The sequence below is a fragment of the Phoxinus phoxinus genome, assembly GCF_949152265.1.
Source record: "Phoxinus phoxinus genome assembly, chromosome: 3".
NCBI lineage: Eukaryota > Metazoa > Chordata > Actinopteri > Cypriniformes > Leuciscidae > Phoxinus > Phoxinus phoxinus.
Genome location: NC_136878.1, coordinates 43,189,042 through 43,260,185, shown reverse-complemented (window position 1 = coordinate 43,260,185; position 71,144 = coordinate 43,189,042). Strand labels below are relative to the sequence as shown.

Below are 71,144 nucleotides of genomic sequence, written 5' to 3'. Positions count from 1 at the left end.
TCCGCCGAAGTCCATTAACACCTGACAATGGACACCTCGAAGGGCATTAACCCGCTTATACCATGGTCACTTGCCAAATAACACATTTTTAAAACATTAGTTTATATTTTAATTAGTTTTACAATCGAAATCTAAAGTTACAAGTTACAAACAATAACTTGGTTTCCTTGGTTACGCCTGACAGTTTATTTAGGTGTCCTCTATCACTTTTTAACGGACACCCTGCAGCCAATCAGAATCGAGTATTCACCCAGACCATGGTATAAATGGCTTTAAAAGAGCTTATTCATGACTGTACTATTACATTTTTTTTTAAAAGCCATTTTTATTATCCTTCTTATTTAGTTAAAATGATTAACATTGCACAAATTCTGCCACAACTGACCAAAACTGTATATTTTTTACTAAAACATTTTATAGGGAAGACCACTTTAAAAGCGCACTTTTTGCACCCTCAGATTTTCAAATAGTTGTAAATAATATCTCGGCCAAATATAGTCATATCCTAACAAACCACACATCAACGGAAAGCTTATTTATTCAGCTTTCATGTGATGTATACATCTCAATTTTAAAAAACGTACCCATGGGACTGGTTTTGTGGTCCAGGGTCACATATGGTATATCCCTACTTGTTAGGTTTAGTACTTGTTTTTCTCAAACAATGATATGCACAAAGCAAAGGCAGAACAGAGTATGCATTGTGCTGATCTTAATACCTGTTGTTTGCTAGAATCCCTTGCTGTCATCCATGCCGCTGTCCTCAGAGCTTCCCTCTCTGCCACTGGACTACCGCCTCATCCCGTCGGCTCCACTGCCCAGCCATCTCGCAGGCGCCAACCAGGACAATGGTAATGCTGCCGGCCCGTCCTACCAACACGCCTACATGCCTCTTTACACAGAGCAAGTGACCCCGTCCGTCCCATCTCTCCTGCCACCGCCAGCTCCACCTCTCCCACCAGGAGGTGTTTCTACAGTCACTACAGTCCCTCAGCCCACCACAAACATCCCATCTCCTTCTGTAATAACACACTCCGCCCCTTCCTCAGTAACTCCCACTGATGCTGCCACTACCTTCAGTCGCAGGTCCAGCTTTGAGTCTCCACAGCCTGCGGCATCAACCTCTGCCTCGCCAAACTCACAGTCAGTCAACTTCGCCTTGCCCAAATCCATTCTGCCTTCTGTTCCTAGCAAAAAGGCCAGACACCCACAGAGACAGATTGTCCCGGCCAATCCACTGCCATCTCAACTCATTCTCACAGGTTTGTGTCTCTCCTCAAAGCTGATTTTTTTTTAAACACGCTCACTAACACACTAAAAACATCTAAAAATGGACTCATGCCCACAAATAATAACACATTTAACATATTCTGTTGTTCAATTACATATTTCTATAAACCATTTAATAATAAGCAACACATTTTCTGTTGGATATTTGTGTAACGTCATGCATAAACTTAAGAAAAACGGCAGCTGTGGTTGTAAGAACATAACAGTAGAAAGTACAGTAGTTAGTAACTTAAATTTACAAAAAAAAAAAGCGTTTTTGATCATTTTCACAAAAGTTTCATGGCCCCCAGAATATTTTGTTGTGTGAATATCTGAACATGCAATATATCAATATGGGTACGTTTAATAAAAAAAAAGTTAAATTTTGAACATAAAGCTGAGAAATTAGCATTTTTGTCAGACTATGTCTGGATCGGATTCAGAACGATGATCAAAACACACATGGAGTAGATCGAGTCCATCAAGACCATCACGTCCATCGTGTTATTTCACATATGCATCTGCTCGCATATATCGCTCGTTTCTGCATCTTCTGTGCCTGTCATTGATCAGGAGACTCAGTAATATTTCAGAAGATGTCATAGCGCCACCTACCTTGTAACAGGGAAAACGCTAAAAGCTGTAAAATTCTGTCAATGGCTGGGAAAGAGTTAATTTACTCAAATCTATTTTTTTTATTTAAAATATACTGACATCCACATGAAAGTAAATACTAATATATAGAAGGTGTGCGGTGTCATGCACACAAATACGAAACACCATCATGGGAACACAACACTAAAATATTGCAATATTTTAACAACGTAAGATTAACAAAACCCTAACGTACATAACTGAGAACAAAACTAAGAAGAAACAAGGATTTCAATTTACTTTTGTTCACTGTAAATTATAAGATGCCTTGTTCTTTTTCACTTCTGAGAACTGTACATTTATCCACATTTTTATTGTAAAATTACATGAAAATGACTCGGATCAGTTTTTCACTTTATAAAGTAAGGGAACTCACCGTTAACCAATTAACAGTATTTTACAATGTTTACCTGTTAAAATGGCTATCTCTTTTCTTTTTTTTTTTTTTTTTGTGCCATACTGGTTATGCTGTTTTCATTTATCAGTAATTAATGGAGAAAACCTCTCCATATTGGTAATTATGATTAATTTTGATGAAATATATTTTAACCTGTTTAGCAGTTCTAATTAAAACACATTTCCTGCACACTTTCCACAAGCTGCTGATCTGCCACAATGGTACAATTTCAATTTCACACTTTTTAGTGTTCATCTATTAGTGGATCTTCAACAGCTACAATGGATCCCCAAAAGTCATCCAGAAAACTGATAGTAGGATAAACATCAACAGCATTGCCAATGCTAAAATTGTTCTCATCATGTACATATCCCATCATAACCATTCCCAGGTCCCGCCAGTGCTGTCATTGTTACCTCGTCCCCTCTCAACACTGATGTTGTCCCCACCACTGGTTTCATTGCCTCCTCCAGTATTCCTTGTGTAAGATTTCCACCCTTCATGTCCTATCATGTTTTACAATAGATGGTCTATATAAATGGGTTGTGTATCATTCAGAATTGATTTTAAAAATCTTTTAAATTCCTACATTTTAACTGAGTTCGCAAGCAGGATGCAGAATTATAATTCAAATTTGAATGAAAGTAGAATTGAAAATGCGTGTAGTGGCTATTAGTAATTTTTATAAATTTCATGTACAAATTTGTTTTTTACAACAGATCTTTTGATGACTATAAAGTTCAAAAGAACGGCATGTATTTAGAATAGAAACCTTTTGTAACACTAAATGTCTTGACTTATCATTTTTGTTAAATTGCGATATACATTTTTTTTTTTAAATAAAACTTACTGACCCCAAACTTTTGAACGTTAGTATATGTGTTTTGGTCTGAGGCTGTGTCTGCTCCTACAAGTTAACAATCAACTCATGCACAGATATAGTATTTCTCTTCCGTCAAATCAGACCAAAAATGATTGACTCATGGACGTGTTCAATGAAATTATACAACTCTCACCCTAATAACACTTGTCTCTGACTAGCAATAATAAGTAGCAATGGGTGTAAATTTGATAAAAGTAAAAAATATTTTTTTGAATGCCCCGTCCATACTTTCTACAATTCACCAGAATATAGGTAAACGGAAGAGAGAATATTGTGTTTAAACAGTTTCTTGGGAATTTCTTTCCCATTTTTCTATAGTGTGACTTAATTTAAAAAAAAAATTCAATTCACTAAATTAATTTTCCTATCTTTCCAATTCAGCATCCTGTGTGTTGTGGTTCACTTTCTGATTCATGAATTGAAAAGGGAGCCAGTTCTTAATTTTGAGTTCTACCCAACCCTAGTAAATAATTATTAATTTAGTCCCCAAGCAATCCAAAATTACAATAAAAATGTACACGCTACTTTGCAGGGTTCTGCTGGGTTTCATATTCTCCCTCAGACGCAGAAGTCTCCCCAACTAATCGTTCCCAAAGAGGAAACTGCCACAAATGTGTCCAACAACAAGACATCTGTACAGTCTTCAAGTACAGGTTCGATTCAGCACAGTCACTTTCAATTTACGCTGAAAATGCTCTGTGTTTGTGTTGTTATTTTGTTTGTGATTCATTGAATTTAGGGTTCTGAGAACGTTTTTTAAAAAATGTTATTCCTTTTTCTCTAGCACACGACGGACGTGTCTCAGGTCAAGGGTCACCATTGGGACCAGAACAGGTACCAAGCCCCCAGTCACCTCTCAACACCAGTGCAGGCATGGGCAAAAATGAAACCTGTAAGGTACGGTTCATGAGATTGCACTCTGCTAATGCTGTCTAACTGTACATTGAAAATAAATTAACCTTTTGCATTTCTGGATGCATCGCATCAAAGCAGAATGTTTCAAATGTAAACATTTGCACAATAAATCATAGTAGAAAAAGTTGCTGATATTGAATGAATGGCAAATTGTAAAGATTATTTACTCAAAATAAACCAAAAAAAGTGTGTGTGTGTGTTGAGCCAATTGACCCTTCGCAGGGAGCTTGATTGACAGGTGATCTGACCAATCATACCTCGCCATCCGCCATTTTGTCCGACAAAGCAGTCAGGAGAGTTAGTAGATTAACATGGGAGGATTTGAACTTGAGAAGCGGAGTGTACTGACGCCTTTCCGCGGTTAAAACAACATTCCTTATGTTCATTCATGTTTATTTGATGCTATAAATGAACTAGAAGGAAGAGATGATCGGTTCACGAGCAGCTTTAACTGATGCTCTACAGCGATCTGTCAGAAACATTAAAGAGCCACAAAACGGTATTTATTGTTTAAATTTCTTTTAAAAAATGACCAAATTTGAAAGGTGAGACTTTGTTTAATATGTTTAATATCAAAAGTAAGCTGGTCTGTCCTGTCTGTCAGTGTCCTCTCTACTCCGCGATGTATTTTTCACTGCGTGAGAACATGGTGTGTGCGTAAGAGCGGCGTAGCTTGTCGGACATAGCGACAGTAACTAAGGGGGGCGGGTCTTTGCGAATGGTCAATTGAGCATAATTGTCACTAATTTTAATAACACAATATCTAGCAATTTCTCAGTCTTGTTTTGTAATTTTCTTTCTTTGACAGAGCCGCAGAGTGACTCACATATCTGCTGAGCAGAAGAGGCGATTTACCATAAATGTCTGCTTCAAGACATTGTGCAATCTTGTGCCGACCCTCAAGCCTCAATCAACTGTAAATCTGCATTCATCTTACTTCATTTTATTTTGTGGAGCATATAATTAGCTTGAAGCCGTCTCTGCATAACTGTAATGGGAGAAAGTGTTTTAGAGAAGCCATATGATGTTCTCCTCAAATGTCATTATTTTGTTTTTTGGAGGATGTGCTTGAATAGGTTAGCATGCTTTAATGTAAAAAACAAAAAAACATTGTTTTTCACATACTGTACATTAGTGCAATTCACCTTTTAGCGCTTAATCCTGTTCTGTACACACACAGTTCAGTCATTTACAGGATTGACAACTGCATTCTACAACCGAATTAAACAAAAAATGCAGGTAGTGACAACCGCATTCACAAAATTTCTACGTAGTGTGTACAGAACCAAACAAGTAGTTGTTAATGTCGTACGATGAGAAATATAAGACGAGAGAATGTACGTTAAAATACAAGCCAAGCTTAAACGACGTCCCCTCTCTTATAATACACGACTTATAATATACGCTTATAATACTCGACGCCTCCGTAGACTGTGCTTTAGTTAAAATTGTTGAACACAACGAAACTTTACAGTGTGTACGTGGCCATTGTGACGTAGACGAGTGCGGTAGTAATCTGCACTTCGATCAAGGCGTTTTAGGCAGGTCTGGAGCAGTGTTCTCATATGTGAAAGATTATGAGCTTTGTAACTTTGCAGATCTTATACATGCACACACAAGCTAAGTTCGGTAAAAAAACTCATGCGAATAAAGCTGGTGAAAGTGTGTTTCCATCCCAACGGCTTTAAAGCGAATAAAAACCTGTGCGTAATGACATCGCATGCTGTTTTGCGATCAAATTGGTATATCGAATTAATTTGAGACATTTTAAGGTGTTTCCATTCATTTTCGCACTGAATCGCACAACATTCAACCCAACATTTGCGAACAAAGTTTTGCTAGACAAAATGGATTCATTATTTATTCGGCAAATAACGTTTCCATCAGCGGTTATCGCATAAGCCGTATATCGATCAAGATAAAATCCGATGAGACCGAACGCATTTCATTTGAGTCGATATTCATGAAATTCAATCGAATTTTACTGTTTCCATAAGGCATTTTTCATTCAATATCACTTAATTCGGATAAAAACGTGTGGATGGAGACACATTGCACACTAAAGGAAAAGGAAAACGTTAAAAAATATGGCCTCTTTAATATTGAAAAATAATGTAGTTACGGTTTAATTTTGGCCCTTAAACAGCGTCATACACTAGTGATGTAACTATTTTTTTGTCAACCATATCTGGGTTTTCAGATCAGTAATGCTTCAACACTTCAAAAGACCGTTGATTACATTGGCAAACTACAACTAGAGAGACAACAGATACAGGAAGAGACCAAGAGACTACGAGAGGAGATTGAGGAGCTCAATACATCTATAAGGTAAGCGTTCATTAAAAATAAATATCGGGAACTAATTGAAAGTATTACATTTGGAAAAACTCAATGTTCAGATATGTGTGCATGTAGATTCTCTGTAAAAGATGTCCATTATTTATTGCAGCTTGTGCCAGGAACAGCTCCCTGATACAGGCGTTCCCGTCACACGCCATCGCTTTGACCACATGAGGGAGAAGTTTGAGGACTATGTGAAGAACAGAACTCTTCAGAACTGGAAATTCTGGATCGTATCCTTAATTACGCCTGGAAAGATTGAACTGAATAGAGAAAATGTGTGTACTGGATTGGACTCTTATTTTCTTTAATACTCCTCTCTCAGTTTAGCGTCATTATTCAACCTCTGTTTGAGTCCTTCAATGGGACAGTGTCCACCACCAACAACACAGAGCTATGTGAATCCACCATGCAGTGGCTGGATCGTTACTGTGCCCTCCCTGTCCTCCGACCTAGTAAGTTCACGTTCCACTTTATTGAGATGTCAGCAACTGTAAACTTTTTCTTCGATTGGACAGTAGTAGTCTCGCATCGCCAGACCTTCAGACTGACGGCAGAAGGTCTGGACTCCATAGCAGCTTTCATTGGCCAATGGGGGATGTCTGACCGACATGTCAAGCAACCAATCATAGTTAGTTTTGTTCAGCGTCCTGTTTAGGGGTGTAAAAATGTAAAGTCGCAGTCCCCACAATAACAGACCAGCATGCAATTCATTCAAAAACATAATAGTGCTGTGAACCGCACATACTTTTGAAAATACAGCGTTTAGTTGATCCTGGTAAAAAGTCATTAGCCTCGTTTACATGAACACTTTTTTGCTATTCTGATTGAGATCGTTCTAGCCCCTTTCACAGAGATTCCAGAAAATACACAGATAATGTGACCCGGGATCGTTTGATTTTGGTTCATTCACACTGCCAGTGATTTTCCAGGATCTGTGAGTGCATTCACACACATCCCGGTAAGATCCTGTAAAGACACGTGACGTCAGGATGAGACGTGTAACGTACGCGTCGAAAACTAACGCATCGCGTACCGCTCCACAAAGCTGGCGAGCGATCTCAGCTTCAGCGTGGATAGTAAGTAGGAGCCCCTGGTCTCTGCTTCGTTCCAGTTTGCAGACATTTTTTCGTTCTTTCTTTGTTGATGACGAACACAAACTTTCTTCTAAGAGCAAAAGAGTCGCGCGATGGCACGTGCGTCATCACTACGACACACCCCTTACGGCATTGATCCTGGCTTTTGTTCACACAGGGCGCGTACTGGGACTGATCCCGGCAATGTTACTAGGTCCCCAACCCGGGATCGATCCCGGCATCAATCCCGGGACGTGTTTGCGTTCACACAGAAGGCACTCTGGCAATTCCCCGGGACCAACATGCTGTGTGAAAGGGGCTTAAGATTGACGGATCCTGGTTGACTGTTTACATGGGATGTTATCTAAACCGATCTGGTGTTTACATGTGCTGACGCTTTTAATCTGAATAATTTTGTGACATACACACAGCTTGTCTGCCGCATCGGGAAGCTCATTATTATATATATATATTTCAATCCTGTCAAGATGGTGCATCACTTAATCGTCGCACTAGTTGTAGGCATTAGCCGCGTTTCCACTGTCGGGCCAGAAGCTCCACAGCGCTTCACTAAAACACGCCCGTAACACGCCTCTCTGGAACAACGTCACACAAACCCATCTGTTCACCAACAAATGGTAGTTTTATCAGAAAGAAATCCCTGGAAACAGCGTGATCTCAAAACAAACACGATAAAAGCGACCGTTTGCTGGCATTTCTGTTGTTTAATTGAATATTTAAAAACCAAAAATCGATGTTTTACCACAGGCTTGCAAAAAAAAGTGACACATTGATAATAGTGAATTAGTTTGTGTCAAAATTGCACATTAGTCACACAGAAAAGTGGTTTACCGGTTTACCATCTATTTCATTAAAAGAAAGAGAATAGTTACAGGACATGTATCACATTTAGAAAAAATTATAATTTCTACAAATAGTCCACCAAAAATACGACCTGAGGAGCTTTAGGACTCTCTCGACTCCCAGCAGGCTATGCTACAGTTATATTTCAGTCAGAGAAACAGAGGAAGCTCCCGAATTTTATGATAGTCCGGTATAGAGACGAGACATATAGGCCGGATATGACTGACAGGTACAATAAAAACAGGATTATGATAGCCTTTATGATTTGTCTGATTTCTTCAAGCGTTCATATTTACCATGTTTACTATGGGAATGGGTAGCGTGCATAGTCTTTTGCATCGGGTAAGAATATTTCTACCTTATACGTCAGAATCCACATCGGATCACAAACAGAAGGCATTCAAAACATGAAAATTAGTTTTGAGGTAAATTCTTTCAATTAAAAAAGTCTTTAAAGCTGATGTTTGCTGACAGAATTATCCGGCGCAAAACCAGGCATGCGCAGAAAGACGTACACTCAAAGTAATCGGATCAGCTCGTTTACATAGTGTCATTTTTCGTTTGATCGGTTCCTGAAAAGGTTTATTCCTCCCCCTTCAATCCGACTGAAATTTCAATCGGTTTGTGCATTTTTATTCCGATTGAGATGTTGACATGGAGCATTTTTATTCTGATTGGACTTTTAAACTGGTTATAATCAGAATACAATGCTACATGTAAACAGGTCTATTGTCACAGTTGTAAACACGATGGCTTTCTTCTTCCATGATCAGGTTTGGCGGACCGTTAAAGTCTCCCAGAAATCCGTGAGGATTCAACCAATCAGTGTTTTTCATTTTGTGTGCCATGTGCATTAGACTTTAATATTTATTTTAAAAATAGCATTTTAAATCGCAATTTTAACCATAACAAACTTCTTTTGTTCTAACCTGGTGCTTTCTATTCAGTGTTTACTGTTTCTTCATTTTGATGTAGTATCTGTGTATTATTTTCACCATTTTCTCTCTTTGTGTGTTTTTTCTGTATCCTACAGTGGTACTCAAGACATTACGACAGCTCTGTACCACCACCTCCATCTTGACCGATCCCGCACTGTTACCCGAGGAAGCCAAAAAAGCTGTTCTCAACCCTAAAAAACATTCCTCATGATCCTCAGTTTTAACCCTCTGACATCTAAAATGTGATTTTAAGATTTTTTTAATCCAGGCATATCAGTCTTCAGGAGCCTTTTGCCTGTGGTGAAGTCTTTGCTTTGTTGTTACTACTCCACTCAAAATGGTGGAAATGCAAGAGAACTGCTTGATTGTCTACTTTAAATGTGTTCATAGAAGTAGACAAAATGGAGAACTCTACGTACATGGTCAAATCGTTTGCTTCTCTTATGTACAGGAAGATACAAATAGCCACTCAGTCCTAAAAAGAATAGTTCGTTTTTTTCTTTTCTTTTTTAGTATAAGCGATCTATTTTAAAACGGCAAACCAAAGTCAATCTGTCTCGTTTACGTTCATCATCTTGAGAGCCATACAGCTGGCATGTTCTCCAAGCAAGTCTCCGACTGCATAGTTTTACTAGACCTGTTGCCTTGAGACCCAGTGTGTGTGTGTTTTTCATATGTTTGGGTGTTTTCTGTATTTGATGCTGTTATTCTGATTATTTAGTGACCTTTTGGAAATTTATCCTCTGTTCACCCAAAAACTGCTACACCATTTAATCGAGACTTTTTAAGCGCATGGACAGATGCATGGGCCTGTAAAACTATCTGCCCAAAATTATAAATAGAATTAGAGCCACAAATACTTATATTTGTAAGTGTGAGGTGCATTTGTTGTTTCTTAAGATGAACATTTAAAGGACTTTCGATAGGCTGATTAGTGGTACCTGATTTCAACAGTTCATATTAAACGGCCCACAGGTCTAAAATGTAAGGATGTTACATCTATTATGAAATATTGAATTTTTTTTCTTTCTTTTTTTTCAATGTGTTCTGAATGCTGATTTGCTCAACACTTTGTTTCTGCATTTACTTGGTGGGAAGAGAAAAAAAAACGAATTAACTGTGGACTGTTCCCAATAAAAATTGAATTTTGCATTCATTTATATGCAAAGCAATTGAGTAAATAATGTCATTTGTATGGGAAGTAGGAGGGTATTTTCACTAATCTGAGCAAAGCAGGTCAGGATATAAGTAACTTATTTACCATACAAACATTTTTGCTGACTCCTTTTAGTTCAGGCTTCATTTTCAGAGTTAAACTAAATCATTTAAATTCACATTTCTTTTTCAATCTGAACCTTCAGTTTTAAAATGTTTGACAAACACACTATGGAGGAATCCCCTTTTTTGTTTTTGAATGAATATGTAAAATGTAAATGCCGAGTTCTTGCCTCTCCCCAAGCCTTCTTCTCAGTAGGCTTACAATGATTTATATTCAGTGCAGTCAGGTTGGATTTAATGACGGTTGAAAAAGTCATCGCTTGCAACTACAAAGGTACATTATTATGTTGCTTTTTTCCCTTCCGTGAATCTGCACATAACTAAACGCCAGTTAAAAATGTGTCTGTGGTCCTATGGAGTTTCCTTTGTGTCTTTATTATTCAATCAAACATACTGCTTGAGAGTAAAACGAATTATTTTGTAATAAATAAATAAAAAGATTGCAAAAAAAGTCTTCTTAAGGCTCAAAAATAAAGAAGTTGATAAAATTATTTGCAGTGCATGTAAATATTTAAAAAAAACTTTATTTTTCTTTGTGCATTTCAAACACCATCACAAACACACACATTTTGCTCTCCTTTCTGCTGTCTATTTTGCAGGTCTAAATCTTTTGCTTGCGAGTTGAAAAGTTTTGCTTGCGAATAAAGCGGTGTCTCAGTGGGCGGTCTCTACCAGCCAGGATTGGTCACCCTGGATCGAAGTGACATAAAATGAAAAGAAATGTGTATTTATTTGACTAACAAAGTATAGCATATTTTAACCTAATCCTCGGGTGCACCTCGGTCATTTCTGACCGGGAAAAAAAATCTGCTTTGAATTTCTAAAAATCATCGGAATGTTATGAAACTTGGTAACTTTTATGGCATTAGAAACACACAAAAAATAAGCTAAGTGGTCGTAAAACAAATAGTCACACTTGTGCACTTCGGTCAAAAAAAACCGACCAAAAGGAAATGAATGGGAAATTGACAAAAACAAAAATTTACCGAATTTTTGTGTGTACAATCTACAAATCGGCCACGATGCAGAAAATAAGTGCTCAACAATGAAGGGGGTGACACTCTAAAACACAGGTGTCAAAGTCAGTTCCTGGAGGGCCACAGCCCTACAGAGTTTAGTCCCAACCCTGCTTCAACACACACACACACCTGCAATTTTCAAATTAGCATGAAGGACTTGATTAGCTGATCAGGAGTTCTAAAAAAAAATTAGGGTTGAAGCTAAACTCTGCAGGGCTCTGGCCCTCCAGGAACGGAGTTCGACACCCCTGCTCTAAAACATCAAGAGTGCAAAACACACACACCCACACACACACTTGTATACACCTACACACCAATGAATTGTGATTAAAAAATATCTGTTTTGAATTTTAAAAAATCACAGCTTCATCTGAATTTTACGAAACTTGGTGACTTTTATGGCATATGTGAACACACAAAACAATTTAAGTTATGATTCGAGCAGGCTAAGTGGTCATACAAAAATTGCTCCGCAATGAAGGGGTGACACTCTAAAACATCAATAGTGAAAAACATGACATCATTAATAATTATAAATATATAATTATTATTAAAATTATTAAAATAATAATTAATATAATGTTTTAAAATAATAATAATATATATTTTTATTATTATTATTGAATTGTTACCTGTAACAAAATGCTTTCTCTGTAGGTTTTAGTAATAATGCAAAAACGTGTACACTTCACATCAAATTTATTTAAAAGAAATGTATAAACCTTGCCAAAAAGTATTATTTGAGAATTTCTAAAAAAAATATATTCAAATCCACATCTTAAAAGTAAGTAATTTGATCCAAAAACAACTAAAGAATTCACAAGCTACAGGCATCTTGTGGTAAACCCATGCAATAACATGTTTTATTTAATTTTCTATCAACAGATGGCGCTAATCTGACTTAAATTTTTTTTATTTAAGATTAGGCCTTTTAAATATATTTTTTTGTTTGAGTCTCTATACTATCTGAAATACTGCAATAATTGAAGAATTATTTTTTTTTAATTAGAAGGAAAAAAAAGTGTGTATTATTTTCAATGGCAAAAATTAACCATAAATATTGCATAAATATTAATAAGTAACATCACATTCTCTCAAAATACTAAATTAAAAAGAAAAAATATTATTGAACAAAAATAAATTGCATTGGTTTTACTGGGATGGAGGACATTTCATTTTTAGGTGTCCGGTCACTTCTGACCGGGAAAGTAATACGTGTGACTCCCAAACAAACGGCACCTGAGGGTTAAAATGTGCAATATTTAGCCTAATTGTTTTTGTTACATTTCAGTCAAAATATTTGTGGATGGAGAAATCATATTGAGAACTACCGTTATCACAATTACCTAACGTTACAAGAAATGGTTCTCGATCCATCCCAATATTCTTCATCTTTGACAACAAATTTTAAGAAACAGTGGAAAATCTGATTATTATTATTTATTTTCCATCATGCTTTGACGGATCTAGCGTGGTTTTTAGGGGGTTGCCATTGTGGAGAAGAGTGATGGGCCAAGAGATTATGATTAAGGCCAGAAAAAAAAAACAGCATGTTGCTTTATAACAATAAGCCAGGATATCTAAAATCCTTGTCCTTGTGGGGAAATTTGTTTGGTTGCCATGAGGAAAACAACTTATAAATCATATGAAATGATTCGGCTATGATGAACATGTAAAAATGCAGAACGCTTTCTGTGATGGGTAGGTTTAGGGGTATAGGGGACAGAATGTGTGTGTGTGTTTGTGTGTGTTTGTGTGTGTGTGTGTGTGTGTGTGTGTGTGTGTGTGCGTGTGTGTGTGCTTATTGAGGACACAAATGTGTATAATGGCTTAAAAAACATACTAAACTGTGTTTTTTGTATTATTAAAAAAATGCAGAAAGTTTTCTGTGATGGATAGATTTAGGGGTAGGTTTAGTGTAGGGGGATGTGTGTGTGTGTGTGTGTGTGTGTGTGTGTGTGTGTGTGTGTGTGTGTGTGTGTGTGTGTGTGTGTGTGTGTGTGTGTGTGTGTGTGTGTGTGTGTGTGTGTGTGTGTGTGTGTGTGTGTGTGTGTGTGTGTGTGTGTGTGTGTGTGTGTGTGTGTGTGTGTGTGTGTGTGTGTGTGTGTGTGTGCACCATTGCAATAATGCTTCTGTTAGTAATGTTAGCACATATTTTGCTTGCTAATTTTTTTATTTTATTTTTAATGCTACATTTAGTGGCTTCAAATTAAATAAGCTCACATTACTCATTGTTTTACAATTAAAGTTTTCATGCATGGTACCAAATTATTCAGATCTACTCTTAATATATTTTACTCACATTTGCTCAATTCATAAGATATAGCTCATTGATTTCACAACACTAAAAGTTTATGCAATTTTTTCACCAAAAAAGAAAAGAAAAAGAAAATCGAGTACATAAAGTTTTAAGATTTATTATTTCTTTGTCTGGGACCCAGACAGTAATAATCAGATGACATGTTCATATGCTCAGATATCATATTCCGCATGATTTCATGTGACATTGTCTGAGAGAGTGTACAAAAATGGGATTGCTTGAAAACAAGCGTAGCAGATCTAAAACCTTTAAACATTACAGGCCTTTTACTTGACATGCAGAAATGTTCAGAGGCAAGAATGATACAAAGATCATGTATGAATAAATAAAACACAATAAATAAAATAAAAATAAATAATTTCTACAAATAACTGAACCAGCTTAGCAGTAGCTACTCCATCGGTCTGGCGATCCACTGTATGTAAAGCACAAGTAGGCTTCTCACCTTTTCTAAGGTCTTGTAAGGATGCTCATCCTTGTGAAATATTTCCTCACAGGTATTTGTCAACGATGGGCTGCACCTCGCGTTTTTTAGGTCCTCAACACGCTTTCCTATGTTTAGCAGCTTCTCGCACAGCTCAGTTTCCTCATCGAGACCAGATGCCGTCTGCAAGTAAGCGCTGAATGTGGAGAGGAGAGCGCAGTTGAGGCGTTCATCCTCCTTCGGCTCCCTGATGCATCCGACCGCGTGGGGCCCTGACCGATTCCTCAGGACCGATGAAGCTGAATTTTCCTGGGGGGAGAAAAGCAACCAGTCACAACCAGTCACTTTTTAGAGCAACTCTAGTTTTTCTCTGAAATCTGTACATCACCATTTAATTTCCTGGTTCACGGCTTATCTTTGCCCTAGATAATGTTCCTTATCAACCAAAAACTAGATGATTGCTCAACCAGTTAAAAAAAAAGAAGTTTTTTTTTTAAACCCACCAGAAATGTCAACGCATCTTCACCCAACTCTGTCATTTTTGCAACGGCGATAGACTTTGCCACTTTTTTAACGGCAATAGATGCGGATTGAGTGGATTGTAGTAAAGACAGTAGCAGGAGTACACCTACAAATGCAAGAGAAACATTCAAATAAAAAAAACAGGGTAAAACTTTATTTTACAGTCCTTGTTACACGTTACATGTCATAACAGTAAATTATGCATAATTACATGCAACTAAACCAATCCTATAGTAAGTACAGTTAGTTGTTAGTTAATTAAATATATAATTACACTGTAAAATGACACCTTAAAATAAAGTGTGACCAAAAACAGCTGAAAATATAGACATTGGTGAGGGATTTGATCTGGGATATTGATAATATACCGCTGTTTTATTTAGTTAAAGTTATTGGTAACTCTGATAAAGAGAATTAGGATGTGCTACATGAACTCGTCTTCATCTTGTACAACAACTTTAAACCGTGTGTCTTTCCTTGTAAATGAAGTCTAGTAACTTACTGAGAATGTTCTGTCTCTACTAAATTGTAAAAGCAGACTTACCAGCAATGCAAAGCTCTTTTCTGTAAGCCATGTTGAGACTCTTTGTTGATGTGTGTAGATGTGTTTAGCCATATTTATGCTGCCTAGTTGCTCATCACTTATCAGCTCAATCAATTTACTAATTTGGGTTTTTACTGATGCTCAGTGATTCACTAGAATCCTCTTCCCCCCCAAACCTTAATAGAAAAGTTGACTTTTTTTGTTGCCTACATATTTTACAGGTATATATAACTAATATTACTGATATACAGTTATATATTAACTATATAAGATTTATATAAAAACTATATAAGAAGATTTATATAAAAACTATATAAGAAGATTAACTATATAACTGATATGGACTCCATATCTTGGAGTCACAAAGACACCGCACTGTAAAAAAACAAAAGTAACATTTTTAAGTATAATCAACTTGGGTGTTTAAATCATTCCAACTTAAATTACATTAACTGACTTAAAAATCTTAAGAAATATTATATAACTAAACAAATTTGCCTAACTTATTTTGATGAGTGAAAGCAATGTAAAAACATGTTGTCATAACTTATTTTGATGAAATAATTTTTATGATATTTTGTGGTTGGTATGACGTATATCTCGTATCTAGTTTATTGATTTATTGGTTTATCTATTTTCTGCCTACGTTTGTTCTTGCTTTTGTGTATTCTCCTTGGTCTCTCTTGGTCCTATATATTGTAAATTTTAATTTTCAATATAATGCTCTGTTTTTGTAATTTCATGTGTAATATATATTGAATGTCCTTTTTGTTGGGCAACTTGTGTTTGTTGCTGTTAATGTGTTAATTAAAATATATATATATGGGTGGTTGACATATTTGGCTGAAAAAAAGTTTTTATAAAAATCTCAAATGTAAGTCATGGAGCTCATTGGGTTATATCCTACCAACTCTTATATTTCCAAATATATATGTGGTCTTGTAGATTTTGTCCCGAAATTTACATTTATTCACTAGTTTACTGTCTTAGTGACATGAATGTTATTGTGTATTAAATTAAAAAGGGGTATAATGAGATAATGTAATTCAATTTATCCTGATTCTTTATCATTACTATATAAAAAGTATAGCATTTCTTATGTGCAAATATGTTAAATTTTGCATTATTTTACTTTATCAACACTCATAGAAAGACGTTTACTCGTAATCTTTCAATATACTTCAAATTAATTTGGGAATACCTTGTTATAAAAGTACCAAAATGCTTGTAACCTTTGCTGGCAATATTCTCCATCTGTCACATTGATGATTTTATGATTAATAAACAAAAGGCCTTTCAAAATTCTGAATGTCACACCAAATGACATGGTCACGCCGAATGATTAATCACACCACACAACAATCTGTATGCAAAAATCTGTATTAGCTGCATTTAACAAGCAACCAAACTTAGTTTGACAAGTGAATTTTTGTTTCAGTTACAGCAAAAATCACAAAGAAAATGAGGTTCCAGGGGTTCATTCTCATATTTTTCTTCTTTATCCTGTATTTTAACTGTGCATACCTTCATAATTCCCTAAGTTTCTCTCTTCTTGATGGTGGAAGAGAATTCACTCTGAATGTTTCAAAACCTCCCCTTTCATTTTTCTCTCTCTTGATATCTGTAAATAGACAAATTCAATCATGTACACAAGCATTTCAGAAATATACTGCAAAAAATAATGCGTGAGCGAGTGTGTGTGTGTGTGTGTGTGTGTGTGTGTGTGTGTGTGTGTGTGTGTGTTTACCTGTAGAGCTTTCTTTTGAGCCGAGTTTTTCAATTATAATGAGCTTTTCAACTTGGTCTCAATATAACTGCACATTGTACAACTGGCATAGGCTATTTAATGCAGCTCCCTGCATCAAAGTTACATGTTTACATTTACTTTGCTTGTCTTTTCCTCAGGACCTCCTCTCTCCTTACAGCATCTGCATTTAATCTCTCCCTGTATTTCTTTGTTCTTTCTTTACTCACATCTACTGAACCTCAAACTGAAAAATAAAGGGAAACATTTGAGTGACAAAATGCTGTAGTTTAACATGGATTCAGCTTGAAAATGGGATAATAGGGATTCACCAAATTGAGTAGGTGTATAGATATTAAATGTGTGAATAATATCGTGTTAAAATGACTAAATAATATGTATCTAAGAGCATTATTTATGTATTTAAATGCAGTTCATATCATATAGTGTGACAAAATAGTAATATGGTGTGACAGGAAAACGCTGTCACACCATATGAGGTTTCATGTACTTAGCATGACATTAAGCAATGTGCTTTTATGCTAACATGCTAAAACCATGCTAACTAACTACAATATGACAATACAGGTTTAAAGGTTATATTGAATGAAAAGTAATTTTATTTGGGCATTTTTGTGTAAAATGCGTCACACCAAAGACGAACTGGGAACTGAAGCAGGAGTGCCGGATATACTTGATTTTTTTTTTTTTTTTGAAAACATGAAGATAGAAAACTCACCTTGTAACTTTTCACTGTCCTTCTGAGGTGTTGTTCTTCCTCCTGACAGAAGGAGGACCCCCACTTCCCTTAGGTCTCCAAACAATTGCATGTTTAAAAAAAGGAATATGGCGTCACACCATACCATTTTTGGGATAAAAGGTTTTAGTTAAGGGTGGCTTCAAAATATTATGCCTGAACTTTTCGTCTAGCAGACTCACAAGAAGACATCTGGGTTATCAATATATGATTGAATAAACAGAAAATTAATTAATTTTCTTGTTTTTATTCAAAATCAAAATTTGTGAAATGTGCTTGGGACACATATGAGCTTTTTGCTGAAAATTGTGAAAACATGGAAGATTAATACCATGAATGCTCTATATGTTCGTATAAAACAGCACTTTCTGGACAATATCATCAGTTGTTGACATATTTTTCTATAATTTAGTACTTAACTTTGACACATTGGACCAAAAAAAGGCCATGTCATGTCAACCAACCCATATATACACTTTTTTGAATTTTAATTTTGGACTCATGTTAAAAAAAGACACTAAAATAACCCTCAAAACAACATCAAATGTATAAAATCCCAATGTGCAATAATAATTTTGTGTATATGATTATTAAAATTATTAAAAGTCCCTAAAGCCCAGCCCCACACACACCCCTGACCCAAACAGTAGGCTACTGAACCTGCTGATCTGTAAAGGTGTCCTCAAAGGTCCAGGAATGGAGTGCAGTATAACGTTAGAGGATGGATACCCGACCCGAGCCCGACGGTACCCGACGGGCCGGGTTCGGACAGATATTTAGAAATGATCGGGTTCAGGTCGGGCTCGGTCACATCAGCGCGATAAGGCATTGAACATTTTAAATTTAAAACAGCTTATTATGTATGTAGCCGATGTGCCTGATGCTTTCACTTGATGCAAACGTTCGTTTTTGTGATTAAAATACATGTAAAATATTACCATAACATCCGTCTTTCTGTGTGCGGAGCGGACATTTGTTTATGTAGCCGTGACAACGAAACGCGTGCATAATGTGCGCGCGCCAGGTGTTAAGAGCGCTTGTTGCTCCGCGCGCTGATGCGCTCATCCTGTTGACATTTCCGATTGCCTTCCTACAGTTGCTTAATAAAAGCGGGCTTTCCACACAAACAAACGTACAATTGTCATTAGTATGAGAAAAAAATGGGATTTTAACTGCCGGTCTCGGGTCGGGCTCGAACATAAATATCTTTATGCGGCGCCTGTCGGGCTCGGGTCGGGTTCGGTTACTGCTCTGTCGGACGCGGGCCGGGCTCGGACTGAAAAATTCGGCCCGATCCGCACTCATGCCACATCAAATAAAAAAAATAATTGAAATAGCCTATTAACTACTATTAGGCACTTCAATCAAATAGGGCGGGGCAACAAACTCAAGATCCTCTGACATTTATCTCTTAAAATTGTTATTTTTGACTTCTAATTCTTTTCTTTTTTTTCTCTTTCCTCTGCGCTTCCGCGTTCATCAATACGTCGGGTCAGAGGTCACTCTTCCGTCAGATTTTTTTTACAATGTACAACACCCAATATTGTGCATTGTTCACAAAAAAACAATTTCAAATATTTACCTGAGAAAAGAACAGCCATGTGCTCCTACCTCCAGAAGCCAGAAGCCTGTGATCGGTGTGTGAGCGCACCTTGCAGTACCATCGCATAGAGGCAAAAAATCACTATCCAGAACATTTTTGTCCACTGTTCCTTGCTGGTGGAATGATCTTCACAACCCTAACCGGACAGCTTATTTCTATTCAAAAACTCCTGCTGACTTTCCTGCTTCTACGATTTCTTAATGCCTGCCTGTTCCAGCTTGAAATATTATATACTTGCAGTGTTGGGGGTACAAGTAATGTGAGTTGCGTCACCTGAGGCCGTTTGCTAAAACTGCTGAGACTAGTCTTACAAGTTAGGCATCTAATTGTTTTCTTTAAGACTGTTAATCACTTTTTAACAAAAAAGTTTAACAACTTTCGGTAACAAAAACGTAGATTGGTCTAATTTGATACCGAACAGTAAGACTGATTACCCCTTACTAACCCCTAAGTTGGTCATACTAGGTCTTAAGACACAGTCTTACATAATGGCTATTTTTATGCAACTGGCCCACTTTTTCAAGTAACAAAGAGTTACTTTTTTAATGCAGTAAAATGGTATACTCCACCAAAGCATTTTTTCCAGAGGCTTACGTATTTTTCCAATTGACCCTTCACTAAGCCCCGCCCTCCTTAGTTACTGTTGTGAATGGGGTGTCCCACTTGATCCATTTCTCCCCTTGGCTTTTAGGTTTCAGGAAGGAAAAAAATTCCACCCCACCGTCCAAACTTTTAGGATACCGGGTATCAGATTTGCACAATTCATACGCACAACGCTTCGGCATGTTTCCCTCGCTCGAAAGCTTGCCAGACCTCCCGTGCCTAGTTACGGTTGCTAAGCCACGATTGGCCTGTGGCGGTTTTCGGGCGTGGCTTAGCGAAGGGTCAATTGTTTTCAATGGGAGCGCCACGTTTATATAGCTTGGTGAAGACCGTTCGGCGCTATTGGTGTGAAAGGCCCTTTATATTTATATTGTTTTTAAAAATCGAACAAGCAAGCTCAGCCAAGATGGAAAAAAAAAGTAGCACAAAAACTGTTTAATGTTGATGATCGTGTTAAAGATTTTTTTTCTTCACTTAATGTTTATTTTATTTCAAGTTATTTTTTTATGGTTTTAGTTTTAGTTACAATAACAACCCTTTTCTGCACTGTAAAAAAATATGTTCATGATTTGTTATCACAACTTTTTATCTTTTGTCAAATCAACTTCGATAACTAGTGTGTGAAGATAACACTATTTTGAGTTTCTGCTTATTAAACCATTCTTCTTCATTGTATTGACTCAAATTTCTAATTTCTAACAACGACCTCAAAATTTTAAGGCAACAAGGTAACTTGCTTTTTTAAGTTAAACCAACTTTTTTTTTTACAGTGTGTGATTGCCTCCATAATTGTCCAAATTTATGATGAACAAGCTCATGTGTCTCCTTGAAGAGGGAAGAAACTAATTAGAGTTATGTGAAATAATATTACCCGTATTGAATAATTTAAAGGGAAACATTGTTGTAAAACCAAAGGTAACTCAAACCATTTAAGGAAACCGATTGCCTTAAACCATTTAAAATTTTAAAACGTACATATATGAGTACTGAGAACTTAATTTTTCCATTTGAGTCCACATAAAGAGAATATTTAATTAATCTACTTAAATACTTTCTGTAGCTGAAATTTAATTAAATTGCATAAAACCATTAAAATCAGAACTCAAATCTCTTATTGCTAACAGCTAGCAATAGCACAAGCACACACACACATGCATAGTGTAATAAGCAAAGAGGTTATCACTGAGCCGAAGTGTGCACAGCCATTGCTTTTTAAATAAAGCAACATATAGTCTAAATGTGTTTCGACCAATCCTCAACCTCTGCTCTTCACCACAATGTATAACCCCCCACAATTCAAAATACCCTATTCATTTCTACAGAACAGTAACCATTAACATATCTCCCACTACATCTTGAGCAAAAATACTTGAACAAAGCATGCTGGGAACTAAATCTGCTGCATGTAACACATTCAGTTTCAATTCTGCTTAATATAATCTTATTGAGTTCTTAATATTTGAGTAAACCGAACTTGTTTCATTTAGTGAATTTGACTGTTAGGTTTTTACAATATTAACGATAAAGTGAAATGATATGCTGCAAGAATTATTAAAAGGAACACAGTTGGCATAATGCACACAGGAGGAGGCAGATATCAGCCTTTGAAGACACCTGGTCCCCATTTCTTGGCATCTTGGACATTTCTTAATATCACATAAATATAACTACAAGCCGAGTATTTCCAGACACATACCTCCCCCCTTTCCGTTATATAAGTTTATACTTTTTTTTCTTTCTTCTTCTTTCTTTCTTTTTTTCTTTTGTCCCTGCAGCTATCACTTCATACACATAGGCATACACTATCGACACCCATGCATAACATTTCTAAACCTTTTTTTTCCCCTCAAATACCCTTTTTTATTTTATTTTTTAGGATAATTTGCTCAAGATCATTCTATTCAATAATAATTATACGTTCTTGTGTTTGCCAGTTGTGTTGTCCCCTTGTTGTTTGTCTGTCACCTTGTCGTGTCTTTACGTGTTACACTTTGTACGTGGTGCTATAATCCCCCCTCCCCTTATGTACCCAGGGACTCACAAAACTGGGTGAATGGTTATGCACTATATATAAACCTATTATGTCTGTATTATAATATATTGTGCATACAGTTTGCTGTATTAAAAAAAAAAAGAAAAAAAGAAAAAGAAAAAAAAAGAAAGCAACAACAAAATAATAAAGTATGAATTCATGCAAAAAAAAAAAAAAAAAGGAACACATTTCTGGTTTGGTCCATGGATCAGAGTGCAATTTATTCCGAGAATTGTCACTCAATAGTTTTGATGCTCCTAGTAACTGTATATACACTTTTCGTAGCTTCAAAAATGCTTCCATCTGTCAAGAACTAGATCATGCTGAAATTTCTAAGTGGAATCCACAGACTACTGCTTTTAATGATTACAAATTTCCTTCAGAGCACCCACTGTGAAATACCTAAAAGCTCTGATGTAATGAGAATGATCATATCTAGTTGCAAAATCCAGACTTTACTGATGGAGTTTTTTTTGTCTAAATGCCATCCAAATGTCAGTCAAAGCTTTGGGTTTTCCTCTCTCAGTCCAGTGGAGTTATTTGACCACTCACAGAAGATTGAGAACTTATGTGTAACTGCTGCCTTAAAGTTGTTAGCAATATTAAAGAACGTCCAGCAATAATTTCATTGCACTTTTTCAAAAACTTTCCATTTTTAAAAAAATTTCTACACTAAAAAAAAAAAAAATTTCACTGAGAAATTGCTAGAAATTTCACAATTACAAAGAAACAGCAAGTATAGCAGATTTAATTAAACGTGAAATTATGTAGAATGGCTGAAATAGTATTTTCTTTTAAAACTTAAAAAAATATTTTTTTACAGTATAAGAGGACTTGTTGAAATTTTAAAATTCGGTTCTGTGAAGAAATATTCATTTTGCTTATTGCAACAGTACAGGAAGTCAGTGATATCTTTGGATCATTGTGCACATTCATCTACATGGTTATTGCGCATAATGACAGAATTGGTGATTCCCCTTCTGAATGGATAATCTTGATCTGAGTGTACCCGGGGAAGACCTTCATCATATTATAGTGGAGAGTGTTGCAATCCCGTTGTTGATGCAAGATTTCCACAAGGTCACTCAGTCTCTTACTTTTTTTTGATAGCTGTGTTAGGCTTATCCTATAATCAATATAAAACTCCCTTTTTAATAAAATTACTATTATTGTGAGATTATATTTCCTATGATTAATCATTACACACCATTTTGATATTAAAGGGAAAAGATGTATTGACTGGTGAATTTGTCAGCGTTATACTTCAAGCAACATGTATCTGTTCTGCCATATGAGATTGAAATCATTTTATTGATGCTTTTCAACAAGAGAGATAAAAAAAGACAAAAGACAATAAATCAGCTTTTGTTTTAACATGTTAACAGAGATTTCAAGATAAGACTAAAGTATTTCTTGCCCTCTGAATTGGTCACAAAATACATACAGTGATTGTTTGAAAATAATTTGATTTTTTTCTTCTTTTTTTTATATGGAAAAAAAGATTGTGCCACTATTTACATGTGACAGATACAAAATAGACAAGGCAAATTAACAAAATATACAAATTGAAAGACATTTTAAAGGCATTTTAAAATGAACATTCTGTCATTAATTACTCATCCTCATGTCTCCAAACCCGTAAGAACACAAGTGGAGATCTTTTTAATGAAATCTGAGAGCTTTCTGTCCCTCCACTGACAGCAATAATCTGCACTTAAGGAAAGATATAAAGACATTGTGACTACGGTGTTTTAAAGGATTAGTTCACTTTTAAAAAAAACTTTTGCTGATAATTTACTCTTCCAAGATGTCCATGTCTTTCTTTCTTCAGTCGAAAAGAAATTAAGGTTTTTGATGAAAACATTTCTAATGGACGTAAATGGGCCCCAAACGGTTTCAGTGCAGCTTCAAAGGGCTTTAAACGACACCAGACGATGAATAAGGGTCTTATCTAGCGAAACGATAGGTCTTTTTTTTTTTTTTTTTTTTTTAAGTTTTATAAGCACAAATGCTCGCCTTGCTCTGTTCTGTGATGCGCGTTCGTGATGTCACGTAATACGCAATTACGTTGAAAAGGTCAAGTATGACCTTCAAGTAGGCCTATGTTGAACTTGCAAAACCTACAATCAAATCTGAGATTTCTCAACGGCAATCGGGTGAAAGATAGCCTGGGAAAACCCAGACCCTCTCAGTTGTAACTGAGTAAGGGTCTGGCAAAGCTCCATAGACAATTCATTTCCACAGGGGCGTCACCAACGGACGTCGGAAAGATCTAAAACCAACCAGAGCGATGAATGACATGACGTATGCAGAGCGACGGAGAAACATCTCGAGACTCTCAGTAATTCTCTGTTTGTGTTAACGAAAATGACCATTTTAAATCGCTTGAAACAGACGCGATAGCTGATTCGAACGAGTGATGTTGTGATGTTCCACGGCGGCATCCATCTTTGTAATGTACAAAATCTGCGTCACCGTCTCTGCTCTGTCGTCATCGTGTAAAACGTTTCTGATTGGTGCCGCGATTTCGGCGGATTGGAAATGGGTTTCAATGGGCTCTTTGCCAGACCCACTTGCAGAGCAAATCTAAATTTGCCGGAAGTGGTCTGGGTTTTCCCCAAGGGGGTAATCCATCCGCCGGAAACTGAAGCCTCCGCGGGCGCCGCCATTGTAGCAGAACTTCACCTGCTGTTAGCATTCCATTGACTCCCATTCATTTTTGCGTCACTTTGACAGCGAATAACTTTACATCTGAGGCGTCCAAAGACTCCATTTGTCCATTATTTATTTCTAAAGAAACTCGACAATGTATAAAAGGCTCCATTAGTCACCAATGGACGTCGGATAGATCTAAAACCAATCAGAGCGATGAATGACATGACGTATGCAGAGTGTTACGGCCTCAGCCAGTTAAATGTGAGTATTGAGTGTGAAGAGAGAGAGATTGAGAGACGTGAGTTTGTGCAGTCCTTTATCGGTCTTTGTCAGGTGACGTCACACTCGCGATACACGAAGTGCATTATGGGCGTAACCGCCATTTGTAAGGTATCGATGCTGGGGTATTCTGATGTTGGAGAATTGTGTTTTTCATTCTTTTTTCAAACTAAAACATCCTTAACATGACATTATCATCATCATCAATACAGTAAACCTATCTTTGCTATTACTACTGTGTTCTTCGGTGGGAATGTAAATAAATCCTGTACACAGCCGTTTATGAAATGTCCGTGGGCTTTAAGAGATTTATAGTTTTTAAATTGTTCACTGGTATATGCGCTTATACCATAAACAAGATAGTTGACAATGTCCAAGTATGAGGATGAGGAAAACAATTCGCGATCAGCACTCCAACTCACTGCAGTCAGCTCATATATGGATCTATGTTCTGAATGGATGACAATTTCTCCAAATAACGGTACCTGCCATATTTATCGAGTTTATTGCAGTACGACCTTTTCTCAGTTTTCTTGTGCTTCTCCAGTTTTGCGAGTTATTTACTTGTTTTCTCTACTATTGTAATCTCTTCAATGCTCACAGTCAGTAGCGATACCTCAAAAATGGCGGCGCGGTGACGTCACATACAACAAACCCACGTGTCTGACAAAGACCGATTAGTCTGAAAAATAAATGTATTAAACTGCTCTTTGCCTTGCGTCTCCTTTATGTTGCTGAACCCTTTCGAAACGAGCATATGTAAACCAGGGGTTCGTAACAAGAGCGACGGAGAAACATCTCGAGACTCTCAGCAATTCTCTGTTTGTGTTAACGAAAATGACCATTTTAAATCGCTTGAAACAGACGCGATATCTGATTCGAACGAGTGATGTTGTGATGTTCCACGGCGGCATCCATCTTTGTAATGTACAAAATCTGCGTCACCGTCTCTGCTCTGTCGTCATCGTGTAAAGCCCGCCCCAACGTTTCTGATTGGTGCCACGATTTCGACGGATTGGAAATGGGTTTCTATGGGCTCTTTTGCCAGACCCAGGCCCTGTCCCAAATGACGCACTTCATGCGGACTTTCGGTCTCGTGGACTTAAATTGCGCGTGCTCGCTGAGTCTACGAGTCCGTAGGCCGTCCCATTCATCATTTTAACGCTCTGAAGTGTGCTCAGCAGCGCCCCCTTTGTACCCTTGAAGCGGTCTTCCGCGAAGCCCGCATAGATGCAGGCTTCACGCACTTTAACTACCCAGAAATCCTTGCGAATTTGCGAAAGGCCAATCAGACAACGATTGGGAGGAGCTTTCGCTCACGTTAACATGAGAAGAAAATATTTAAGTGTAAATATCATTATGGTTTTTATGACCTATGCGTACATTTGACCAGTTGTTACCTACAGTTTATACAAACATATGGTCATCAACCAGTGGTTGATGTCTCAAACATAAATATATATTTATATTTAATATAAACATAAATAGTGCACTGAATAATAGGCTACAATCACATTATGATTCATTATGATTCATTAAATAAATATAACCGAATGTCAGGGCTTTACTGAATCATATGTAAATGTAGAAATATAATATTTAAACAACAACCGGACCGTCTTTCTATTTCCGGCGTGGCGATCGAGTCTGTCCCAAAAATACCTCTCAATGCGCCCTCGTGGACTCGCGCCAAGGGCCCTATAGGTCTGCACTACATGACGTCACCAAAGTGTGGACTCTGAGGAAGTCCACAAGTCCGGAGTGTGCCATTTGGGACAGGGCCCCACTTGCAGAGCAAATCTAAATTTGCCGGAAGTGGTCTGGGTTTTCCCAGGCTACATTTACATCCGAGTAGAGCTCGCGGGTATACAGGGGCGGGACATTCCCCATACACGCGCTGTCAATCACAACTCATTGGGCCAGCTAACCAATCACAGCACATTTCGTATTTCTGAAGGAGGGGCTTCATCAAAAACGACGCGTTCCAGACAGACTTGGGGGAGGGGAGCTGTAATAATGTAAAATATGTGAAAAATAATGCGTTTTTTTTTTAACAATCAAGCATGAAAACATTTTATAGCACACACACCCCAAAAACAAAACTTCTAAAGAGAATTTGGTCACAGATGTTATGGCATAAAAAATACCCTGAAAGGAAATAGAAAGCAGTATTCTAGTTATTTAAAATAAAAAATTACAGAATTTGACTGGACACATATAAGGATAAAATATTGAAAGATAAGAGAAGACTTTTACAATAATGTGTTTAAAATGTCCACCACAGAACAAAACAACATCATATGATGCTGGTCGCATGGTGGTCAGATAAATCTATTTGTAGCAAATTAGCCCAAAAGGGAAATATATAATACATTATGTGATTGGGGATTCCAGTTTATGAGCAAAAACAGTAACACTTTAGAACAATTCCCCATTATTAATAGACAACTATACAGAAAGTAATGCAGGACAAATGAGTACGTTAACACGCCAACTTCTACTATTAACTCAAATGGAAACAAGATTAATGAATCAGTTATCAAATTTAGGACTAAGATAGTTCCTTGTCAGGCACTAAATATGAGCAATTGTCTCTCAACGTGGTCATAAAATGACACACTAATTACTCACTTTAAAATAATGGTCCAGGGGTGTGATTCTCAAAAGCATCGTGAGATAAGTTGATCTTAGAGAGCATGGTTGTACAATCAACTTTTGCTTTTGGGAAACGCAGTCCTGATCACTCACCAGTAGTTCTTGAGTGACTAGGTAACACTTGTGTAATTAGACTTCTAGCTCAGCATTTTAATCCGTGTTATCTTAGCTTCTAAAAGGTGTAGCTAGCATGTGTTAAAACTATTGTGTCAAGATAACATAGCAAGTTGTATCATAGCTGTCAGTGTAGGGCCCTTTTCAAAACATTGATGTAGAACCTTGTCATAACATAACATTGTAGTTGTGTTGTTAGTTTCTAAAACCCACTTAGCTGTTCTAAATCCACTGTAAAACACGGCTTCAAGGCGCTTATTGCTTTTATAAAATGGTTACTCCATAAAAATATTCATTTTAATATTTATTTTATTCATAGTCCTTTGGTGACGCCCCCTTTGGAAATGGGCTGTGAATGCAGACCCACTCTCAGTAACAACTGAGAAGGGTCTGGTGTCAACCAGGCTAGGATTCTCTTCAACGGGTTGAATCATTTTGAGACTGCAGAAGTCATTAAAAGTTTAATTTTCAGTTGAATTTGGGGAAACATTTGTTGTGTTGAGCTATTTCAATAACTTTTGTATGATTTGTTCATTTCAAACAGCTGAAAGTCTGTCAATTTTGCCAATAAACCTGATTTGCAATGGGTGTTGAATAATTATGATTATGTACACCAGGGCCCAGTTTTTCAAAAGTAATCCAGTGGGATTTCGGATTGGATCAAATCTTGGAAATGGGTTTTTCAAAAGCAAAAGAGGGAATCCGAACTAAGATCAGAGCATGTAATCCGATCTTACATTTGATCTGGATCAAACCTGCCCTTTGGGTTTTTCACAACTTTGAACTCTGTTTGGGATCTAATTGAACCAAAAAAACAGGATTATCCTGATCCCACCAGAAGGGTGGATTCAGTTGTGATTTTTCAAACCAAATAAAACCAGAGAGTTTTTTTTTTTTAAGTGAATGATCACAAAATTAATGTTTACTGATAATATATACATTTCTTCATATTTGAAGCATGCATTTACATTATGAAGCATGTCACATCTAATGAGATTTGGTAAACAAAAACAAAAAAATCTAAAATCAGCTATCAGCTGTCAAATAAACATCACTGTTGCTCACAGCTCTATATTTCCAAAGTATATTAATGGCAATGACAACAACAAATATACTCAGTCATTCAGTAGCCTAGTTAAAAGTAATTTCTCACAATTGCATCTCTAATTGCATGTCCAGTGTGTAAAGAACATTTCTGTTCATTTCTGTAAGAACTGTTCTGGTTCTACATCAGGCTCAGGTCCATCAAAATTGTCATCAAGAGGGACATGACGCCTGGTGGCGATGTTATGCAAAACAATACAGGCAAGGATTATGTTGCATGCCACCTTGGGTTGTACTTGTACTCGCAAGTGATTAAGACGAGCAAACCGTCTCTTCAGGACTCCATTTAAGCGCTCAATGGCACATATTGTTTTGCAATGTGAGGAGTTGAAGCGTGCCTGCTCAGGTGTGTTTGCAACTGGAAAAGGGGTCATTAGCCATATAGGATACACGCTGTCTCCCAATACTATGCCATTTGGTCGGATGGGATTGAAGCTCTGTATTGTGCACTCTCTCTTAGAATACGTGCATCATGAACAGACCCTGGCCATTTCACAACACAGTTGGTTATTATGAAGTCGGCGTTGCCCACAAGTTGGATGTTGATGCTGTGCCTCCCCTTTCGATTGACATACTCCCACTCCCTTTCACAAGGTGCTTGGATATGCACGCGAGTACAATCAATAGCACCAATAGTGCTAGGCATGTTCCCCATTTGAAAAAACTTGTGCTTAGTCTAAGCTGTCTGGTCATCCTTGGAAAAGGAAACAAATTGATTGATCAGACTGCCCAGTGCTACTGTCATAGCCTTCACCACATTACTCACGGTTGCTTTTCTCACTCCCATATTGTCACCAATTACTTGGTAGAAAGTCCCACATGCGTAAAAGCGCAGAGCGATTAAACACTGTTCCTCCATGGATAAAGCATGACTCCTTTGGGTTTGGTGTTGGCCTGACAAGATCTGCAATGTACTTAATGTCATCTCTCCCAAAGCGAACACGTGCATACAGTTCTTCTGATGAGTATTACTCAAGTGGTTTGGCACGCTCCGAGTGCACCCTTTGACGGTACCTTCTCCTACGGTAACGATGAACAATACCCGCCATGTGTATGCCTCTAGTCTAGGCTAAGAGAAATGGGTGCAAAGACATGATGTGTTTAAATGGTGTTACCCATTAACCAGCAATGAGCTGATTGGTGTAAGCTGAGCACAAGCCAAAGCAATCATGCTCAAGGCTTTTTTAAGATCAGAGTTTGGACACTACAGAGTTGGAACCATGAAATCAAAAGGGCCTAATTTGTGCAACGCTGGAGGGTGTTCGGACCAATTTTGCCTCGATAGTAGGAGGTTTCAGCTCTGCAAAGGGTGGAGAACAGACCAAAAAAAGAAAACACAACATTTGGGAGGACATAACCAATCATGTCAATGCCATGGGGTCTGGCCAAAAGAGGACCATAAAACAAGTTATGTTGCGATGGAAGAACCTTAGGGCTAAGGCAATGAAAGAAGAATGTTTCTGTTTCTTAAAATTAAAATAAACAATGGCTATTTGTGTCCACCGGTATTTTGCCTTCCTGTTATTCTTTGCTAAGCCAGTGGGCTACACTGTTGGTTCCATTTAAGGCTCTGGTAAACAGGATTTGGTAATCCTGAAATTTGGTATTTGGATCACAGTGATCCAATCCAATGTTCCTTTAAAAAACTGGCATAAAAGTCAAATGGATCAGGTGATCCTGGATAGAAAAACATGGGATTTCCAAATCCGGATCAATTTGATCCAGATTAAAAAAAATTTAAAACTGGGCCCTGGGGCCCGCTTCAATAATGAGGTTTAACCAACTCTGAGTTAAAACTTGAACTCTGAGTTGATTTACCCTGAGACGGGATACTGAGTTTTCGGTTTCAGAACAGTTGAATTGAGTTCACTACAACTATGAAAAGCCATGAGCTCCGAAATTACGATTCACCATGGCAACAGCATCCGACAAAAAGATGTCCGGATACTTCCTAGTTAATACGCAAGTTTAATTCTTGATCTCTGTTATATTATCAGAGGTGAAAACTGGCAGAACGGTAAATTATTTAACTAAATGTTTATGGTATCCATGAACAAAAAAAAATGTGGCAACTAAAAATGAAGTATAAAAACATAATTAAATCAGGTAAAACTTTAAGCATAAAAGGTTCATGTAGGCTACATGACTTTACAAGCATTTAACATATTAAATAAATATCATTCAATGTCTATTTCAATGTGCAGCAGCTTTTCCCACAGTCTAATGCTCTTTTCACATAATTAATGTTCTCTAATCCAACCTGTGTCATTTATTAATTAGGCTAATGAAATTAACATATGACTTCTACTCAGCCAAAAGCCAGAAGAGGCTCGCAAAATGAGTGGATGAAGAGGTGGCCACAATATTGGAAGAATATTAATATCCAACAGAAAAATAACTGCTTTTGTAGCCTATTTGTATAGGAAATGAAGATCACCAAATAAATTGTGAATAATTTGTGTTTATTTGACAGCTGAGCTGTGGCGGTGGTGGCTCAATACAACATTTTTGGCTAATACACCGATGTTGAACATAATACCTCGGTATCGATACTAAATCGATACCACGGGTGACAAGTAACCAGCCTCAAAAGTTAAGTGAATTGAAACAATTTGATTAAAAAACACTGCTTGAAACTCTGCAGTACCAAATGTGCAAACTAAAAGCATCAAAATGTCAAAAATAAAATAAAAAATAAAATAAAAAAACTACAGTCAGGAAACACACTGTAGATTAAATTTAGAATTTGAAAAAAAAAAAAACTCAAATGATACAATTAAAATTGTATCTTCATATCTTGTCAGCCTTTTTCACATGGTGCAAACAAAATGTATCGAAATGTAAAAAAAAAAAAAAAAACTACAGGAAACAGGTTAAATTTGGCTTTTGGAAAAAAATAAAAAAATAAATCATGTTCATATCGTCACATCTTTTCAGTCTTTTTTTGTTGTTGCAGCTCCTAATACTGTTAGGTCAGGTTACCTAATGAATGTTGAAAAATGTAGCTTTATTGTAACGTGTTATTCTAGCATTCATATTAGTATTACTCTCTCTCTCGGCTGATTCATCTGGGGTCGCCACAGCGGCAGTAATAATATGCCATTCATTTTACTATCACTAATGCTAAAATTAATATTACTAATCTCTTTATTCATTCAAATTGAATTCATATATGATTGTTTGAAAGTGCAAAAATCATGAGACCTAAACTTCATTGGTTCTAGCGTGTCGTGCAAGCACATTTGAGCTTGCGTCTTATCATAATTGATAAGCTCTTATGCGCTGATCAGTGTTGTGAATAAAAGTCTAAATTAAATCCGTTGAATGATGGACTCACCGGTCGATCTCTGAACTATTTGAACAAGTCAGGATGAGCAAGTGACAATAAGTGCTTAGTCAGATTTTAATGTGATGCCTCCCAAAGCAACACTTTAGCAAACACCCAGAACATCTTTCTATTCTGGCCTAACTGACAAAAATATTTATGTTTTAAAACAAGGCATACATTTGTTTTTCAAACTTTTCTAGTTATTACAGTTTTTCATGATTGCTATTAACACACAATTCATGAAACAATTCACCGTTTTCTCACAACTATAAACACAATCTCAAAAACTATACACCAACTTGCGCAAACCTCAAACTTCCAGGTCAAAATAAAAGTGAAAAACATTATCTTCTGTCGAAATCAATCTTTGTCCTCAAATGACACAGAAAACTGAACAAACACACAGACTACTCCACAGTGAACACTCGTGGTCAATTCGTAACACTGTAACAAAAATCTCTTATTGGGATTCAGGAATTATTTTGCAGCTCAATGTCTATTACAGAATACAACATCAAAAAATATGTAAAATATGCACCACAATACAGTAGCAGTACAGTAAAATAAAGAGTATATTCAGCATCCTCTGCATATTTCATGGCCAAATATTACTGTATACAGTAGCCTAACAGTATCAGTTATGGTTTTCTGACACAAGACTATATCCCTAGACAGTCATTTCTCAATTCTGCAAAAATACAGTAGGCTAGTAAGGCTACAAATTGCTGCAAAGTAGCTAACTGACAATTACACGTTTAAGAGAGTACAACATATGCTAGTTTACTGTACATAGAACAGTGACATTTCCCTCATCTAAAGTACTGGTACTGTGTAATTGATGATTCTTTCAGCTATTATTATATATTTTCATAATCATCACCAAAAACCTGTAGTTATAATGTCCAGCCGCAGGGGTGGCGCTGTGTTTTTGCAGCTTTCTGCGAGTATCCGGAGAAGAAGACAGAAACATCCGGGTATTGTTGTTCCGCCGCTAAAGAAACGGATGATAGACGGAGCTTTACGAATTCTACCGATAATTAACTACAGCCTTTCTTTATTCGTTAACATGGCGGCAAGTACATTTGTTTGATTCTTGTTTGGGCAAGATCGTATCCGACAGAAGCACATAATAATAATAATAAAACAGCGATTGATGGGGCTGCCTTCTGTACTCGGAAAATGGCGGATTGCATATTCTAAGCTAAATAGAAAAGAATTAATCGCACGGCTCAAAACAGTGCTGTTAACTAACGTTAAAATGGCAACCTATTGTGTTCAAAATTGAAGTGTGTTTGAGATGACAACAAGTAATATACTTTAGTTTGAATCTGCTATCCAGCACGTAACGTTAATGCACACAAACATGCGGCGATTAACTGGATAATTCGACTTAACGTTACGTTACGTTCCTTAGTAACGCCAGTCGACAACACTCAGTGTGCCTGTTGTTCATAATCGAGTGTTTTAATGCTTTTTGTATTCTTTACATTTTAAACAAAACAGTAAGGCTCGATGTCTATATTGGTTTTGTGATTTATCAGGCAAGTGACGCCGAGTTCGGGTTGGAAACCAACAAAACATCCAGGAGCTCGAAGCATTGTTCACGGTCCCGGTCGCGCTCGGTGGAGCGGAAGCGCAAGTCAGGTAAACCAGACCAACTGAGGATGACATGTTGTTGCAGTCATTCCCATTAAAACCCACATACTCTGTAAAAACCTCTAACACACTGTAGAACTTATTTCACTATTTTTTTTCTTTTGTCAAATCAACTTGATAATTAATCATGTGGTTCAGATAACATGCCTTTTTGAGTTTATGTTGATTAAACCAATCTCCATTGTATTAAAGTCCCCATTTTATCCCTTTAAAACTAATCTTTGATCACCAAAATTACATATTTAAACGTTTTTTCCTTTATTTTTATGCCTTAAAATAGCTTGAATGTAACTTTACACCCTTGCTTCATTTAGTATACGTTACCATGAATTTGCAAATTATCCCAGCCTCCACTCACTCACACCAGCTCAAAGATTCACTCGTTGGCATAATTGGTTACAAGGTCGTTTATGTCAGAAACACCAGCGATTTCAAACCGTGTTTTAGTTCACTGCAGTTTTAAGGAGAAAATACTCAGCAATGGTGTTGACCTATGAATCTACACATGTTTTGTCTTCAAGCATATTACAAACACCACATAGACGCATAAACAACATTAAAAGCTTGATTTTCACCACAGGGTGACTAACTAAAAAAAAAAAAAAAAATTCAATGAACTTGAAATTAAAGCAACCAGGTTAATTACAATTTTTAAGTTAAACCAACAATTAGCCTATGTTTTACAGTGCTGGTTAAAATTTATGGTGCATTCAAGTCATGTCAAAAAGATTGTATTTACAAGTTGAATGCGCATGAACGTCACATCAAAGTCGTAAATACGAATGGGAAGCTCTGGATTTTCTTTAAGTACCGATCTTTACTAGTTGGATGCGTGCCTGTGAGAAACATGGTGGAATACCTCAATATTTATTGGTATTTAGCAGTGACCTTGTCAGGCTGTTTTATTTACAACGAAATCTCCCAATCTCACTGTGGTACAGTGTTAGGCAGCTCTCTTGGTTTAAATATGTATGCTCTTTTGACAAAAATAGACTAGTTGACCAATATAAAAAGCCACAAAGGTTAAGAAATAACTGTGGCAAATGGTATAAGAGAGAGAGAGAGGTACAATTGAGGTTGGTAGATGTACAGCTAGCATCTCAGCTTTGTTCACTGGAACAATAACGTCTGATATTTGATATCTGAAACTTCTTGACTAGGGAGATTTCTTACAAAGAGACTTCCTACAACATTGCCAAGGTGATATTTAAAGGCTACTTGGCAGTCTAGGTCAAAAGAGCCCATCCTCATATCTCTACGATGTTCTTGCGTCTGGTTATGGCTTGTTCATGTTGTTAAGGTCTTCTAAATGGTTGCTAGGGTGTAGCTAGGCAGTTGCCACTCTGATACCTAAAGCAAGTTAACAGCCTTTTTAAAAGAGCCCACCCACATGTCTCTACGATGATCAAATGCTGAGATGCTGTTATTAATTTTGCTGTACGTTGTTAGGGTGCCCTAAATGGTTGCTAGGGTGGCCCAAGGTGTGGCTATGGAGTTATGTCATTATTTATTGGCTGCTTGCTAGGCAGAGAGGAATGAGCACAACACCTTCTCTATGACCTTCTGATCTGGTAATATAATCTCTCAAATTTCGTGCCGATGTCAAAGTTTGAATTTTAGGCAGTTTTCTCCTCCATACAGGTTATGCGCAGATATGTCCATCTCATATGCAGATTCATTGATTCTAAAAGATTCTTCTCACAAACATTAGGATATCAAAATTAAGGAGCTGTATTTGAGATAATGTGATGCAGTGCTTCACAAGTAGTAAATGACTGTTATTTCCCCATCAGTCACTGATCTTCACTGTCTATCCTTGACTAAATTCAAGCATTTAAACCAACGAGTTCATATATACCGGTATATATTGCCTTGTTGAAGGTCCTACCTCAATCTTGAAAGATGTCCAGTCATAAAGTCAACTTTTTGGTTGGCCAATGACATTTTAGGGCACTCCACTGGCTGCATTGTGCCTAAACACATTATCATCAAAATCGCCTTGTCTCTCCTTACCTTGTCAAGAATCAAATGCCAGCTTCTGTTAGCCTCGAGTCCAACTAAAAACTGCTATTCAAACCAAAAATCAACAAACCATTTAATTTTTAAAAAGTTACAGGTGAAACTCGAATATGGTGCAAAAGTTAATTTCAGTAATTCAACTTAAAAGGTGAAACTAATATATTATATAGACTCATTACATGCTAAGTGAGATATTTCAAGCCTTTATTTGTTATAATTTTGATGATTATGGCTTACGGCTTATGAAAACCCCACATTCAAATTTAGAATATTGTGAAAAGTTTTCATAAGCTGTAAGCCATATTCATCAAAATTATAACAAATAAAGCTTGAAATATCTCACTTTGCATGCAATGAGTCTATATAATATATTAGTTTCACCTTTTAAGTTAAATTACTGAAATAAATGAACTTTTGCACCATATTCAAATTTTTCGAGTTTCACCTGCAAATGTAATTTGAATCCTCCAGTGTCCTTCAAACAATCATTTATTTGTATCTTTTTGTCTTTTAGGAGACAAGAGGCACAGAAGAAGCCACAGCAGAAGCAAAGAGGTAACTAATTTTAGTCCATTGATGTCATGTAGACCTAAATTAAACTGGTCACATCATCATCAGTAGTTTTACAGCTGGCATTTCTAGTTTTAGCCGGTGGTAAGTATGCAGCTTAGACAGTAAGAAATGAAATGCCAGACTGAGAGGAAAAGCACTGATATAATCACAAGTGCATGTAATATTAAATAATATTAATGTTGATAACAGATGGAGAGAAATGTCTGTTTGGGAGCTTTTTTAACGTCCTGTATTTTAGACCATATGATAACATTTGTACAATAAATTACACTCAGCGTGCTAATGCACGAAGAGACTCTCTGAACAGAAGACGCTGCTGACAGATAGCAAAATTATATGCCTACTACCTGGACAGGTAACTATCAGTCATTTAAACTTATTTGCCTATAAATAGATCTTTTTGTCTCACAACCCCTTTTTTTGTAGATGCCAGCTCAGAATTGCAATGGAAAAAAATGAGTGGTCATTTCCCATATGAATGCTTGCAGATTTGCAAAATGTTATGATCCGGTTTAAAACCACTGAAATTATTTTTTTAAGATGAATTTGGTCATAATTGGCTTTTTCCGCTGTACACAGTGACCGTGAGTTCACTTTTAATGGGAGAGCAGGGCAGGAGGTAGAACAGTTCACAGGAATCATGCCACTTTGTTGTGTACAACCGCTGAGATTTATTGAAATGATATTATATTTACCGTAATATTTAGTTAACCTATTCTGCCCTACAAAGCCTAAACACAGTGATTACACATCTTAGTTGTGAAAACTGCAGTGTTGTTTTAGTTCATTTGAGTCTTATTCATATTTTTAATAGGCTTTTATTTTTTTTAGTTTGCATGTTAATTTTAGAAACATGCAAATAATTTCATGTGCGTTTGTAATTTTTATTATTATTTTTTGTTGTTATTAAATATTGCTCTTTAGGTTTCATTTATTTTACTTTCCATTTTAGTTATTTATTTCCAGTTAATAATTTTATTTTAGCTTTTTCAATGAACATAAATATTTTTTGTTACATTTGGTGACGTAGTAATATTCTTAAATAAGAATATTAACTACATGTACTTACTATAGAGTTACTTTTAATTATGCATAATTCATATAGTAAGTACATGTAGTAACTACGTCACTTTAAAATAAAGTTTTACCATATTTTTAATTTAGTTTAGTATAATAACCCTGCTACAGTAAATATAAGATCCACTCTTAACACAAACTTTAAAGCCATTTTTCTTACTTTTGGCTGTATTATCTTTGCATTTCTCAAATGAACACACACATTTTATGGAGAAATAAATGGCATTACACCTAAAATTAATAAATACTCTTTTTATTAGCTCTCACTTGCGTGCAACACAATGCGATGTTTAAACGTGTAATCATGTCTGAATAGGATTTTTTCGTTTACTTGCACAAGTGGGCATCATTAATTATTACGTTTCCGCCACTTGCGCTTCCGTGTTTTACATTGCTTATTTGTATGGCAGTGCCTGTACACATAAGAGATGGCAAGATTGCAAGAAATTTTTCTCGTATCATGTAAAATGCCCTTTAAAGTCAACATGAAACAGCATTCCCAACCCAATTTACTTGATCTTCAATTGACTCAGTGGACTACTTGCACAACTACTTGCGCTTTCTACTTATTGGTACTCGAGAGTTTCCAGTAACAGCGTTCAGTGCGCCTACATAGACAGTTACTCATGACAATGCAGATTATTACTACGTTTTTTGGCTGTCAATTGATTAAAACAATGAATCATGATCTCTGCTTTAACATTAGTTATCTTGAACCTGCTGAAATGTTCCTATAAATATATTTTCCCACTAACCTGCAGCAGTCCAGTGCTCGTCTTCGCATTAACTGCTTATTAAATATATTTCATACCTGTTGACTTTACATTTTTGAATTAATTTGAATGATAAAAAGGATTGCTTGTGTGTGTTGGTGCTCATATTCCAGACTTTTAAAATAGTTTAAAATGAATGCGCGCGCAGTACGCGCCTTAAATAAATGTAACAATATTTTATATTTAATTAATCTTAAACGGTAATGCATTGACAGCGCTACTACTACTAAGAATTCAGGCTTAAATGTAAATACAGTTAAATGATTGACAATGAAAAATGACAGAATAGTGATTAAAATATTTAATAAAAATAAACGTTTGTACTGATCATATTCATCAGGTCTCACACACTTCAGCATCGCGGTCACTAGTTTAGCGTGGAAAATCTCACATGTTTAACAGCCTTTCTCAGATCAGCTTGGGTTGGATTAAAACTTGACCCTGTAATCATCAGAATATCTCTTCTCCTGTCCCTGAAAATGTCCATATTTTTAAATCATCCTGCTGACACTCATTTTAGGTTGCGTTTAGTCAACTAGTCGACACAGCACATTGAAAAATGGAAATACGGAAATAAATGAGTTGTACTCTTTCAAAACAGTCACGAAGCTCAATGCAAGTTGTCCATTGAGGTCAAATCTGAGCTTGTGGTCAGATATGTGGAGATGTATGGAGGATATAAATGTAAATTTAGGCCATATTTTGAGACTCCAAGACAGTGGCTAGCTCAAATTCACTCTACAAATCCAAAAGCTGTTATGTGAATAATGTGACCGATAAGTCAAGTAGAATAAGACCAGGAACATGCAAGTAAATGGGGTTTATTTTGATTTCATGTTGACTTTGCGTAAGAGAAAAACGAAATGCCAGTTCAAATCTGCAGAACTCTGATAGACAAAGATCTCCCGTGCTTTTTTTTAGTATTGAGCTAGGTGTAAATGTGCTGGTTAAGTGCACTCATTTGTGTTAAATGTAACTGTACATGCTGCACTCGGATGGTGGTGGAAGAGCTTTTATAAATAAGAATTTAAATAGTGTTTTTCTTGTCAGAATTATTTTGGCAAGTTTGTTGTTAAATCAACTTACTAACTCTCTTTATTGCACTATTTTCCTGAAAGAGACCAATTCTTCTTAAAACAGGCACGGAAGAAAGACTCTGAGAAAGCTCTGAAATGTCAGAGTGGATCAGAGGAGCAGATGGAGATGTCAGACAAAGGCCGAGACAGGCTGTCCGAAGAAGTGGAGGAACGACATCGCAGAAAAGACAAGAAGTCCTCCAGGCCGAGAAGCCTGTCGAGGTCCCGCTCAAAGGAAAGGTATTTTCGTTTGACGTTTGTCATTCTGATTTGATGTTTCATTCATGCAACGTGTCAGTATGTGAAGGCTTAGTGTGCTTTGATGTGAATTAATGTTTCCCCCCGAAGACGACATCACGGTCGAAACTGGGACAAAAGAAGATCTCGCTCACGCAGTGGTGAACGGCGGTCGAGGAGTCGTGAGAAAAAGAGACGTGCCAGGTCTCGCTCAAACTCCAGAAGCAAACACAGACATCACAGCAGGAGCCGTAGCAAGAGCAGGTGGACAAAGATTTTGTGTGTTTGGGATCTTTCTTTTTGTGAGTGAAACTAAATGAAAATGCTGATTTCTGCTTAAACCGTGAGATGGTCCGATTTTATCTAGGGAGAAGAAGAAGAGGACAGAGAAAGCGCGGAGAAAAAGTCGCAGTCGGTCAGTTAGCCCTGTGACCTTCAGGGGTAGAAACACAGCCATGGATGCTCAGGAAGCATTGGCTAGAAGGTAGAGTGACATCTGTTGCCTGGAAGCACAAAATAAACTACTTGGATTTTATACACAGTATATAGCAGAAGTGAGTACACACCTGTGCAATATTACTTCAAATCAAATTGTTTTAAATTCATGTGCGCTCATAATCTTTAATCAAAATAATTTCCCCTCACTCTTGCAGTCACATCTCTTCTCTTCTCTTCTTTGATGATGTTTTAACTGGCGAGAGGGCGGGGCAACCTGTCACTCACCTGAGATCCACCAATAGAAAACCACAACCATCCAATCAATTCCCAATAGACAAAATCAAGTCCCGTCCTACATTTTTTTTCTGGCCCGAGAAGCCATTTCACTCGATATAAGGTAGAAAAGACTGTCGCAACTTCTTTTTCTTGTCGACTTGTATCACCTTACAGTAATTGCTATACTTCTAAGTTGAACAGGTGTCCTCACTTCTTTTATTTGTGTTGAGTTTGTACCTTGTGGCCTGTGTTTTCAAGGTGTTTGTTTTCGATTGTTCATAAGAGGAAATACTTTATTTGTCAAATTATAATTAAAGCGGGTTTACTCACTTTTGTTGTATACTGTGTATGTGTAGATATACTCCCAGAAAAGGTTATAACTGTTTGATTTAGAAATATTGTCAAAAATCAGTTGAATTTCCACTCTACCTATTTACTTAAACAGGGGTCGGATTCACGAAACATTAAAAATACAATTCTTAACTGCCAATTTCTTCTTCTTTTCTAACTTTGGATCAAATATATTTTGTTTTCCCAAAAAAACTTTCCTAAGAATGTTCTTATCTTTTTTTTCTCCTTATAGATAAAATTTAAGTATTTTTATTCCTGAAAAGAATGTTCTTAAAAATCATAAATAACTTTTTAAAGTTAGGATAACTTCCAACCGGTCTTAAATACCCAAATGTAAGATGTTTAATGAATTTATTGGGTTGTTTCAAATATTAAGCATTACAATAGAACGCTAGCTAGCTAAATATAATGCATATTACTACTAGTACCATGAATGTGGATGATCAAGTGACATTGATCATTTGCGCGTATACGATGCGCTCACTCAGGCCCTGTTTACACGAGAACGCTCGCGGGTGAAAGCGTACAAATATTTTATCAGATGTGCCTTTCGTTTACACGCGACGGCGTTTTTGGGGTTTAAAAACGCAAAAAAATTAAACCACCCTCCAGAGTGGAAATTTTAAAAACTCTCCACCATCGCGTTCCCGTCTAAAGGGTAAAAACGCAAAAGTCTGCTAGACAGTGAAGGCGTCGCGTACGCGTTTACGTCACAGGCATGCGCCAGTTCAGGAAAATAACAAAACATTATCAAACTAAAATATAGCATTCATTTCATTGACAAAAAATTCTGTCATTTTTGAGCGACACGCGAAGAGCACCGAGGGTTAAAGCAGCAACTTTACCGTATTAAACATGAAAAACTGTGTCAGCGCCCCCCCCCCCCCCCATAACGCTCGTCTAAACGCAGAATAAAAAGTGATAACGCAACACCACTTTTGCGTTTTCTCTTCAGATCGTTTCCGTGTAAACACAGCCTCAAGCTATAACTAGCGAGGCATCACTGATACAGGACTCATTTGCTCTAGAGAGAGCGCAAGAAAGACGGAGTGCAAATGAATGGGAAAGACCGCTGCATCTTGAGGCTTTTTTTAAAAGACCCCCTGTGGTGAAAATCAAGTTTTTAATGTTGTTTTATGTCTATGTGGTGTTTTTAATATGCTTTAAGACAAACCATGTGCAAATTCATGTTAACACCATTGAGTATTTTCTCCTTAAAACGGCAGCGATCTAAAGACAGTCTCAAAACCGTGGTTTGAAATCGACGGTGTTTCTTGCGTCACAAACTACCTTGTAACCAATCAGTTCAACGAGCCGGCGGGCTTTAGCATATCATTAAAAGCTGCAAAGCAGGGGAGTCAAGAAAAATCAGATACATTTAGCAATATAGCGGGTGAATTATGAATATGATGTATATTACGATGTTATGATGATATGCCTTTCTCCAATGACATTCTTAGTTGCTCAAAGCGACTGAGATGGCGAAATGGGAACATGATTTGTGCAACATTAGCAACACATTATTAGCTGTTTGATAACATAGTCAAGCAAAAGTTTAATTATAATAATTACCTTTATGTGTACGGCGTTGTAAAGGGCTTTATTATTGTGCAGCGTTTACCTCAGTAAGTTGAGCGAGTGAATCTCTGAGCTGGTGTGAGTGAGTGGAGGCGGGGCTAATTTGCATATTCGTGGTTCCGCGTAAACTAAATGAAGCAAGGGTGTAGTTGCATAGTAAAAAACATTTAAATATGTCATTTTGGTGATCAAAGATGAGTTTTAATGGATTAAATTGACTACAGGGGGACTTTAAAATAACGATTTTAACTTGATACGGCACATTAAAAACACGACGCTGAGTGATTAACTCTCGTCAAGCCAGTCGCGATGAAAATAATCTGTACGCTTATGTCTACGGTAATCTGCAGGCTGTGCAAAAAGACGGGCTTTGAGGTGTTTTTCATTCAGCGAGTCTTCAGCAATTAAACCAAATAACAAATCAATCAAAATAGCTTATCAATCAAATCACACCTTGTTCTTAATAAAATATTAGAGAACTTCTTAAGAATTTTTAGGAACATTCTTACGATCTTCTTTAAAGTTAAATTCTTAAGAATTTTCTTCTTTCTTAAGAAGATTTTTGTGAATCCGGCCCCAGTTTATAAGTATATAACAACATATAAGCAACTTACTGTCTCAACAACACCTCACAAACCTGTAGTCTCTGCATACTAATGTGAACAATGCTTAATGCTTTGATATTTGTTGAAGTAGAGATGAATTAATAAACACAACTTTTCTGAGAGGGTTTTATCATGCTGACTGTTAGTACAATAAGCAGGCTTTCACACTGGCAGTTTAGTCTGATAAAGTGCACGGTTTGCATGACAGATTAGTTATGTTGAATGCTGATCAGCAGGCAGACTAGCGATTTTTTTAATCTAAAGTTGCGAATTTAACTTATGATGCGCAAAATAGGCATATCCCACAAAACGTTTGCCAATAAAGCACCATTTCTGTCCTGGTCGTTCAAGAGAACAAAACTCTCACTTCTTGGGAAGTTGGTGCAAAATATCGGTAATAAAAATGGAAGCTGATGCAATCGGGAAAGCCACTGTGGCTCTATTTTTTTTATGCATCATAAATCACCTCAAAGCACACCGATGCAACGCAATAAACTTGATTTCATATTGACTTTCGTTCGGATGCCTGGCGTTTGAAAACACAATCCTGAGAGACACTTTCTGATGACAGACTTTGGCTCTGGCATTTCAGAATGATCAAACCAACATTTGAGAAGCTGTGCAATGAAACTGATCTGCTGGTTAGTCCAGTTATCCAATCACGTCCTCTGTTTATTCAGTAAATGTGTTTCCATTTGTTTTGTCTTAATTGACCCTTCGCAGGGAGTTTGATTGACCGGTGATCTGACCAATCATAATCCGCCATTTGCTGAATCTGCCATTTTTGTCTGACAAAGCAGTCAGGAGAGTTAGTAGATTAATGTTGGAGGATTTAAACTTGAAAAACGGAGTGTACTGACGCCTTTCCGCGGTTAAAACAACATTCCTCCTTATGTTTATTTGATGCTATAAATGAACTAGAAGGAAGAGATGATCGGTTCACGAGCAGCTTTAACTGAGGCTCTACCGCGATCTGTAGTGTTGGGTCCGAGTCCACCTTTGTCGAGTCCGAGTCGAGTCCAAGTCCTTAACAACCGAGTACAAGTCCAAGTCCGAGTCCAAAGAGGGTCGAGTCGGACTTGAGTCCGAGTCCTTAACATCCGAGTCCGAGTCGAGTCCGGCCGAGTCCACAAAGATTTAAATGATTTGAAATTGACCTTTCACAAAGACCCGCCCCTCTTCGTTACTGTTGCTACGTCCGACAAGCCATTCCTCTCTCACTCCACATGTTCTCGGTCGGAGCAAAGAGGACACTAACAATGTGCCAACAGACAAGACAGAGCAGGGTACTTTTGGTTTGAAATAAAGTCTCAGCTTTCAATTGTTTTAATTTTTATGAAATTCAAATGATAAATACTGTTTTGTGGTGCTTTAATGTGTAGGCCTCAGTTCAAGCAGCACGTGAACTGATAATCTCTTCTAGTTATAGCACAAATTTCTAAAAAAGAAATCAATACACACAAGTCCACTGCCTTTAATCTACTAACTGATTTGGTTTGTTTGTCGAACAAAAATGGCGTGTATCTGCATTATAATTGGTCAGATCACCTGTCAATCAAATCCCGGCGAAAGGTCTCAACACTGAGCTCTTAAATTAATATTTTAAACCTTACAAAATGATTGCAATGTATAGTTACAGTCATACGTTTACCTATTGTACATCTTTTAGAATCTGCAAGGTAATGCTTAATAATGCAACACGATGCATTAAGAGCCAGGGGTAAACTTTTGAGCAAGATGATGATGTTTAAATTTTTCTTATTGTGTTGTACATGCCAATATCTTATTTAGCCTCTGAAGGGTTGGACTAAATTAATGAATGCATTTTTAAACAAATAAGACCAATTTACACCAATGATCCAGTTCAAAAGTTTACACCTCTTGGCTCTTAACGGATGCTTCCTTCTTGTGCATCACTAAATGTTTGCAGGGTTTGTAATAGTTGTGTATGAGTCCCTCAGTTGTCACCAGTGTGAAAGTATGGATCTTACAATCATAGTCACTGCTAGTAAGGAGTCAAATATGCAGAAGATGCTGGAAAAGCAAAGAATGTGCAGGAGCTGGATGATTTTTCCTTAAACATAAAAAAAAAAAAAAAAAAAAAAAAAAAAAAAAAGTTGTGGATCATTCAGACACAATATTAAAATCGAGCCTATGTAATTTGTCTTTATTTTGTGTTTGTATTTTATTTAGGCTATTAAACATCTGTTATGTGAAAAAGCTTTTTCAGGGCAGTACTAAATAGAAACAATGTGTATGATCCGTCTTATTAAAAAACATATAAAAATAACATTTTGGAGATTCTGCAAGGAGTATGTAAACTTATGACTAAAGTATAAATGCAACAAAAATGATAACATTATCAGACGCCAAAATGTTGCTATGGTTATCACGGTCTTATGTTGCTATGTGTCAAATCATCGCAATTTCATGACTCAAAGGACAAAAATTAAGTGGATTCAATCCCACATTTAAATGCAGTTATCACTCTTTATAACTTACAGTGTGAACGTAACCACTGGTCCTCTAGAAGTATGAAAAACAAAACTATTTAGATTGTCAACAGCGCTCCCTTTAAGCCATCACTTACCGCGTTCGGCACTCTCCCTAAAACTCTCGTCATAAACACTGACTGAAGTTGTCCGCACTGCACAGTGAATATCTTATTTATATTGCGTCTAGAGAGACTTTGTTGTTTATGAGGGGATTTGCGAAAGGATAAAGCTCGTGCTGATTCTAAACATACATTTTGAGCGAATTATTCGCATGCGGACTCGAAAACGCCTCTGATTTGCCACTGTGTTTATGCACTTAACTGTGATTGGCTACAATGCTCAACGCTGAAACAACGTTGTTTCGTTTCGTTTTTGAATAAAAAAAATTCACAAAATTTCGTTTTGTGTCATCCAGTGCCCGGACTCGACTGGACTCGGACATTTTTCCGAGTCTAAAATGTCCCGAGTCCGTGTCAAGTCCGAGTACAAATTCATTCGAGTGCGTGACAAGTCCGAGTCCATTCAAAATTGGACTCGAGACCGGACTCGAGTCCGAGTCCGAGTTCGAGTACCCCAACTCTAGCGATCTGTCAGACACATTAAAGAGACACAAAACGGTATTTATTGTTTACATTAAAAAAATGTATCTAATATGAAAGTTGAGACTTTGTTGAGAGCGGTGTAGTCTCGCGTAGCCAGACCTTCAGACTGACGGCTGAAGGTCTGGAATTCATAGCAGCTTTCTTTGGCCAAGGCCCGCCCATAAGGCCGTTTGACCGACATGTCAAACAACCAATTACAGTTGGTTTCGTTCAGCGTCACGTTTCGGGGCTTGGAAATGTCCCCACAACAACAGACCGGCGTGCAACAAGTCTCCACTAAGTGCCTCAAACAAAACTCCTGGACATCTCTTAAAGAGTCAATGCGTGAACCTCGCATACTTTTGAGAATCCTACGTTTAGCTGATCTTGATAAATGCTCATGGTCACTCATGTAAACACAACAGTTTTTCTCCCGCAATCACACGTCTGCGCTTTGTTTCCCGGCGGACCGAAAAAAAAACGCGACACTCGCGCCCCCCGGAAATCCGATAAAATTCAAACAATCAGATGACGACTTCGACATTCCTGAAGTGTTTCCAGTTAAGTGTACCATATGCATCAGACGTTTAGCCAACGTTCCGTGGGCGTGACGTCTGAGGCTGAGACTAAGAGCGGTGTAGCTTTGATGGACATAACAACAGTAAATAAAGGGGGCAGGTCTTTGCGAACAGTCAATGCGAACGGTCAATTGGATAAAATTATCCGCCTCAATTGAGCGCATGTGCATTTTTAGAATTTTTGCACATCTTCCATCCAGCGTTTTTAACGAATTGCTCACAATCAGCTGTATCCTCAAAAAATGACTACGAACAGCATAAAGCCACGTTCCCCCAGACATCTGTTGAATTACGTTGTGTCTGTTATTGCGCATAATGGAACCAAATAAAAAAAAAATCTCAAAAATATAGCGACCTGCATTGCGCACGCCTTTCCCGTTTGTAATGCAAAATGAATGGAAACGCAGCACTGTTCTTCAGTATCCAATGGGTCTGAAAGCAGACTGTGCCGGGAATGATCCCACTCTGATTCGGACCGCAGCAGACATGCCCAGTGTGAAAACCACCTCTAGCTGATTAGTGACGTTTGAACTGCTTTCTAGTCTTCATGCTCAGTAAACACATTCACTTCACACTCTTAGGTTGGAGAGAGCAAAGAAGCTTCAAGAACAGAAAGAAAAAGAGTTGTTGGAAAAACGGCAACAAGAGCAAGTAGCAGGCAAGTAACTGCCACAAGTCACATGGCCATTGGTAATGGCTTCACATCTGACCCACTCCATCTGATGTTCTGTTGGTTGTTTCTCCACCAGTGACTGCTCCACTGTTGTGTGATCCGGTCACCACTGCTCCCAGTCCGGCGCTGAACGTCGCAGCTCTGCTGGCCTCGGGCACACAGGTCACTCCCCAGATCGCAATGGCAGCTCAGATGGCAGCGCTTCAGGCCAAGACGCTGGCTGAGACTGGCATTGCTGTGCCAAGCTACTACAATCCCTCAGCGGTCAACCCAATGAAGTTTGCCGAGCAGGAAAAGAAGAGGAAAAAGTTGTGGCAGGGGAAGAAAGAAGGGGTGAGGACGAGTTGCTCTTAATGAGAGATAATGTACATCCAGACGGTTGTTATTGCAGAATAAACCCCGACAGGGTGATCAGGATCAGGGTCTTGCATCAGCCTGAGAGGGTTTATTCTGCGATAACAACCGTCTGGATGTACATAATTCAGTTATTACACTACTTGTAACTTGCTACTTGCAACTAAACATTTAGACATGAAATGTTTATTTGAGTTGAAATATTTTATTAGCTCTTTAAACCCAAAGCTTCCATCGAGAGAGCAGTTGCTAGTGTGTAAAGTTTAAACTAGACGGACATTTTAGGGATACGGTATAAAGTCATACCACTTATTACAGAGCATTTCACCACATACATAATTATGGGGATAAGAGATATCGATTTGAGATGAAACTCTTTTAAAATCATACATCTTTACTTGTACTCTATGCAAGCTTGTCATGCCTGAAGGCCTGTTTGCTCTATAAGATCATTAGTCAATCTCTTAAATGGGTTAAACTAACAAACAACCAACAATTGAAATGGAGATAATCATGACGTTTGATAGTAAACGCAGCCTACCTTGGAGAGACGTCATAAGTCATGTAGTTTAACATTCATAATCTTATCTCATAACTATAGCCTTTATAAATGGCAGTATTTTGGAGACCATTAAGAATGCTGAATTTTGTAAATAAAATTGAGCTTGATTAAATTATTTTCATTATGTAATTGTTTACTGGTAGTTTGTCATTCCAGACATGGAAGCATTTGTCCAGTATTAATATACGTTTATGTTGTAGGACAAGTCACAGACAGCTGAGCTTTGGGAGAGCTTGAATTTTGGCAATAAAGACCAAAATGTGAAATTTCGCAAGCTTATGGGAATTAAAGTAAGTGTTTTCCTATATTAAATATTACATTAATGTATTTAAAATGTTTTTAATGTGTCAAATGGAGAAATCTCCTATTATCTACTACGGGTCCTATTATGCTTTTTTTTTTTTTTACATGTTCAAATGGTTTAGTCTGTAATGTTGTTGTTTTAGCATGAAAAGCTCTGCAAAGTAACAAAGTCATTCCAGTGGGAGTTATTCTCTCTATATCAGTGTCAGTGTTTCTGAACTCCCTGAAACGCCTCCATTATAGTCTTGAGTTTTCTTCCAGAAACGAACGTCATAATATTCCTTATTTAAATAAATAATTCCTGCCCAAGGCAAACAGAATAAAGGGACAAGGCCTGGTTGAGTTAGGCCCCATCCACACTACTGCGTTTTCGTTTAGAAACGGAGACCTTTTGCTACGTTTGCACCTCCCGTCCAGACTACAACTGCAAAAACGAAGACCTAAAACGGAGAAGTTTAAAAACGCACCCGACCCCGTTTTGTGTTTTCAATCTCCGGAGTGCGTTTTAGTGAAGACGGTCAAAACGGAGGACTATAGAAATGATGACGCAGAGGCTCACGCTCGGCTCTATGATTGGGTGTCATCAGTCATGGCGTATCCTTCCCTGATTCGTCAGACACCCATCACATGACCCGTCCCCGGGAAGAAAATATAAAAAAACAGCCTGGATAACGAATTACAAGCGTTACTGACGTCGATGTCTTTGCTAGCAGATGTTGTGCAAATAAATAATGCATTTTACAATGCTATAACTGCCTACATGCGCCTGTTTACAGTTTACGTGTTGGTGAATTGTCATGTGATCCGCGTTTTCAGTCGTTTTAATGTGGACGGAGATCAATTCTAATACGCCGCTAAAACGCTGGTGTGGACGGAGATCGTATTCGTTTTAATTCTCCGTTTCTAAACTAAAACGCAGTAGTGTGGATGAGGCCTTAGTTAGTAGTGTTGAAACACATGGCTGTGGTAAGAGGCAGGACATTTCCCAAACATGCTCAAAGCAGTTGACCAATCACAACACACTAGTCCAGCCGACCAATCAGAGCACAATGTGCTTTTATGAAAGGGTCTTCATAGAGACAGAAACTAAAGAGCGTTACTGACAGACTGAGAAGAGAGGAGCTGCAACAACAATAGAGTAATATGAAAGAAACGTGTTTTTTTTTTTTTTTACTTTCAAGAATAAAAACCTATTCTAGCCAAAAAGCAAAACCAAGACTTTGAAAAAGTGGCATAATAAGGCCTCTTTAAAGGATAATTCCGGTATTTAACACCTTGAGTCTATATTGTAGTTTGTTTTGGATGAACAAGAGTGGTGGACAACATTTTTTTGACAATGGTTCCTCTCTCGAGTTTTTGACTATAATAGAATTGGCCATGGACCCATTTAACATTGGAGTCAATGGGCATGTCCGAAAATGTCATTAAAACAGCCAATAATGTTCGTTTACAAAACTGTTAAACTCACCGAGTGGTTAGTGGTGTTCGTTGATGATTATAAACAATATATCGTCGCAATATATGATTCCAATCTGTTTATTTTGCTATAGTGGAACTATTTTTTCAACAATGGGATTTTACAAAATGACGAATAAAACACAACAGAAACTGTATTTCGCAACACTTTTTGGTTCTGGAACATCAACTAACATCACTAATCACTCGGTAAGTTGCACAGTTTTGAAAACAAACAATTTTGGCTGTTTTAATGGCATTTTCGGACATGCCCATTGACTCCAATGTTAAATGGGTCCATGGCCAATTCTTTTATAGTCAAAAACTCGAGAGAGGAACCATGTTTAAAAAAAATGTTGTCCACCACTCTTGTTCATCCAAAACAAACTACAATATAGACTCAAGGTGTTAAATACCGGAATTATCCTTTAATATAGAAATGTTCTGATTGATTGTGTTCCCCATAGGGTGAAGAGGAAGGTACTTCATCAGGAGCTACTAACGAAGAAGGTCTTAAAACCTTGCAGCAGCAGGAAGAGATGTTTCGCAACCTGGACGTCCAGTACGAGATGGCCCGCTCACAGACACACACGCAGAGGGGAATGGGCCTCGGTTTCTCCTCCTCTTTTTCATCAAGGGGCATGGATGCTGTCTGAACATTCTGTACTTGTGCTTCTCGTCTCTGTAAATTCTGGCCGATGTTGCCCCTGTAAAGCTGGTTTGTACGTGCTTGTAGAGAATGCTGGTGCATTAGCTTGCATGTATAATTCATCAGATCTGTTGTTTTATTCATTTTGCAAAATTCACATGTAAATACAGTTGATTGCACAAACATATATTGTTGCTTGTGTTTAATATTGTAAAGCTTCCATTTGGATTTTGGGTGGGGGAATGTGATTGTATATTTCACTGTGTTTGTATTGAGACTCCCTGAAGCTAGCAATTCCTGAAATATCAACGGACCAACGGGTGTGAATCCATTTCTGCCTTGGGTACTAGGGGCGATGCTATATTGTTAATGCTTTATTGCTTTTAATAAAATGGTTACTACATAAATATATTAAGGGCACAAATTAACATGGCAGACATTTCATAAGTTTCGGTTGGGAAACAAAAAAACACAATACATTTCACACTTGAAACAATAAAAAATGTATTCATGTAAAATACTTATCTTAAATGAAGATCAAACATTTGTGATATTTGGCTTGTTCTTATTACACTAAGAGAAAATGAGATTGGAACAGCTGAAACCTCCACTTTAAACATTTGGTTATCGTAATGTTACTTGTGATTAGGCAAACCTAGCTAGCTTAACTTAATAAAATAGGCTTACTACTCAAATAATTAGAAATAGCTGCTGTGTATGTTAGCTGAAGGGCAACAACACACCATTACTTGCTCTCATTTAGTGTGGTCATTAGGCCTAAATGAAAGTTTCCTAATTTTTACATTTTGGCTGATGTAATCTTGGTGGTGACGCTCAAAAAGACCAATCTGTTAAGTTAAAAAGATGGACACAACCGTAATAATGGATACTAAATGTATTAATGGGTCTGTTTTTAGTTGAAAATGGTGTTATGTGAAAGGTCCTCAATATTGGTCCTCACAATGTTTGATAAACGGTTCCAATCAAAATCAAATTTAAAAACATTTAATATCCTCATGTGATCCTCATGTGCCTCAAGAACATACATGATTATTGTGATAATTAGAAGTTTATAATACTACAATTTAATGCACTTTTGTGGGAAATTATGGATTACTACAAAATGTCTTGTTTTCATTATAAAATTATTTCATGACAGTGAGTTTATTATGCATTTCTCATAAAATGAAAAAAAAAAAAAAAACGTATTCACAATTGTATTAAATTGATAAACATTACATTATGAACATTTGTTACATTTGACTGCAGTTATTACATTCTGAGTTGCTACATGATGCAGTCTCTCGCAATTTTGTGCGCTCTTCTCAAACTTTTTTGAACGGACTGGTCTAACATCAGGTGACATTATTGACTGATTTGGCATGTGGATGTGATTGTCCTGTGGAAAGCTGGAATGGTAGCCACATACACCTTGAAAGTAGATGTACGCCCTTTATCCAGACAGTTTTGTAAAAATGATAAAATGACAAGACACAGCACAGCTCACCGGGTCTTCATTTTTCTTCCTACACAAAGACCTTCCACTTTAAAGCATAGAGGCGGCTGGGAGGAGGCATTGGTCAGCGACAAGAACTGTGCGTTCACCTCTGAGGCGAATACATCAATCTCCGCCTCCCAGAAAAGGCTCCAAATCAGTTGGATTGTCTGAGAAGGCAGACTCCACTCTCTGCGGACTGCTCCGCATGTCTGCAACGCAGTTCAGACGACGGGACGTGGACAAGGGGGTAATCCATCCGCCGGAAACTGAAGCCTCCCCGGGAGCCGCCATTGTGCAAGAACTTCACCTGCTGTTAGCACTCCATTGACTCCCATTCATTTTGGCGTCACTTTGACAGCGAATAACTTTACATCTGAGGCGTCCAAATACTCCATTTGTCCATTATTTGTTTAAAAAAAAAACACGACAATGTATAAAAGGCTCCATTACCTTGTATCTTACGTTATGGCCTCGTAGAAGCCGTTTTTGTAAAAATAGGCTAACGATTGCGTCATAACCACTCGACTCTCTGTCGCACAGTCGAGAAATTACCGTATAGAACGGCGGAGAAGCTCGCAAGCAATCGGGGGGACGTGGAGGCATAAAGTCTGATAAAGTCAAGGGAGAAGCCCATAGAGAGTGATAAAGTTGCTCCTGCTGCTAGCTCATGGACAGCTAATGCTCACGCTCTCCGTCTCTGCGAGATTCGGAAGAGAATGATTCAGATTTCTCTCGGCTCAGCTACTAGAAGACTGACAGCTGTCAGACAGGTTGCTCACGTCACATCTACGTCGTCAAGCTCAGTTTGAGTCTGCGCAGTTCGCCAGGCGATCAGGAAGTGAGTGCTTCAAATGGGCTTCACTTTTCTCCGGGGTCGCTGTGTCCATCTTATATACTGTCTATGGACGTGGACGGCTCGTATCGCCAGGAAGCACTTGTCTGCCGATAAGAATAAAAGTCTTAACAGCATCTGAAGCCGGCGAGAACGAATACCACCTTGGTGATTGATTAACATTACCTCTGCCCCGTTGTCCATTTGAATGAGAACATGGCGTTCCTTCAAGAATGTAAAGAAGTGTTGCAAAGCTAAAGATACTGCCTTCAGTTCAAGGAAGTTGATGTGCCACTTCGACTGCGCACAGTGCCGTAAGCCAGACGAAATTTTCTTCTAGAAACAAACTTTGTTGTATTATTTTCATGTTATCACTGTGAAGCTGCTTTGATACAATCTGTATAGTAAAAAGCGCTATATAAATAAAGGTGACGACTTGACTTCCCAGCCAATTACTTTTATTCTGTCCACTCTGCCCACGGAAAGCCCTCGCTCGTACATGGTCCTGTCGAGCCAAGGGGGTTAAAGTGCGCATACAGGAGTAGCATACGCAGGGCGTGACACCGGCTTTTAGCCTAAGCTAAAGCTTCCTCATATGCAAAAGTCCCAGCCGGCACACGACCGCTGCCGCATCAGTCTCAGTAACCTCTGAAAACTCTTCAGAGAAACTGATCTCCTGGCCTGAATATGGCGAGGGCTCTGAGCATGGACTGCACACACACCTGAGACAGGCAGTTCGCATTACACATGAATCTAGGTTTAGCCCCAAGAACGCAATGCTCTGCCAAGGTTGAAGTACGCTCTTCTTCACGTTTATAGACAGCCTCAGAGATTGTAAGTGGTCCAGAAGCTGATGCTTGTGGCTTTTCAACACATCCTGATACTGGGCATGATAAGCCAGAAATCTTCTAGATAATTTAGAACGCAAATTCCACTTAGTAAAGGTACTCGGAGCTAGGGCCAGTCCGAAAGGGAGGACTTTGAACTGATACACAGCGTCCTCGAACGCAAATCTCAAAAAGCTTCTGTGACAAGAGGCTACTTGGATATGAGAATAATCGTCTTTTAAATTCACTGACACTAACCAGTCCCCAGGTTGAATGTGCTCATGGATCTGCTGCAAGGTAATAATTTTAAACAAGCTTTTCGCCAGTGCGCGATTCAGTGGTCTGAAATGGTAGCCACATACACCTTGAAAGTAGATGTACGCCCTTTATCCAGACAGTTTTGTAAAAATGATAAAATGACAAGACACAGCACAGCTCACCGGGTCTTCATTTTTCTTCCTACACAAAGACCTTCCACTTTAAAGCATAGAGGCGGCTGGGAGGAGGCATTGGTCAGCGACAAGAACTGTGCGTTCACCTCTGAGGCGAATACATCAATCTCCGCCTCCCAGAAAAGGCTCCAAATCAGTTGGATTGTCTGAGAAGGCAGACTCCACTCTCTGCGGACTGCTCCGCATGTCTGCAACGCAGTTCAGACGACGGGACGTGGACAAGGGGGTAATCCATCCGCCGGAAACTGAAGCCTCCCCGGGAGCCGCCATTGTAGCAGAACTTCACCTGCTGTTAGCACGCCATTGACTCCCATTCATTTTGGCGTCACTTTGACAGCGAATAACTTTACATCTGAGGCGTCCAAATACTCCATTTGTCCATTATTTATTTTAAAAAAAACACGACAATGTATAAAAGGCTCCATTACCTTGTATCTTACGTTATGGCCTCGTAGAAGCCATTTTTGTAAAAAATAGGCTAACGATTGCGTCATAACCACGCGACTCTCTGTCGCACAGTCGAGAAATTACCGTATAGACCGGCGGAGAAGCTCGCAAGCAATCGGGGGGACGTGGAGGCATAAAGTCCGATAAAGTCAAGGGAGAAGCCCATAGAGAGTCATAAAGTTGCTCCTGCTGCTAGCTCATGGACAGCTAATGCTCACGCTCTCCGTCTCGGCGAGATTCGGAAGAGAATGATTCAGATTTCTCTCGGCTCAGCTACTAGGAGACTCACGTCACATCTACGTCGTCAAGCTCAGTTTGAGTCTGCGCAGTTCGCCTGGCGATCAGGAAGTGAGTGCTTCGAAAGGGAGGACTTTGAACTGATACACAGCGTCCTCGAACTCAAATCTCAAAAAGCTTCTGTGACGAGGCTATTTGGATATGAGAATAATCGTCTTTTAAATTCACTGACACTAACCAGTCCCCAGGTTGAATGTGCTCATGGATCTGCTGCAAGGTAATCATTTTAAACAAGCTTTTCGCCAGTGCCTGATTCAGTGGTCTCAGATCCAAAATGGGCCGGAGAATCTCCATCCATTTTGGAGAATAGAAAGTAGTGGCTTTATAGACCGCCTTCCCTGTGCTCTGGTGGCACTACCTCTATCGCCTGATTCGCCAGGAGAGACTGAATCTCTGCTCGCAAAATAGACGCATGCCGATCTGGCACCACTGACTGCATCATGCCACAGAAGAGGGGGTCTGCGTACAAAACTGAAGAGTATAGCTGTTCGCAATTGTACTTATTACCCACTCCGACACCACCGGAAAATACCCCTTTTTCTGAGATGTTTGCTTTTATTGTTATTGCGAACTTTATTACAAACCATTATTTAACCCCCCACTCGTGTCGCCTGCAATCAGCAAGGGATGGGTGCAACACAGCAAGATGAACTCTTTTGCTCTGTGATCATCCTCCGCTTCGATGGGAAAAAGCGCAGGAATGAGGTTGGAGCTCAGTCGTAGGGTTTGATTGGTGGGGTTCCTGCCTCCTCTGCTGCCTGAAGTATCTGGACTTGGGCTTCACGGCAGGCTCCGGGTCCTTCTTCGACCCTGAAGAAGATGCAGCATGTGGTCTGTCTCGCCGCTAAGATGAGACGAGCGCTGCGCTGAGAAAGATCTGGAACGCAGTGGAGGAGCTGAAGCCCGCTTAGGCACAAAGTGGCTCAGCTCAGCTCCTTAGATTGCTTCTGCGCCTCAAAAAACGTTTCTGAGAAAGATCCCACAGCATCGCCAAAGAGACTATGGGGGCTTATGGGCACGTCCAACAGCAGTGCCTTCTCTGAATCTTGCATGTCTATCAGCATTAGTCTCCCTGAGCACCAGGTCCAAGCGCAACTTCCTGAAGGACTCAGAATCCGGACCACGTTAATCTAAAGCCTGCAGCATCTTGGCTTGAAAAACCTGGAGCACTACCATTGTGTGAATGGCCGATGTTGCGTGGTCGACTGCCATACACACGCTGTCAGCGATATGGGCGATAGTACGGCACGGATTTGAGGGAAGCGATGGTGTAGATTTCCACCCATGTGCAGCCAGGCAGAGATGCATTGTTGTAAGAAAAATATCTATATTTACAACTTAATAAAATGTAATCACTGGCTTCCGGTAACGTCCGTACTTGAGCGAGTCTAGTTCTGATGCATGATGACGTATTGATGAACATGGAAGCACAGAAGAAAGAGCGAAAGAAAACACCAGTTATGAATTAGAAATATAAAACAAAGAATTTTAAAAGAGAAATGTCAGAGATTTCGATATGTGAGAAGAGGATCTTGAGTTTGTTGCTCAGCTCTATTTGTTTGAACCACGAGAGGCGTTTACTCTCACTTAAGCTTACTCTACATCCTACTTCATATGTTGGGTCAGAGGTCACTCTTCCGCCGGAACACGACTCGCGTACGGCTGTCACAGGAAGCCAATTTATAACGTTTTAAATATTTATATTTTTCTTACAAAAATGCAAACATTTTGTGTGCATTCACTCATTAATGAGAAGTTACTGATCAGTGATCAGATACAATATGGTTTTAGTTGAAAAATATTAAGTTACATCTGTTTTATAAAAAGTTCCACCGGATCCAAACAGTCCCAGGAATGCAATGTTTTTTAATGCATTGCAAGGGTTAAATATATACAAACTTGCACATATTACCAAATACACATATTTTATCCAAATAAAGCATACAATATATACTTCTGCTTGAAAATTTACATTTCTTCCATATTAGGTTCCTTCTGAAAAAATGGAGATTTACCATCTCACTGTAAAGTTTCCTTTGCAGGTTTGTTACTTTGGTTTCCACTACTCCTCTTCTTCCCCATGTTTAGGTCTGTTTGGTGGGTCAGTTGTAACTACAGGTGAAACTCGAAAAATTAGAATATCGTGCAAAAAGTTCATTTATTTCAGTAATTCAACTTAAAAGGTGAAACTAATATATTATATAGGCTCCTTACATGCAAAGTGAGAAATGGAAATAACATGCAAATTAATTACTTAAAAATCATACAATGTGATTTTCTGGATTTTTGGATGTTTTAGATTACGTCTCTCACAGTTGAGGAGTACCTAGGATAAAAATTACGGACCTCTACATGCTTTGTAAGTGGGAAAACCTGCAAAATCGGCAGTGTATCAAATACTTGTTCTCCCCACTGTAATGTAAATGTATTTGGACTCTGCCTGTTTTACCAGCTATACTGTGCCTCTCAGAATCAGATCATCGTTAAACCATGCTGGCTAAAAAGCTTTTTGATAAACCAAAACACATTTTAAGCTGAGCATGGCAAAAAGGATGTGAAGCTATATCTTCAAGCTAAAAATATGAAGATATGAATTATGAGAGATAGCCAATTCCCTTTTAAATTCTTAATAGTTTGGCCTAAAATCACAAGACTTCTTTTTATGACCAAATACTACATTTGTGCCCTCAACATGTGTGGAAAAGACATAAAAAAAACATTTGACTTTTAACGGTAAACTATTTATTTGGAATAATTTATTTAAAGGCTATACAACTATAAAAATGGCACTTCAGGACATAATATGCAAAATAACTACACTTATTTGCATATTAGACTGGAATACAATACATGGGCCACTCCAGTGATAAGATTGTGATTGGCAAATTCTAGGATGAGCAATAAAATTGGGTATTCGCTGTGTCGTTTCCAGTGTTCTGCCTCGTCACTCAGACCCATCCAGTGTGCAAGAAGATTTCGCATTGCCTCTGGGAAAAGTTCAGTTGCCAGCTCCTCTGGAGGTGGCAAGTTCGTAATGTGCTCAATGTGTTGTGTCTTAAAACCTTCAACCCGGTGGCTAATGGTGCCGTTGGCTGCATTAAACTGCTGGCCAAGCCAACCTGCCACAGCCTTTAAAAGACTGCTTGAGTAGACGGAGTAGCTCTTAAAATGAGTGTGAAACAGTGCCATCACGGTATCCGTCAGTCTTTCCTCTTCAATCATCCCGGTAAGAGAGTATTCAACATAGTCCAAGACCTTTGCGGTAGTGTTTAATTGTTCTGCTTCCATATTTGTGAGTAACTTCAGTTTTTCCGCTAGGCTGTGAAGTTTATCAGCAAGTAAACGACACTGGCTTAAGTTCGTTTGCTCTGTTAATGAACAGTAGTCATGATCTGTAGATGATGAAATGTCTGACTGAACTGTGGTTATTGGAAAGATGTTCATTTCCCCTCCGTCAGAGTGTTGATGGCTTTGGTATGATGGAGATGTTTTATTATTTGCCAAAATTGTTTGTGCCTCTTGATCATTTTGGGGTTGAACATCCTGGGCACCCAGATGATAGGTCGTGTTTAAGTTGTTGTCATTTATTCGAGATTTCCATAGATCCTTACGAGGAAAATGAATAAAAAACAAACAAGACTTATTAGAAATCGTGAAAGATACGAAGACATACAATATAATGATAAACTCAAATTACCTGAAATGACTCCATAATTGAGAGCTGGTCTTGTTTGCCATATAGTTCAAATGCCACTCGAAAAACTCCTTGAACACTATAAAACCACAGACTGTTGTTGGAAAAAGGAAGTCGTAGGCCTTGGAATCTGAAGTCTAGAGAGCAATGAGGTAAATATTATCTTTTAATAGTTCATGAAAATTAACTATTATCATCCAAAAGCCAAAAAAAAAGATCATCACATACCTGCTGAGAAAACCAGTTTAGTTGCCAATCCTCGTTTAGCATATTTCGCATGGTATCTGGGTTGGTTTTCACTGCGAACGTCTGTGTCTGAGAACAGATCAGCTCCAAGAAAGAGAGGGATCATCTGATCCTAAAAAAATCGACAAATGAATGTATAAACAAAATGTAATTCATTTGAGGAACCATACAAATAGTACATAGATTACTAAATTAAATAGCTTCTTTCTTTTTTTAGGTATCATCAGGTCCTACAAAAATGTTTTACAGCTAAAAGTACTTTTCAGGTATCTATACTTTCTTTATTAAAAATTGAGTGCAAAAAACTTTAAACTGATATGAATTAAAGTGTATTTAATTTATCAATAATCAAGAGAAGGGGGAATGCTCACTGGAAAATTGAGAAGCCATAGTGGAAACCCGGCTGAAAAAAACATCTAAAAACAACCCAAGCTGGCTGACTGGTTTAAGTTGGTCTTCCAGTCTGGTCACGTCTGGTTTTAGGAGTGTTCGCAGTTCGGCCACTTCTTAGACCAGACTTCGGTAGACCAGCTGACCAACCATATAAAACCAGCTGAACACCAGCTTGACCTAGTTATGTCTAATTTAAACCAGTTAAGACCAGCATAGACTGGTTTTGGCTTTTTATTTTTTTCAGAAGGGGAACGCACCGCTTTACTATGATGCAGTTGTTTCCATGCAGTAAAAAAAAATGTTAAAATCTGCCTTGGCTGGTCTTAGCAGTTTTCAAGCTGGTGTTCAGCTGGTGTCCCAGTCCAATCAGCAAGCCAAAAAGTGGCCAGAACCCCTCTAAAACTAGCCTACTAAATCAGAGATGACCAAGCTTAGGCTGCTATCAGCAGTTTTTCCAGCAGGGTATTTATGTATGTACAAAAATCAACATTAATATGTTACTTTTGTTAGTGGTACACTTACCTCATTTGTGCTTCGTTTAGTAACGTTAAAGGAGTTATTGTTTGTAAGATACAAGAATCGTATCCTCCTTTTCCCACTCTCCCAATATGACATATTGATGAGAGAAACTCCTCCAGATGTCATGATGATTTACAGACAGGAAAAATTTTAAATAGGGAAGAAATTAATAGTTTTATTGCAAACGCCCTGACATGTCAGCTATAATCTTTAACGTGGTTACAGAAGAGCATTGTAAAAACGCACTCTAACTTAGGAACGGTCATATAGCCTGTTTATACTTTAGTATGAAGTATTTCCCAAAACGCCGTGTTGTTTCTACAGTTGAGTGTATATTTACTTCCTGATTCTGGTCTCTAGCCAATCAGCAGTCAGGCGTCAGCGCGTTGTAGGATTTGCCCTTCGAACCGGACGCGCTTTGTGATCATCAAACATGGCGGCGGTGGATTTTGGAGATGCAGAATTGTTCGAGCAATTCGAAGAAAAAGCGCCAACGCACATTCGTATGATAGATGAAGGTGATGAGGAAGAGGGTGAGAGTTCAGAGCGACTCCGAGGGCTTCGGCAGACATTAGAAGTGTGCGAAGAAACAGTAGAGCGTCTGAAGGCAGAGAATATCCTTATAGTGTTTCATCCAGTGAGCGTGCTTGCCTTTCGTTTTCGGCTGAAATATATTTGACTGCTTAACTGCTTTTTTTGCGTGTTGAATATTGCTGTATCACTGGATATAGCTTTATCTATTATTGCACTTTCGATTGTGTTCAACAGACGTTAAAAGGCAATGTCTGATGTTTGTGTAGATCAGTTATGTTTAGTTCAGTTACGATGAAAGTATGATTAAAGGGATAGTTCACCCAAAAAAATTTAAATTCTGTCAATAATTACAAACCCGTGAGACTTTCGTTCATTTTCAGTACACAAATTAGGATATTTTTTAATGAAATCTGAGAGCTTTCTGTCCCTCCCTCCATTGACAGTTAAGTTACGTAACGTTAACTACCACTTTCAAGCCCCAGAAAGGTAGTAAGACATTAAAGTAATCCATGCGACTCCAGTGGTTCAACCTCAATTTTATGAAGCGACGCAAGTGCGCAAAAAAACATAATTTACACAATTATTTACAAAATATGAATCTCCAACATGCCCTCACCTAACAAGGTCCGCTCTCGTGTCAACGACACACACTGAGTGCTGCTCTAGTGAAAGCGAGATGTGTAAACAAAGGTGTAATTTATGGCTTCATAACATTTAGATTAAACCACTGGAATCATATGGATTACTTTAATGATGTCTTTACGAGCTTTCTGTGGCTTGAAAGTGGTAGTTGAGTAGCTGTCAATGGAGGGACAGAAAGCTCTCACATTTTATATTTAAGTCTTATATTTGAAAAGAGGATGAGAAATTAATGACAGAATTTTCTTTTTGAGTGAACTATCCCATTAAGTTTGCAGGACAGCAGATCTTTTTTTTTTGTTTGTTTGTTTTTTGTTTTTATGGTCGATAATTAACATAACTGCTATTTTGAATGTTTTTTTTTGGTTAGAAAAAGCATACTGAAACTCCTAAATTTACAATTGCACATGCTGCATGTGACATCAAACATCAAGACTGAAAATGCACAGAGAAAAAAGAAGATTGAATGTTTAGTACTTAGAAACTTTTTCTGTCATATGGATATTTAAAAAAATATTCAGTAGTTTCTGTAATACAGCCGCTGGAACAGAAAAATGGTTCACTGGAATAAATATGCTCTCTAATCTCAATATTAGCCTCATCAAACAGATGAAAAATGCTAATACTGATCAATAGTAGTTAATACCTATATATGGTGTCTTTTTGTCCACTGCTTGTTGTCTGTCTTTATATTGAGTGTTGAATTTTGTACCTTAATGATGATCCACATGAGGAGCTGAAGAGAAAATTGAACATATTAAGTCGTCCCACGTGAGTTAACAATAATTATTTACACTATTTCAATATACAGTTAAACAGGGCATTTGCAGTTATTGATTTGATTCAATGGTCATTTTTATGGCAGGGGTATAAAAATAGCAGATTCCAAAACCGATGGCCCACTTTGTCAGGTTAATTATGGAAACAGCATCATTTCCAAGTAGGTATTTTCCACATCATCCTTGATTATAATGTTTAAACGTTTTCAAAAAATGTAGCTTTGTTTAGAGATGCTTTTTGTGTGTGTGTTTAGGCAGTGTCGGAAAGACATCGAAGACTTCATCTACTGTCTTGTCGAGAAACGCCTTCATGAGTGTAACAACGATCCGGAAGGCTCTGCGCTTCATGTCAACCCACATGTATACATCTTTAATATCACTGGACACGTTATTTGATATAATAGTCTCCATCAGTAATCACAAATTCTGTTTTTTCCTTGTTTGTAGCATTCAAGTTTCGTCATGGAGGAGAGCTATAAAGCGAAGACTTCCAGTGACTCCCAACTTATAAAAAATGCTTTCAGTGTGAGTGACACAGCAGCACACATTATTCATATTCAATTATCCGTCTATTGAAACCGCTACTAATCAAACTGGTTTTTGGTTTGTAGATAATTGGGAGTGTTTTATACTTCACCAACTTCTGTGTTGATAAACTTGGCCAGCCGCTGCTGAATGAAAACCCCCAACTGACTGATGGATGGGAAGTTCCCAAGTATCCTAAAAGCTTATAGCCAGCTTATATACTTACTGTGCTTTTCATAATCTAGATAACTCTATTTTACACATCTATGCACATCACTGCTCCTGAATCATTTTTTGCAAAGATACCAGCAGGTCTTTGGCCAGATCATTGCCCTCGAGGGCCAAGAGGTGCAGGTAAAGGAGAAAAGGTATGGAAAGAGTTTACAAGCTTTTGGATATTGATATTTTGATGGTATTGCAAGACTGATGCTTGCTGTGCAAATCAGTATTGTTTCACGATTGCTTGTGTTGTCTTTCCAGACCTAGACCATGCTGTTTTAACTGCTGTTCTGAGGACCATCAACTCCGAGACTGTCCCAAGGTGTTTTTTTCTTCAATTATTGACTATATATATGTATAGATTAAAATTCACTGTTGCATTGTTTTATTTTGAAATCGACATATGCTTATAAATCAAACTTTGAGCCTTTGAAACCTTTTAACCTTTTTTTATATTTACTGCTTAAGCCCAAAGATATGGCTCGTATCAATGAAAAAAGAAAGGAGTTTTCACAGAACAGCACTCCGGGCAACCAGCGCTACCATGCAGAAGAGGTCGAGGAGCGCTTTGCGAAGTACAAGCCTGGAATAATGAGGTCAGTCATCTTATGTAGTGCCAATTTTTATTGTTTAGTAATTTTTTAGTTTTCAAATAAGGCAAACACTTAAAGTCCCCCTTCAGTCATATATGTATCATTGTTGTTCTACATTACAGAGAAATGCTGAACAATAATGAGCCTTTAAAATATAAATTAAGCGCACTAGCACAAGTAATGATTGTGAATGTCAGAAAAAAAAAACATTTTAATAATTTATAGTGTTTTCTCGTCTGCAAAGATGTTGATGACTGACTCTCGTCTCCACAGGATAATGGATACGCTAATAGAGAGAAATGCATGTTAAGTTGTAAGCGCTGTACTGATTTAACTTCCACACAAACTTGGTTATGTGCCTGATAATAGCGCATAACTAGGTTAACTATAGAGCGAGCGGTCATGTAAAGTGGCAAACGTTGGGCTACTTGTATGTTCCAAATGATCAGCCATGTTTGAGGTTAATGAATGATTTCGTTTGGATTTCCTACCCGACATAATGACAATGTGGACCAGCCGTGTTAACGATCTCTCCGTCACGGACTGTGTGACTTTCCACTTCCTGTGGAGGTTATTTTTGTGACTGACTAATTAAAATTTGATCGATTAAGCCTCTTCTCGTCAACTAACGTTTCGTTGAATATTAGGGGACTGCTCTAATAAAGAGTATGGAAAACTATCATTACTAATAAGGTAATCTAAGATCAAAACATCATAAAAACATTTAAAAAAGGTATGAAGCGATTCTCAGATAGTTTAATAAGCTTCCAGAAGTTCCCAAATAAATCTAGTTTGTCATTGATAAATCGCTGTAGGCTATCTTTATATATATATATATATATATATAATGTTCATCAACTCGCATCAAATGTTGGAAGCATGTCTAGTTTCCACCTCTGGAGAATCCATGATTTTGCTAGAAGCGTACATGAAGAGATAGACGGGCATTAACCCTCAAATTGGCCAACAAAAGATCGGGATGAATTTCCATTTTATAAATATTTAAATTTATACTATATACTATAATTATTTTGAAACACACATAAAGATATTTTTCAATGCTAGCCTACATCTAAGTTTGTCTTACCAACGTTACCTGTCTACTTTTAACTGCATCACAAATCTGATAATTTTGTAGCCGCTTTAAATTTGTATAATATATATTTTCTAATTTACTGAATAGGTTAATAAATATTGCATGTAAAATTATAGACCTGTACATACAGATGACTCCAGTACTGATAACATAACAAATGCATTTTGTCTTTCCACCCACATTTCTTTCCCCAAATATTTTAAATTGGGAGGATTCGACCTGGTTTCACAGACAGATCTTAGATTAGGCCTTAGTTCAATTAAGGCATTTATGTAGCTTTTATAAACGTGCCTTAGAAAAAGAAACCTTACTGGTGTGCATCTTGAGACAAACAATGGCACTGCCATATTTTAAGATATATCAGTGCAAGTTGCTTTCAGTCAGAACAGCTCAAACATGCGGTTTAGTCTGGGACTAGGTCCGTGAAAGGTCATGTTTCGGAAAGTCGATTCAGCTGATATGCAGTTTATATTGTCTTTGTGTAGTGAAGACCTCCTTGATGCTCTTGGGATCACTGTAAACACCCTTCCTCCATTCATCTACCGCATGAGGGAGCTCGGCTACCCGCCTGGCTGGTTAAAAGAGGCAGAAATGGAAAACTCGGGTCTGATTCTCTATGATGGTAAGACTGACTTTGGTATTTTATTATGGCCTGAATTAGCAATAAATCCCTTAGGTTAAGAAACCCCATGATTGTAAGTATATTATTACTAAGGGTTTTCATATTGAGGGGTTTGTTGCAGCTGACCACAGAACTGCAAGACCTTCACCTAAGCGTGATCAAGAAGGATAGTTTGTTTTAAATGCAACTATTCTGCCATTGACTCATTCACTTTTCTTTGCAAGGATCAAATGATGAGGATGAAAATAACTCCAGCCAAAAGACCTCTTATGATGTCTCCAAGCTGGTTGACTTTCCTGGCTTCAATGTCTCTACGCCACCCAACATAAGAGATGTAAGTGTGCAGATACTCCAATTGGACACGAGACAAACAAAGAAATGCTTGTGTTTCCACATCATGATACAACTTGGTATGGTGAAACTTTAGCTACAGACAAAACGATGATGAGGTAACATCTACTACTGATAATCTCTTCAGGAAATGTAGAACATCTTGGGTGCGTCTCAATTAGGGGTGGGCGATATGGCAAAAATATCATATCACGATTTTTTTCAGGAAAATCACGATTCACGATTTTATCACGATTCCTTTTCATGTTGGTTTTACTATTTTGCAAGTGACTGAGCATCACAGCCAAACTAATGTCCCTATTTTATAAACAAAGCCTTAGGTAACAAAATATAAAATAAAAAAGAATGGCAGACATTTAGGCCAAAGTGGCGAAGATAAAAAATATTTGTCATTGTCTTTGTTATTAAAAATTAAGAACAAAGATACACAGACACAACTTAATATACAAATTAAATAGGCTAAACAGTGCTTTATTTTTTTAGCTACAGGTGTATTTAACACCATTGAAGAAAGTAATTAAATGAACAAATATGAAAATAAAACACAACATCGACTTCACTGTATAAATTTTACATTGATTCTTATTAAAGCTACTATTAAAGTTCTCAGTCAAGAGTGAGTGAGATGCTCTTTGTATTTTGTTGTTTTATTAACAGGGATAGTTCTCCCAAAAATTTTAATTCTCTCAAGCCGCTTTAAACCCGAATAAGTCTCCCTCTTCTGTTGAAAATAAAAGTTATTTGGAAGAATGTGGGTAAACAAACAGTTGATGTACCCCAGTGTCATTCCTACTATGGTAATCAATGGGGACCAGCAACCGCCCGGTTAGCCACACTCCTCAAAATATCTTCTTTTGTGTTCAGCACAATAAATAAATTAATACAGGTTTGGAACTACATTAGAGAGTGAGTAAATAATGACAGAATTTTTATTTTTGGGTAACTGTCCCTTTAAGGACAAGCGGTTGCATATTTACTATTAGGGCTACTGTCACTTTAAGATCTGCGCGCAACGAGTCTACACGCATTTGACAAGCAGATTTTTTTCTTCATTTTTTCTATTGTTCTTTCACTTTAGACATAACCAACTTTGTTTATGTAAACCTTGTGTGTATTTGACAGTATTAGCGCAATGAGACTCGAAAGATAACTTAGCCCAGTAATCAGACGCTGTTAGACAGGCTTTTAGTGCATGTGCGCGTCGGGGTGTAACGTTATTGCGCTCAGAAAAGCGCCCGTTAGAACAGCGCATCACCAGCGAATGACATGTTTAACTGGCAAGGCTTTAAAGCACATGCAAATAATTATTTTTTATGAACTACAGTGTCCCGTTCCTTTGCATTGCATGTGGATATACGTCGCGCTGTACAGTATGTTGAGACGGAGGCGCCAGAAATGCAAACTGATAAAATGGACGATCCTACGATATTTCTTCAAAAGCAGATCGTGGAGACATTTTAATCGTCCACGATCAAAAATCGTAATATCGCACACCCCTAGTCTCAATCAGCGTTTAAATATTTATTTAAAAGTACATTGATAAATACATTGATTGTAACATATACCTGCAACCTTTCTGCTGTATAATAAATCTTAGAGAAATTGTTCATTACCTGTCTAGCAATGTATGTTTATGCCGAAATATAATACAGTAATGGTTTAAAAAAACGTCCGGAAAGGCAACATAGTGAGCATTGATGCTCCCTAGTTTTCACAGTGCATTGTGAGATTTATTTTAGGGAGCGAAGGTTTCAGTGCACAAGAAGGATTTTGGGATCGAGGCAGCTCTTAAAATGGACGACTCCCTGATTCCTGAACTAGGGAGCTGATTGAGACGCACCCTTATTCTACAAGCTGACAGTCTACAAATGTTGATTGCTGTTAATTCAAAAACCTGTTTTCTCCTCTATTTAGCCTGTTCTGTTGAATTCTAACAAACCCTTGTGTGTGTTTTCCCCAATATACAGGATTTCAGGTCTTTCGGGTCTATTCCAATGCAGCCTCAGCAATGGAAGCAAAATTTTGCTGCTTTTTTAAGCAGTAACTTTCCATCGGTAAAAACCTTTTTCGATATATTTAACGTTTTATTTCGATATTCAATATTTCCCAAGGAATTTATGATCTCTGTATGTGCACAGCAGGCCACCAGCTGCAGTAAGAGGCGTCATGAGTCTGAATCCACACTCCAGAAAACAAAGAAATTGAGATCTAATTCAGAGCAAACACACCAGGCATCGGATATGGAGATAGAGTCAGGTACACAGCTTCGATTTTGTTAAACACTGTTTTATTGAGTTGATTGGAATACATACTTGACATCTTTGCAGTGAAACTATTTACTACTAACTTTTTTTTTTTTTTTTTTAAATGTGTTACTTGTATAGTACAGTATGTAACTGTGATTTCAATTTTTTTTACAGAAACACCAAAATTAAAGTTTTTAGTGAGCCAAAAAGCTAGGCCAACAATAGATTAATAATCAATTAATCACATTTATTTAATAATCAACACTCAAGTGAAAATGGAGTTGTATATTAACTTTTTAATGATACTTGCTACTCTAATTCGTTGTTGAAATATAAACATTTAAAAGTGGCTGTAATAACATGTTTTTGTGGCAGATTATATATATATATTAAAAGAAAAATATTTTAGAATAAGTGGTAGAGATTCATTTTCGGTTTTGGATGAAATATTTTTGTAGGGCCATAATCAAGGACCATAGCGGTGACATTTCATTAGCGCTTCTCAGGTGGCATGTTTTAAAGGGATAGTTCACCCAAAAATTAAAATTTAAAAAGATTAAAAAGATTAAAATTCTGTCATTAATTACTCGTCCTCATGACGTTCCAAACCCGTAAAACTTTTGCTCATCTTCAGAATAAAAGCCTAAATTGAATCTGTTCACCATATAAAGCGATTGAGTCTCTTCAGAAAAGTTTGGACTGAACCGCTCAATTCATATGGATTAGTTTTACGATCTCTTTATGAACTTTTTATGATTTTTTGGGTGAATTATCCATTTAAATGTGTCTGGGTCTATTGTTGTGTCCTGAATATTTTTGGTTGCCGAAATGTCAGTGTCTCACAAAATAAAAACGTAATTATCGTGAAAGACATCATGATGATTTCGTTTTCATTCTTCTACAGATCATGACGCGCCTCAAATGAGATCTGATGGTTTCCAGTTCCACCCACCGCTCCCTCCTGGTTGTTCATCCTTGAGCGTTCCTCCACCTCTACCGCTGGGAACGCCTCCAAGCACACCTCCGGTCCCTAAGGGTACTCCACCAGCAACTCCACCTACAAGTGATTCTCCATCCACCCAAGGGAGGGGGATGACGGAGGGGGAAGAGTCAGAGGATGGGCTGACTCTGGAGGAACTGGAGGAGCAGCAAAGGCTTCTTTGGGCAGCCCTTGAAAAGGCAGATACTACGACCAACAGTGATTCTGAAGCTGGAGCTTCTGGGACCCCCGTCCCAAGTTCACCCAGTGTTGTCACTTCGCTAAAGCTTGACACAGAGGAAGAAGGTGAAAAGATGGAGGACTTGAGTCATGCTTATGAAATCCAGAGCACACCAACTTCACCCGGTGATCCAGTAACTAATTGCGAGGGTGAGATGGGAGATAAAACAACCTGTGATGTTCAGGAAAAACATTCAATCAATGAAAACGTGATTGATTTGAGTGATATTATCGTCCTGGATGAAATTTACGAGGAAAACGGTAATAATGACGCAACGAATGAAACTTCAGCCTCTCCACAGATCAGCACACAAGAGTCGAACGCTCAAGTGGCCGACGACACGGAGGAAACTTCCATAAATAAAGTAGCTTTCGTCCCGCACCGCAGCAGATTTGCTGAGGGAATAATTCCTTTTGAGGACACTCCTGAGTTTACAGAAGTTGCTGAAGCAACGGGGGTTTACCTCAAGATTCGAGATTTACTAAAAGGCTCTCCAAGAAATCAGGCAAAAAACAAGAAATGATTGAAGTCGTCTGTTTTTACTGCCCACCTGTGGACAATAAGCATTGTTTTTTTCTCTTACTACAGTCCTTTTGTAAGTAGTTTTACTTTGGTGCTTTGTATCTTTTTACTGCTATCGTGTGATTTTTAAAAACACAAAAAGGTTACATTTGATTTGTACCTGAATATTAACTGACTGTGGGTACTTGATTTGTGCGCGATTTATTTTTTATTGTTATTCTTCCTGTTCAGTTTTCTGTTATTTCAATTATTGCTACTACATCACATAGCATGCTCATTTGTATGCCCGCTATAGATTATCTGTGTAATTTATTGTGAATATCTTTCAGCTTCATTTTCTAAAGAATTCTCACTCAATTAAAAGTTTTTAACTCGAACTTGGTAGTAAAATTAAATCATTGCACTTGAATTTTTACAGTTATTTTATTAATGCAATTCTTTGCCTGATCTACATAATCTTAATTTTCTTTTTCTTTATACCTTGGGGTGTCTGAATACTTGATTCTGATTGGCTGCAAGGTGTGCGTTCAAACCATGTAATGCACCAGTAGGTCAGTTTGATCGCCGCTCTGTATTAATGCGCTGCTTTTGTTGAAGCCCGCCCACACACACACACACACACACACAGATGAGAGATCGCTCTGCCCAGACGATATGAGCACAGCTACATTTTATTTCTCGGCAGCGAGGCGGTAACATCGCTGTTTTTGAATTATTACACTTACCGCTTCATCGTTCGTTACTTCACACGCACAATCGTACACCTCTCTGTAATTCATTCAAATTAATGTTATAATTCACTCAAATAAATTTAGTCTTACCGCATAATTTTATCTCTGTGTCTGATTTGGAGCGTACGGAGCGCTAGATCTAGCGTTGTAGCTGACGAAAGTAAGTCATTTTAATTAACCGTTCCAGTCAAATTTTTTGCTGCTAACATCTAGGGTTGTCGCGTTACCACAAACATATCTTACGATACTATACCAGCTGAAATTTCAAGATACCAAGTAGGCTAGTATCATGATACATTGCAGTACTGTGGTAATTCATAATTAAAATGAACAAAATAGACATGTATTTGTATTAGACTAGACTATTATTTCATAAATGCATAGATGTAATTGAAAACTACTAAACTAGATTTTCCTCTGAATACTTTATTAATGAGAATGAATAACTGGCTATTGTATCGAATAAAGTCAGTGTTAACAAATTTGCATATGTTAGATTAATATTTTAATTAGAAATATGAAGTGTTGAGAAAAAAAAGAAATAATAGGCCTTCTTTTAAATTGAAAATTAGGTGGTGGCAAGCCACGTTTTGTTCGAAACCGCTGATTAGTTCAGGAATAAATGAAGTGACTGTTTTTATGAATGGCTCATTGACTCGCCCATATTGCTCAAAATCACAGATTCATTCAGAAATGAAACACCTGGGCTGCATCCGAAATGGCATACTTTCCAATTATATAGTAGGGGGTAAAAGTATGTGACAAAAGGAGTATGTCCGAATTCAAAGTACTCAAAAAAAAAAAAAAAAAAGAGTAGGCAAAAGTACCCAGATCACCTACTACTACCAGGGAGATTCTGAAGTGTGCATACGATGAACACTTTACTATACCATGAAGCCACGGAAGAGGATTTATGAATGGCAGTGAAGCAAATGGAAGGCCATGGAGAAATATATTTCTGATTCTCTAGCAGCCAAACTCATTCGCCCTTCCTCTTTCTCTTTGTGGGAAAGAAAGACGGTTCCCTGTGTCCTTGTATTGATTACTATGGTAAAGAATACCTACCCTTTGCCGTTGATGTCTTCAGCTTTTAAGAGACTGCAGGGCGCTTCCTTATTCACAAAACCTGGACTTTCGTAACGCCTAACATTTGGTCTGCATAAGGGAGGGGGATGAGTGGAAGACTGCCTTTAACACCCCCAGGCGACACTTTGAATATCTTATGCCATTCAGGGT

The 71,144-nt window shown here is 37.8% G+C and overlaps 4 protein-coding genes, 2 long non-coding RNA genes and 1 pseudogene across 13 annotated transcripts in view; 4 read left to right on the top strand and 3 right to left on the bottom strand.

The window, feature by feature from the left end:
• mlxip (MLX interacting protein) overlaps positions 1-10,492 on the top strand; it is a 19,089-nt gene extending 8,597 nt beyond the window's left edge. The window contains exons 9-17 of the mRNA XM_079606355.1: positions 734-1,262; positions 2,712-2,803; positions 3,736-3,856; positions 3,988-4,100; positions 4,927-5,034; positions 6,319-6,446; positions 6,568-6,691; positions 6,784-6,913; positions 9,432-10,492. Of these exons, the coding sequence (XP_079462481.1) occupies positions 734-1,262; positions 2,712-2,803; positions 3,736-3,856; positions 3,988-4,100; positions 4,927-5,034; positions 6,319-6,446; positions 6,568-6,691; positions 6,784-6,913; positions 9,432-9,547 (1,461 nt within the window). The 3' untranslated portion in view covers positions 9,548-10,492. The remainder of the gene's footprint in view (positions 1-733; positions 1,263-2,711; positions 2,804-3,735; positions 3,857-3,987; positions 4,101-4,926; positions 5,035-6,318; positions 6,447-6,567; positions 6,692-6,783; positions 6,914-9,431) is intronic.
• Positions 10,493-14,013: 3,521 nt separating this feature from the next.
• LOC306995900 lies at positions 14,014-19,779 on the bottom strand. Of its 3 annotated transcripts, none has more exons than XR_013796942.1 (5): positions 17,927-19,727; positions 17,191-17,434; positions 16,968-17,064; positions 14,881-15,005; positions 14,014-14,686 (listed from the first exon to the last, which is right to left on the bottom strand). It is a non-coding gene; the product is annotated as an uncharacterized lncRNA (long non-coding RNA). The 3 variants fall into 3 exon arrangements; XR_013796943.1 differs by having other exon boundaries at positions 17,329-17,434; XR_013796941.1 differs by lacking the exon at positions 17,191-17,434 and having other exon boundaries at positions 17,927-19,779.
• A 9,305-nt stretch (positions 19,780-29,084) lies between these two features.
• On the bottom strand, positions 29,085-30,038 carry LOC306995626 (putative nuclease HARBI1; annotated as a pseudogene). Its single transcript has one exon. The product of its transcript is annotated as a putative nuclease HARBI1 (transcript).
• A 3,204-nt stretch (positions 30,039-33,242) lies between these two features.
• Positions 33,243-51,863, top strand: rsrc2 (arginine/serine-rich coiled-coil 2). Of its 2 annotated transcripts, XM_079607603.1 has the most exons (10): positions 33,243-33,389; positions 33,859-33,961; positions 36,507-36,547; positions 39,556-39,731; positions 39,840-39,992; positions 40,096-40,212; positions 47,212-47,288; positions 47,380-47,636; positions 48,420-48,509; positions 50,445-51,863. In XM_079607603.1, exons 1-10 carry the CDS (start codon positions 33,321-33,323, stop codon positions 50,631-50,633), a joined length of 1,272 nt encoding a protein of 423 aa, XP_079463729.1. In that variant the 5' UTR covers positions 33,243-33,320; the 3' UTR covers positions 50,634-51,863. The 2 variants fall into 2 exon arrangements, with proteins under 2 accessions (XP_079463729.1, XP_079463730.1); XM_079607604.1 differs by lacking the exon at positions 40,096-40,212 and having other exon boundaries at positions 33,264-33,389.
• LOC306995743 lies at positions 41,794-46,953 on the top strand. Its single transcript, XR_013796926.1, has 3 exons — positions 41,794-43,951; positions 46,055-46,155; positions 46,694-46,953. It is a non-coding gene; the product is annotated as an uncharacterized lncRNA (long non-coding RNA).
• Positions 51,864-57,125: 5,262 nt separating the features above from the next.
• On the bottom strand, positions 57,126-60,432 carry LOC306995450 (uncharacterized protein). Of its 3 annotated transcripts, none has more exons than XM_079607060.1 (5): positions 60,172-60,432; positions 59,835-59,944; positions 58,902-59,031; positions 58,677-58,810; positions 57,126-58,585 (listed from the first exon to the last, which is right to left on the bottom strand). In XM_079607060.1, exons 2-5 carry the CDS (start codon positions 59,925-59,927, stop codon positions 57,800-57,802), a joined length of 1,143 nt encoding a protein of 380 aa, XP_079463186.1. In that variant the 5' UTR covers positions 59,928-59,944; positions 60,172-60,432; the 3' UTR covers positions 57,126-57,799. The 3 variants fall into 3 exon arrangements, with proteins under 3 accessions (XP_079463186.1, XP_079463185.1, XP_079463184.1); XM_079607059.1 differs by having other exon boundaries at positions 60,113-60,172; XM_079607058.1 differs by lacking the exon at positions 60,172-60,432 and having other exon boundaries at positions 59,835-60,163.
• Positions 60,173-70,701, top strand: zcchc8 (zinc finger, CCHC domain containing 8). Of its 2 annotated transcripts, none has more exons than XM_079607056.1 (14): positions 60,173-60,447; positions 61,735-61,775; positions 61,870-61,944; positions 62,038-62,143; positions 62,231-62,308; positions 62,395-62,498; positions 62,611-62,676; positions 62,789-62,849; positions 62,996-63,123; positions 64,702-64,838; positions 65,063-65,172; positions 67,157-67,243; positions 67,328-67,445; positions 68,340-70,004. In XM_079607056.1, the coding sequence occupies exons 1-14, from the start codon at positions 60,265-60,267 to the stop codon at positions 69,176-69,178; spliced, it is 2,133 nt and encodes a 710-aa protein (XP_079463182.1). In that variant the 5' UTR covers positions 60,173-60,264; the 3' UTR covers positions 69,179-70,004. The 2 variants fall into 2 exon arrangements, with proteins under 2 accessions (XP_079463182.1, XP_079463183.1); XM_079607057.1 differs by having other exon boundaries at positions 60,174-60,447; positions 67,331-67,445; positions 68,340-70,701.
• The last annotated feature ends 443 nt before the right edge of the window (positions 70,702-71,144 follow it).

Bases quoted from the DNA above. Each gene is read 5' to 3' on its own strand.
- rsrc2 (XM_079607603.1), top strand. From the start codon at position 33,321: ATGATAGACGGAGCTTTACGAATTCTACCGATAATTAACTACAGCCTT. The intron at 39,732-39,839 runs GTATTTTCGTTT...TTCCCCCCGAAG, and splicing joins AGGTCCCGCTCAAAGGAAAG to ACGACATCACGGTCGAAACT. The intron at 39,993-40,095 runs GTGGACAAAGAT...GATTTTATCTAG, and splicing joins AGGAGCCGTAGCAAGAGCAG to GGAGAAGAAGAAGAGGACAG.
- LOC306995450 (XM_079607058.1), bottom strand. From the start codon at position 59,957: ATGACATCTGGAGGAGTTTCTCTCATCAATATGTCATATTGGGAGAGT. The intron at 59,032-59,834 runs GTAAGTGTACCA...CGATTTTTTTAG, and splicing joins CTAAACGAAGCACAAATGAG to GATCAGATGATCCCTCTCTT. The intron at 58,586-58,676 runs GTAATTTGAGTT...TTTCCTCGTAAG, and splicing joins CAATTATGGAGTCATTTCAG to GATCTATGGAAATCTCGAAT.
- zcchc8 (XM_079607056.1), top strand. From the start codon at position 60,265: ATGGCGGCGGTGGATTTTGGAGATGCAGAATTGTTCGAGCAATTCGAA. The intron at 62,144-62,230 runs GTATACATCTTT...CCTTGTTTGTAG, and splicing joins CGCTTCATGTCAACCCACAT to CATTCAAGTTTCGTCATGGA. The intron at 62,677-62,788 runs GTATGGAAAGAG...TTGTCTTTCCAG, and splicing joins GTGCAGGTAAAGGAGAAAAG to ACCTAGACCATGCTGTTTTA.